This window comes from Hyperolius riggenbachi, chromosome 8 (assembly GCF_040937935.1).
Source record: "Hyperolius riggenbachi isolate aHypRig1 chromosome 8, aHypRig1.pri, whole genome shotgun sequence".
NCBI classification, from domain to species: Eukaryota; Metazoa; Chordata; class Amphibia; order Anura; family Hyperoliidae; genus Hyperolius; species Hyperolius riggenbachi.
In genome coordinates, this window is record NC_090653.1 from 82,695,582 (window position 1) to 82,760,096 (window position 64,515).

General features: G+C 47.2%; 1 protein-coding gene across 1 annotated transcript; it reads left to right on the forward strand.

The window, feature by feature from the left end:
* The first annotated feature begins 28,866 nt into the window (after positions 1-28,866).
* CCNP (cyclin P) lies at positions 28,867-58,891 on the forward strand. The gene is made up of 8 exons (XM_068247873.1): positions 28,867-28,938; positions 30,055-30,127; positions 35,329-35,492; positions 35,665-35,763; positions 40,757-40,912; positions 53,258-53,416; positions 58,167-58,339; positions 58,705-58,891. Exons 1-8 carry the CDS (start codon positions 28,867-28,869, stop codon positions 58,889-58,891), a joined length of 1,083 nt encoding a protein of 360 aa, XP_068103974.1.
* Positions 58,892-64,515: the final 5,624 nt, after the last annotated feature.

Sequence of the window (64,515 nt, forward strand, 5' to 3'; positions counted from 1 at the left end):
CTCTGCCTGTACCTGGATACCTCTCTGCCTGCCGCCTGCCCTGACCTCAGACTGTACCTGGATCTTCCAGTGCTTCTCCTATCCTGACTTCAGCTTGTTTGCTACACTCCAGCATCATCTCTACATTGTGGGTGTCAGTTCTCCCAACCACTAGTGAGGCGATCCCAGTTTGCGACCTGGTGGGCACTAGGCAGCGAAGTCTGACATCCCCGCTAGGGGGGTGTTCCAGCATCTCCATTAGGGAAGGTGTTGGTGAAGACCCGTGGTCACTTAGATCCCGCATCTGGGTAAAACCTCATTCCCTAGTGGGAAGGTCAACTACCCCTGAACCATCAACCAGCTCATAACAGTTGCAATGAGCCCCCCAGCCTACTATACTCGCATCCGACGTGATCAGTATTGAGTCTGAAGGCTGGATCTGATGACAGTTCAATAAGTGACTCCTGCATTTCCACCTCACTAGCGACGATTTTACCTCTCTCGTGAGAGACAGTGGTTGAGTCAAACTTCTCCTGTTCCACTTCCTCAGAAAGAAGTTCTGAAGTACTCATGTGCCAATGGGCCCATCTCACCATTGGAATCGTCGACGACAACGTCCCTAAAAGGCTCATACAGTGTCTCGCAGATAACTGATGGGACTGAAGAACTTGATCCACTCTTTGTACAATTGCGTCTATTTTTTGATTCGGTAAAAGTATCTTGTTTTCCGTTGTCTTGAACCTGGCCCCTAAAAATACCATATCTTGTGACGGGACAAGTTGACTTTTTTCAGGTTTATTAGCCATCCTAAGTTCTTCAATGTGTCTAATAATGTCCTCTGGTGATTCAGCAGAATAGCTTTGTTTTGGTTTAGGAGGAGTATATCGTCTAAATAGTGAAACGTTCTTAAACCTTGAGCCCTGAGGAATGCTATGACTGGTAATAAAATTTTTGTAAATGTCCTCAGTGCTGTAGATATCCCGAATGGTAGCGATTGAAACTGGTAATGTTTTTCTTGCACTGCAAAACAAAGACATTTTTGAAACTTTTGATTTATGGGGACATGGAGATATGCATCGGCTAGATCTATAGAGGTTATCCCGTCGTTCACTTGTATTATAGGAGTTATTGACTGCAGAGACTCCATTTTGAAGTGGCTCACTTTTATGTAACGATTTAGAAATTTTAAATCCAGAAATGGCCTCCAGTCTCCTGTTGTTTTTGGCACTAAGAATAGAGGCGAATAGATCCCTTTGAATCTTTGATGCCTTGGCACGTCTATCACTGCTTCTGCTGACTTCAGAGAATGCACATAATCCATTAACACCTGCCGTTTCATTCTGTTTTCTGGTATGTTTGTTAACACAAATCTGCTTGCCGGAGGCCTCCTTTTGAACCTCCACATGTGGCATTGTTTTATTGTCTTCAGGACCCAAGTATCCTCTAAGATTTCCAGTAGTGGCGAAACCTTGCCCCTACCGGAGTCTCTCGAGTGGGCGCACCCTCAAAAAGACTTTTTATTTTTCTGAGAGGAAGTTGTTGACTTGTTTTTATTATTCCTGACGAAATAAGATTGAGTACCCCTCCAGTTCTTGTTAAACTGCTTTCCTGGTCTGTATGATTTAGCTTGCTGAAATCTGTTTGATCTTTTTGGAACCTGTTGTCTATAGCTTTGTGGCTTTTTATCTTGTGGGATAAGACCCGTTTCCTTCCCTGAAACCATGGAGATAGCCTTGTCCATGACAGGACCGAAAAGGTGGACACCATCATACGGAATCTTGCACCAATTATTCAGGGGTCTAGTCCTGGGAAAAGAAGTGAGTGGACTCACTTGGAGAACTCCTGCGCCGCGTGCAGTGCGGTGTGCCAAAAAATGGGCGTGGTCAAGCACACCATGGGCGTGGTCATGGGTGGGGCTAAATATACATGACCTTAACAGTGATGTAAAAGGTCTGCCGAGGAAGTTTGAGCTCTGCCGTAGTGTATCCCCCAAAAATAGATGTAATCTGACAGCATTTCACCAAAAAGACACATAATCTGGTAGAAATTCCTCCAAAATACAGATAATATGGAAGTGGTTCCCCCAAAATAGACAATGTGGCAGCAGCAGTTCCACCAACATACACATAATTTGGAAGCAGTTCCCCAAAATACGCGAAACCTGGCAGCGGATCACCCAAAATACACGTAACACCCAAAGGACATATAATCTGGCAGTAGTGGTCCCCCAAACATACACAGTCTGGCAGCAGTTCCCCCAAAATACACGTAATCTGGCAGCAGCCGTTCCCCTAACATACACATAATCTGGCAGCTGTTCCCCAAAATACATAACAGCGGTTCCACAAAAATGCAGATAATCTGACAGCAGTTCCCCCAAAATAGGTACCCCCAGGTAGCCAGGTCTATAGGTGTCCCCAGTATAAGTAGCCATGAGTATAGTAGTCCCCAGTATATGTAGCCAGAGGTATAGTTGCCTAGTATATGTAGCCAGGGGTATATATGCACAGTATACGTAGGCAGGGGTATATGTGCCCAGTATATGTAGCCAGGGGTATATATGCCCAGTATATGTAGGCAGGGATATATATGCCCAGTATATGTAGGCAGGGGTATATATGCCCAGTATATGTAGGCAGGGGTATATATGCCCAGTATATGTAGGCAGGTGTATATGTCCCCAGTATATGTAGGCAGGGTATATGTGCCCAGGTAGCCAGGGTTATATGTCCCCAGTATATGTAGCCAGGGGGTATATGTCCCCAGTATATGTAGCCAGGGGTATGTCCCCAGTATATGTAGGCAGGTGTATATGTCCCCAGTATATGTAGCCAGGGGTATGTCCCCAGTATATGTAGGCAGGTGTATATGTAGCCAGGGATATGTCCCCAGTATATGTAGTCAGGGGTATATGTGCCCAGTATATGTAGGCAGTGTATATGTCCACAGTATATGTAGGCAGGTGTATATGTCCCTAGTATATGCAGCCAGGGGTATGTCCCCAGTATATGTAGGCAGTAAGGCAGGGTATATGTGCCCAGGTAGCCAGGGGTATGTCCCCAGTATATGTAGGCAGGGTATATGTGCCCAGGTAGCCAGGGGTATGTCCCCAGTATATGTAGCCAGGGGTATATGTCCCCAGTATATGTAGGCAGGGGTATATGTGCCCAGGTAGCCAGGTGTGCCCCCACCCGGAGGGAGCAGAGCAGAGAAGGCGAGCTATGGGGACAGCGGGGATGGGCGGACATCTCCCCCCCTCCCATCCCTCACCTTTGTGTTCCCTTTCCTGCCTCTCCTCTCCAGTGTTGTGAAGTGTCGGGCCCGGCGGCGAAAGTGGGCGGAGACTTACCGCATTCCAGCCGCAAGGGACGCTCTGCTCTGTGTGCGGCTAGTCTGGTCTTCTAGCCGCACACAGAGCGGAGCGTCCCTTGCAGCTGGAAGAAAGCGGAAAGTCTCCGCCCACTTTCGCCGCCGGGCCCGACACTTCACAACATTGGAGAGGAGAGGCAGGAAGGGGAGCACGAAGGTGAGGGATGGGGGGGGGGGGGGGGGGGAGATGTCCGCCCATCCCCGCTGTCCCCATAGCTCGCCTTCTCTGCGCTGCTCCCTCCACACAAGCCAGGGTGAACGGCGTTCAGTCTGAAGGAAAAGTGGGTGAACGCCGTTCACCCGCGTCCACGCAGGACTCGACCCCTGCAATTATTCCTTGATGCCTGGTCCGCCGACCAGGGTTTTAACCAGAGGGCCCGCTTTGCAGTGACATTATGCAACATTGATCTTATCACGTCTATTGCGGCTTCTCCTACAAAGTCCCCTGAAAGCTTTAACTCCTCTAGCGCTTTAATGATGGTTTGTTTATCTGTGTCTGAGTTTAACATAATCTCTACATTTTCCACCCATATTTTGATGGCTTTTGCCAATGAGGTCAAGGCTACCGCTGGCTTACATGCAGCTCCTGAAGCTAAAAAGGCCTTCTTCATATCCATGTCAATTTTCCTAACCAATGGGTCTTTGAAAAGTACGGCATCATCCATTGGCAAGGTTACATGTTTGGCCAGTCTCATTATAGAAGCATCTACCATGGGAGCTGTCTCAATCAATTTTGCTTTCTCATCTTTCAATGGATACAGTTTTGAGAACCTGTTGGATAAAGAGGGCTTTTTGCCTTGTCTAGACCATTCTTTTAGTATAACATCCTTAATTATTTTCATAAAGCGAAAGGATTTAGCTTGAGTTTGTATGTGCGGATAATACTTATCTGGTTCCTGATTTGAATCATCTTCTTCCTGCCACTCAATTGCTGCTTTTATTGCTGCCACAAAAGCAGGTACCAATGCAAAATCAAAACCTATGGGAGGCATATCAACTTGAGACACCAAATCATCTATTTGCACCCGCGCTGCTGGTGTTGTATTTGATTGTGTAGCAGACATTTTTTGAAAAGTGTCCTGAACAGCCTGCTGTATAAAAGATAGTACTTGTTCATTATCCTTATCTTTGTCTCTGGCCAGCTCTGTAAAACAGGATTCATATAATTTTTTACCAGGTATAGCCGGTTGTGCACAAGACCAACATAGATTAGGGTCTGGCTTTTTGTGACGAACTAAGTCTTCTGAGTCAGAGGATTGGGACTTCGCTTGGTGTCGTCTTTGTGGAGAATGATTTGCATAGCGATATCTCATAGGAGAGAAATGATCAGAGTCATATCTATCGTATGAAGGTGGACATCTGTATGATCATCTAAAATCATGCTGATATTCATTATATCTCCTGGGAGACCTGTCCCTGAACTCGCTATAGCGGCTTCTCCCTGAACGTTGTTCTGGTGAATGCCTTCTGTAATCAATATTTCTAGTCGAGTTCCTCCTATAGTTATAGTCCATATTAGGAGAACTTCTTCTAGGTAAGCTTGATCGCAGATAAAGCTGATAACCATCTTGAGAGCGAGGTTCAGGTTTATCAGGAAAGGACTGGATGCCTTTAGCGACCATAAGTCCTTCTTCTCTCTCATCCGGACTGTGAAAACACAAAAGAAACAAGGTATGGTGTTTTCACAAAAAAAAAAAAAATCTGAATAAAAAAATATATAAAGAGAGAGAAAAGCACTCTTTTTAAGATACTGCCCAGCAACCAGGTGTACCAAGTAAATATACAATAGCCCACACCGTGTGCTCACACCAGTGTCATGGATACATTTAGTGTCCTGTTACCTGGATACCCCAGCAGAAGTTCCCGGCAATGAATCCTCCATATCACCTGAGTAAAACAGTTTTGCTTGATAAGCATCAGCTCCACAGTATTGTTGCTATTCATATGAGCAATAAAAGATCTCCTCATACCTGTCTCAGAAGACGAATAGGACACAAGTGTGCCCCCTGGCATCTGCAGTAACCCTGGGATCCTGTCACAGGAGCGTGGTACCAGCTGCTGAACGCTGCCACCCACGCTGCTACTGTAACACAATGCTGGACGCTTTCCGGAGTCCTTGCTTCCTGGTTAAGTCGTCCTGCTGGCCAATCAGTGCAGGAGGAGGCAAACCCCGTGTATCTCGAGAGTTCCCGCGATACCACCGGCGCCATCTTTGATGCTGGTTTCAGGAACTACGCCTGATTGGCCGCATCTCCGAGTCTCGCTTCCCACTCTTGCGAGATCTCGGAGGAGGAAAGCTTGGAGCAGCAGCAGTATCCTGGCCTTATCCTCTCTTTAAGAGGAAATAAATACGGCCACTGGAGCGCGGGAAGAGGCCGAGAAACCCGTTTAAAACTCATAAATCTTAAAAAAGAAAAAAGGAGGTATGCTAAAACAAAGGGGGGGAAAAAAAAACCTCACAGAGAACCTGTCCATTGAGGACAGAAAAAAGAATGGCGGCTGGGGGGGGGGGGGGGGGGGCATTCATCACACTTATAGAGAAGTCTGTCCTATAGGGGTCAGGGGGCGTGGCCTAACCCATGAGTATGCCGCCATGTTTATGCAAGAAAAACTGTGCACTTATGGGCAGTTTAACCTTCCGGCTATGAGCACCATGCGAGAGCAAATTAGGCCTCTTTTCCATGGACTGTTGAGCTGTGTGCTCAGCAAGCAGTTACCAGGCAGCAGTGTGAGCAATTACCAGGAAGCAAAAAGCAGTTACCAGGCAGCAGTGAGCAGTTGTGAGAGTTGGAGAGGCATTTCACTGCCTATCAACAGTTCGTGGAAAAGAGGCCAAACTCTCACAACTTCTCACTGCTGCCTGGCAACTGCTTGTTGTTTCCTGGTGTCTGCTCAATGCTGCCTGGTAACTGCTTGCTGAGCACACAGTTCAACAGTCCATGGAAAAGAGGCCTTATGGATCCAAATGGCAGCATTAGTAATGCCGCACGTCTCATCACTTGGCACCATTTTCCACGGACTGTTGAACTGAGTGCTCAGCAAGCAGTCACCAGGCAGCGGCGAGCAGTTACCAGGCAGCAGTGAGCATTTGTGAGAGTTTGAGAGGCATTTCACTGCCTATCAACAGTCCATGGAAAGAGGCCTTAAAGCGGAACTGTATATACTTTTTAAACACACTGTTTCACTTACCTGGGGCTTCTACAAGCCCCCAGCAGCTGTCCTTCCCCGCGCCGGTCCTCCACGAGTCTCCCTTCTCCCGCCACCACTCCGTTCCGTACCGTCACTTGTAAGTCGATGCCAGCGCAGCCCTGCCAAGCATATCTTTTCTTCGCGTTCCCCTCTGCAATAGCGAGGATCGTAAAGAAAGGACACGCGTGGGCAGAGCCGGGCAGGCGCTGTGGCCCGGCTGCAAAACCGAAAGTAGATAGTGGCGGAAGAACGGAGGCTCGTGGAGGACCGGCACGGGACAGGACAGCTGCTGGGGGCTTGCAGAAGCCCCAGGTAAGTGAAACAGCGTGTTTAAAAAGTATTTACAGTTCCGCTTTAATGCAGTGGCTGTATCATTTGATTGGTCCTTTCCAAGCTGCATACATTTGCATAAAAAAATGAATATAAATGTAATTATTGGCAGATCATTGACCATCTCTTGTAAGCAGGTTAATCATTCCAACCTACAGGCAAAAGCAAGGTAAATAATGTCTATGCAAATTACAGAGAGACTTTTTCCGGGACTACAAAAGGGAATAAAAAGTTTAAGGGCGCGTTTCCACTTGAGCGGAAACCGCCGTGAATCCGCAGAGTTTCGCCTGCGGGGAAACTGCCATAGGGTGCAATGGTAACGCCAGCCGAATCGCTACCGCTAGTGATTCGGCCGGCTTTTCCATCCGAATCGGCGCGGGAGGCTGCGGATCCCATAGCCGTGCATGGCATGGCTGATGGGATTCGTCTGCTTTTCCCGCAGACCTGGAAGAGCCGGCTCGCTTCTTGCAGACGCGCGCCGCTCAAGTGGAATCGCGCCCTAAGGGTAGGAACACACTAGGTAGAATCGCATATGTGTTTTCCACTATGTGCTATGGAAAACCCATATGTGATTCTGCCTAGTGTGCTCCTAGCCCTAGGGTTCTTTCACAGTGCGACGTTAAAGTCGCACGCTATAAAATACTTTAACGCAGAGTAACCCACAGCAATGCAAAGTCTGTGCGACATTCACAGTGCACATGTTGCGTTAGTGTGTAACGTGTAGCGTTATTAAAAAGTGCTGCATGCTGTGCGTTTACTAATGAATCTGCTGTGTTACTTGTGTTGCACATGCTCAGTAATGTTTTTTTTTTCCTGTTTTTAAATGTTCTGCATGCGCCGTATTTCTTCCATAGTAAATAAAATTTCTAACGTGCAACTTTAACGTCGCACTGTGAAAGTGTATATGCGTTGCGTTAGGGCCGCGTTGTGCGACCTTAACGTCGCATCGAACGCAACGTCCTACTTTGTAAGTAGCCTAAATGAATGAAATCTGAATTGCTTGCATGTTTCCAGAACACAACTAGGGAATGGATTATGCAAAATTTGTCAGCAAAATTGTGCATTGGCAGTTGTATGCATGTAGGGATGCTCAATGAGCTGCAAATCATTCTGAGCTGATGCAGGCTTATGCAAATGATGTATGCAAATTCATGCAGCTTGAAAATGGACCAATCAAATTCCACCTTGGCAGGATTTGACCAGTCCATTTTCAAAAATGCATACATTTGCACAAACTTGCATTAAATCTGTGACTCCACCCATTCTGCATCACTAGTAGATACGCTCATAATTCCAGTTTACATGCAAATATTATGCAAATTGTATGCAACATGGAATTAAGGCAATCAAGTGCACTGCCTGTCCAATATGTTTGGCATAATTCCAGGCTTCATACAATTTGCATGCAAGCCAGAATTATTAGTATCTCATTGACGATTAGGGATGTTAATGCAGGATTATGTAAATTTATGCCGCTTGCAAGTGCACCAAGCAAATCCTACACAAATTGAATCCGGTCCTTTTTTAAGCTCCATAAATTTGCACGCAAGCTCACCATAATCCTGCATCAACTTGCAACGGTTTTGTATCTCATTGACCATCCCTTATCACTAGCCTTTTGGAAGTCCATCTGTGATCTGATATGACCCACACAAGAGCTGCAAAACAAACATTTGCTACCTAACAGCAGCTCGGATTGGAGGGAAGTGACGCGGGCGGGTAGCGCCGATACGGAGGAGGCGGGGGAGCGCCGCTAACAGACAGCGCTTAGGTAAACATTGTGCTGGCGAGACGCTGCGTGTGGCATGGGGCAACAGAGGCTGGTGTTAGTGTGCACAACGATCCTCTGTGCCCCACTAGCATAATTAAATCCCACCTCGGGTTCTCTTTAATCATTAGGTTCTAAATTTGATTAGACCAATGCAAAGTTCTGGTCGAGCCTGAGGCCTCTTTTCCACGGACAGTTGACAGGCAGTAAAATGCCTCTCAAACCCTCACAACTGCCTGCTGCTGCCTGGCAACTACTGACTGCTGCCAGTGGCATAGCTAAGGAGCTGTGGGCCCCGGTACAAATTTTACATGGGGCCCCCCCAAGCACTATATACATAACAATTGATACGGCGCACCAAAACCTGTCAATGACAACCACAGCGTTAGAGGTGCAAGTAGGGGATAAGAAACAGTTTGTTAGTGATTACTACTATTTAAAGGGCAACTGAAGTAAGAGGTAGGTGGAGGCTGCCATATTATTTCCTTTTAAACAATACCAGTTGCCTGGCAGCCCTGCTAGTCTATTTGACTGAAGAAGTGTCTGAATAACACCAGAAACAAGCATGCAGCTAATCTTTCAGATCTGACAAAGTCAGAAACAGCTAATCAGCTGCATGTTTGTTCAGGGTCTGTGGCTGAATGTTTTAGAGGCAGAGGAGCAGCAGGACAGCCAGGCAACTGGTATTGTTTGAAAGGAAATAAATATGGCAGCCTCCAAATCCCTCTCACTTCAGTTGTCCTTTAAAGCATCTATAGAAGTGATTATTACCAGCACAGGACCAAAAGAGAGCCAATATTGTGCTTGAGGGAGGGCCCATCAGGGCCCCGATGTGGTCGCAACCTCTGCACCCCCTATTGCTACACCACTGACTGCTGCCTGATAACTGCTTGCTGAGCACACTGTTCGGCCTCTTTTCCAGATGAACTGGGTGCTCAGCAAGCAGTTACCAGGCAGCAGTGAGCAGTTAGCAGCAGGGCCAGTTCTAGACTTTTGCCGCCTGAGGCAAATGTGTGAGCGAGCATGCCAGCCCCCCCCCCAATAGGTAGTAAAATTGCCCTCAGTATAGGTAGCCTGGAGGGGGCAGCGGGCACAGCGGCGGAAAGGGGGGGTTGGATTCCCCCCTTCTTCACCTGAGTTCCCGTACGCTCTCCCCCTCCAGCTACAAGCGCAGCCTCTTCCAGTGTGTCGGGCAGCTGAAGTAATTACTCACCTCTTCCTTCCGTGTTCCAGCGTGCATCACCACTTTTCACTTCCTGCATTGCTGCCCACTAGTGGGCGGCATTGCAGGAAGTGACGAGTGGTGGTACGCATGCTGGAACTCGGAAGGAAGAGGTGAGTAATTACTTCAGCTGCCCGCTGCCTGACACACTGGGAGAGGCTGCGCTTGTAGCTGGAGGGAGGAGCGCGAACGAGGGGACCCAGGTGAGGGAGCGGAGGTCTGATCCCCCCTCCCCACCAGGGCCAGTTCTAGAAAGGCACAAAAGAGAGGGCAATCAGAAATGTGAAGGGGACATCATGTTTAAGCACATTTTTTTCAGTAATGCGAGTGCGGTGCGCAAACCAATGGGTGTGGTCATGACATCATGTGGGCGGGGCTAACTGTAATGTAACGCGTAACAGTGAGGCAGCAATGCAAGAACCATTACTTCCAACACATGAAATGCAAGAACCATTACTTCCAACACATGAAATGCAAGAACCATTACTTCCAACACATGAAATGCAAGAACCATTACCTCCAACACATGAAATGCAAGAACCATTACCTCCAACACATAAAATGCAACAATCGTTAACTCCGACACATGAAATGCAAGAATTATTACCACCAACACATAAAAATGTAAGAACTATTACTTCCGACACATGAAATGCAAGAACTATTACTTCAGACACATAAAAATGCAAGAACCATTACCTCTGACACATGAAATGCAAGAAGTGCTTCACCATAAAATAATCGTAATGCGGCAATCTTTCACCATAAAATAATCGTAACGCAGCAATGTTTCACCATAAAATAATTGTAATGCGGCAATCTTGCAAAAGAAAAGAACTATAACGCAGCAATGATTCACCATAAAATAATCGTAATGGGGCAATCTTGCACCAGAAAATAATCGTAATGCAGCAGCGTTTCACCATAAAATAATCGTAATGTGGTCAGCGTTTCACCATAAGCCGGTAGACTATTCAGGCTGGAGTGGTGTGCTGTGGGGTTGAACTGGCGCGGCATCTATTAGATGCGGCGGCCAGTTCACCACAGGGGTCGCACAGTCTGGCGGGGGAAGGTGGGCACGTCCCCTGCATGCTGTTCCGCTGTCCACTGCTGCCCCTTTCTGTCCGGAACCATTGAGGGGGCAGGACATTTAGGGCCTTGTCCCCTCTCGGCCTATGCTAGAGCCAGCCCTGCTCCCCGCCGCTGTGCCCGCTGCCCCCCTTTCTGGCTGCTACCCCCTCCACCCACGGCAGCCGCCTCCCCCTTCCACCGCCTGAGGAACATGCCTCACCCCGCCTCATGGGCGGCTGGGGGTGGTTATCAGGCAGCAGCGAGTTGTGACTCGTGAGAGAGAGTTTGGCCTTATTTCCATGGACTGCTGATAGGCAGTGAAATGCCTCTCAAACTCTCACAACTGCTCACTGCTGCCTTGTAACTGCTTGTTACTGACTGGTAACTGCTTGCTGAGCACACAGCTCAACAGTCCGTGAAAAGGAGGCCTTTGAGAGGCATTTCACTGCCTATCAACTGTCCATGTTAGGTCTCCTTTCCACGGACTGTTTATAGGCAATGAAATGCCTCTTAAACTCTCACAACTGCTCACTGCTGCCTGGTAACTGCTTGCTGAGCACACAGCTCAACAATCCGTGGAAAGGAGGCCTTAGGGCTTATTTCCACAGGCAGTTGAACTGTGTGCTCAGCAAGCAGTTACCAGGCAGCAGTGAGAGTTTGAGAGGCATTTTGCTGCCTATCAACAGTCCGTGGAAAAGAGGCCTAAGTGAATCCTACTTCCAGTAGAGGGACATTACCCCAAAAGCCTCTATTCATAAAGCATTCCCGAATGTGATAATGCTCAAAACAGCTGACGGTACTTATCCGTTAGCCGGGCGCATCCGGCAGGTGGCGCTAATTACTATTCCCCCTCCAGGCTGCCGTGGATAGTAGGGAAAGATGTAACTCTGGTGGAGTTTTGTCGCCACCTGCCGGATGCGCCCGGCTAACGGATAAGTACCCAGCTGACTTTCCTGGCCATTTAGCAAAGTGTCTATTCATAAAAGCTGTTTCCGCATGAAAATCTGACATTCCTGAGCAGTGTGGGAAATTACCGCCTTGTGCGGAGATTATCACAACACATGTCACTGAAGGTTAATTCAGAAAGATTAGAGCAGGCGGAATGTGAGCGGAGAAACCCGTCTGTTTAGATATTGCGATAAGCCAGCGGATAACAGCAAAGGTAATGGAGAGACAGACCTTCCAGGCAGCTGCAGTGAGAACAGAACAAAAAATGCATCCCAGAATACCAAGGCTGTGTTTTTTAACCCCTTGGGTACCTGTTTTCGGATATATTTCACATCAGAAAGCCTGCATGTGTAACATTTCTGGAACTTCTTCTAAGCTGCGGCAATTAAATAGATTGTTTAGAAATTACCGCCTTGTGCGGAGATTATCACTACAAATGTCACTGAAAGTTAATTCATAAAGATTAGAGCAGGCAGAATGTGTGCGGAGAAACCCGCTGTTTAGATAAGGCGATAAGCCAGGGGTAACAGTCAAGATAACAGCAAGTGAATGAGAAAGACCTCACAAGCAGCTGCAGTGAGTGGAGAGCAGACAAGGCATTCCGGAATACCAAGGCTGTGTTTTTTTTAACCCCTTGGGTACCTGTTTTCAGATAAATTTCACATCAGAAAGCCTGCATGTGTAACATTTCTGGAACTTCTTCTAAGCTGCAGCAATTAAATAGATTGTTTAGGAAGACTAATAGACAGATTCGGTGCAGACTCAGGAGAAGCAGAGGCAGAAAAATGCACATGTAAAGGGATGCTGGGGCTGCTTCCTTTATACTAAGGCAGGCATGGGCAAACTTGGCCCTCCAGCTGTTAAGGAACGACAAGTCCCACAATGCATTGCAGGCAGGGGCGTATCTGGGTAATATAGCACCTATGGCAAACACTGAAATTGTGCCCCCTACCCCCCACCCCTTCCCCATCAGACCACTTTGCCCCATAATAACAGCTTCTTTTCTTGCAATGTTAGCCCCCAAGTAAAAGTAACCAGAGGCAGCACCCTAGTATAGTTAGCCAGAAGTAGTTCACCCAGTATAAGTAGGCACCATTTTACAATTCCCTCCCAGTGTATGTAGTTTGAGATGTCTCCACAGTATAAGTAGTCCACCAGTATAGGTAATGAGAGGTTCCCCTCAGTATAAGTAACCCCACAGTAAAGGTTTGGCAGGTGTCCCCCAGTATAAATAGACCTCCCAGTATGGGTGGTGAGAGATGTACTCCAGTATAAGAGCAGGTACAAATGCCTGAGAGGCATCCCTCTGTATGGTGGTGGAGCATGAGGGAGGAGGAGGCAGCCATGGCGCCCATGGTGCTGTGGCGCCCATGACACATGCCATGCCTGCACCCCTCTAGATACGCCTCTGATTGCAGGAGTCTGACAGCCACAGTCATAACTCATAAAGGCAAATGCATTGTGGAACTTGTAGTTCCTTAACAGCTGGAGGGCCAAGTTTGCCCATGCCTGTACTAAGGCTATCTCTGCAGGAGAAAATGTATCAACTCAGCCAGCAAATGTAACAACTCAGCAGCACCGCCAGTTTAGTGCAGGAATTCCCCAACCTATTATCGCAAGTGTAAACATTTTTATGAATTAGCACACAAAAGTGTAAAATACCAATGCAGTGTTTTCCCTCCAAGATTTTTTTTACCGCAAATGTTTTATGAATAGAGCCCCACATGTCACTGAAGGTTAATTCATAAAGATTAGAGCAGGCTGAATGTGTGTGGAGAAACCCCCGTTTAGATAAGGTGATAAGGCGATAAGCCAGGGGAAACAGTCAAGATAACAGCAAGTGAATGACAAAGACCTCCTGCAGTGAGAGGTGAGCAGACAAGGCATTCAGGAATACCAAGGCTGTGCTTTTTTAACCCCTTGGGTACCTGTTTTCAGATAAATTTCACAACAGAAAGCCTGCATGATACATTTATTGAAGTTCTTCTAAGCTGCAGCAATTAAATAGATTGATTAGGAAGACTAAGGCCCAGTGCACACCGAGCGGTTTTTGGAGCGATCCGCCGGCCGCATCCGCCTATAAAAACGCTTGTCTAATGTATTGCAATGGGATGGTGCACACCGGCGGTTTGCGGTTTTTGCCAAGCCGCAAACGCGCCTCCTGCTGCGCGTTTGCGGTTTTCGGAAGCGTTTCGTCCTCAATGTAAAGTATAGGAAAAACGCAAACCGCTCTGAAAAACGCTACTTCAGAGCGGTTTGCCAGGCATTTTTGTTACAGTAGCTGTTCAGTAACAGCTTTTACTGTAACAATATGTGTAATCTGCTACACAAAAACGCACCCAAAACCGCTAGGTATGTTTAGAAAACCTCTCTAAACATACCTAGAATCGCTCTGAAATCAGCTCCCAAAACCGCTAGCGTATTGCGGATCTGCTAGCGGTTTTGGTGTGCACTGGGCCTAATAGACAGATTCAGCGCAGATTCAAGAGGAGAGGCAGAAAAATGCACATGTAAAGGGATGCTGGGGCTGCCTCCTTTATACTAATGCTGCAGGAGAAAATGTATCAACTCAGCCAGCAAATGTAACAACTCAGCAGCACCGCCAGTTTAGTAGTGTGGGAATTCCCTGACCTATTATCACAAGTGTAAACATTTCTATGATTTTGCACACAAAAGTGTAAAATACCTATGTAGTGTTTTCCCTCCAAGATGTTTTTTTTACCGCAAATGTTTTATGAATAGAGCCCAAAGTTGGAAATCAAGCTCATCACTACTGATTTCATCAAAAGATGTAAAGGGTTAAAGAACATGTTCCTCATATAGCTGGAGGAGTCCGTCCCATGTTTTTAGCTGAAAACTTACCCACAATTCTTAGCAATGCCACCCAACTCTAGCAACCTTGCTCCAGCCAGTCTTACAGCACAGGTAAGGATACAGTTATTGGAACAGGATTTACACACAGTTTATGTAATTTGTGTGAGATATACATGTGCCGTGCTTTCCTTTCACACACCTGAAACAAGCATGCAACTAATCCAGTCACACTAAAGTCAGAAACTCCTGATTTGTATGCTTGTTTAGGGTCTATGGTTAAAAGTATTACAGGCAGCTGTTCAGCAGGACAGCCAAATAATGTGCTGTGTTTGAATGCAAAAAAATATGGCAGCCTCCATACGGAGCAGTGCTTTTCAGCGCTGCTAGATTTGGGCGCAGCCGGCGCCTCTATAGACTACAATAGGAATCACTCCTATTGCAGCGCTCAGTGAGTAACGTCCGCGCCGTCAGAAGACAGAGCCAAAGTTGCTTAAAAAACACAATAATTCGGCCTCCAGCAATCGCTGGAAGCTGAATTATATCATTCCCCCACTATCCATGGCGGCCTGGAGGGAATAGTAATTAACACGGCCCGGACTTGTGCAGAAGCAGGATCAGCCATATACCGGCTGTATCCTGCGCCCAAGTCTACCGGCGCCGATTTCATATGTATGCACCTCCATCTCCCTATCACTTCAGGTGTCCTTTAAAATCTGTTTAGAAAGGAACATGAAGGCTGCTTTGCTGACAAAATGTAAAACCTGTCAAAATCCAGGTTGGATTTCTGGTCACTATGGCGGGTTTTAGGTGGGGATGGAATGGCCGTTTCTACGGCCGTGCGGGGCGTGCCGCCGCCCAGGGCGCTGCTGGGAGGGGGGCGCTGTGATGGAGGGGGGAGCTGCAGCCGCGGGGAGGGCAGCCCGACCTCTCCCTCCCTCTCCCCGGGCCGCCCTCCATGCGGTCCCCCCTCGGACGGAGTGCAGAGTAATGCACAGGGAAGCGCTATAGAAAACTACTCACCTCGCTGGCTCCAAGCGCTGCTCTCTCGCCGCCGGTCTCCTCTCTCTGCCTACACGCTGATACACACACACGCTGCTAAACAGGAAGCAGCGTGTGTGTATCAGCGTGTAGGCAGAGAGAGGAGACTGGCGGCGAGAGAGCAGCGCTTGGAGCCAGCGAGGTGAGTAGTTTTCTATAGCGCTTCCCTGCGCATTACTCTGCACTCCGTCCGAGGGGGGATCGCATGGAGGGCGGCCCGGGGAGAGAGAGGGAGGGAGAGGTCGGGCTGCCCTCCCCGCGGCTGCAGCTCCCCCCCTCCATCATGGGGGGCACCTACCTAACCTATACTGGGGCAGCTACCTATCTAACCTATCCTGGGGGGCACCTACCTAAAATAACCTATCCTGGGGGGCACCTACCTAATCTAACCTATCCTGGGGGGCACCTACCTAATCTAACCTATCCTGGGGGGCACCTACCTAATCTAACCTATCCTGGGGGGCACCTACCTAATCTAACCTATCCTGGGGGGCACCTACCTAATCTAACCTATACTGGGGGGCACCTACCTAATCTAACCTATACTGGGGGGCACCTACCTAATCTAACCTATACTGGGGGGCACCTACCTAATCTAACCTATACTGGGGGGCACCTACCTAATCTAACCTATACTGGGGGGGCACCTACCTAATCTAACCTATACTGGGGGGGCACCTACTTAATCTAACCTATACTGGGGGGGGCACCTACTTAATCTAACCTATACTGGGGGGGGCACCTACCTAATCTAACCTATACTGAGGGGGCACCTACCTAATTTAACCTATCCTGGGGGGCACCTACCTAATCTAACCTATCCTGGGGGGCACCTACCTAATTTAACCTATCCTGGGGGGCACCTACCTAATCTAACCTATCCTGGGGAGCACCTACCTAATCTAACCTATCCTGGGGGGCACCTACCTAATCTAACCTATCCTGGGGGGCACCTACCTAATCTAACCTATACTGGGGGGCACCTACCTAATCTAACCTATACTGAGGGGGCAGCTACCTAATCTAACCTATACTGAGGGGGCAGCTACCTAATCTAACCTATACTGAGGGGGCAGCTACCTAATCTAACCTATACTGAGGGGGCAGCTACCTAATCTAACCTATACTGAGGGGGTAGCTACCTAATCTAACCTATACTGAGGGGGCAGCTACCTAATCTAACCTATACTGAGGGGGCAGCTACCTAATCTAACCTATACTGAGGGGGCAGCTACCTAATCTAACCTATACTGAGGGGGCAGCTACCTAATCTAACCTATACTGAGGGGGCAGCTACCTAATCTAACCTATACTGAGGGGGCAGCTACCTAATCTAACCTATACTGAGGGGGCAGCTACCTAATCTAACCTATACTGAGGGGGCAGCTACCTAATCTAACCTATACTGAGGGGGCAGCTACCTAATCTAACCTATACTGAGGGGGCAGCTACCTAATCTAACCTATACTGAGGGGGCAGCTACCTAATCTAACCTATACTGAGGGGGCAGCTACCTAATCTAACCTATACTGAGGGGGCAGCTACCTAATCTAACCTATACTGAGGGGGCAGCTACCTAATCTAACCTATACTGAGGGGGCAGCTACCTAATCTAACCTATACTGAGGGGGCAGCTACCTAATCTAACCTATACTGAGGGGGCAGCTACCTAATCTAACCTATACTGAGGGGGCAGCTACCTAATCTAACCTATACTGAGGGGGCAGCTACCTAATCTAACCTATACTGAGGGGGCAGCTACCTAATCTAACCTATACTGAGGGGGCAGCTACCTAATCTAACCTATACTGAGGGGGCAGCTACCTAATCTAACCTATACTGAGGGGGCAGCTACCTAATCTAACCTATACTGAGGGGGCAGCTACCTAATCTAACCTATACTGAGGGGGCAGCTACCTAATCTAACCTATACTGAGGGGGCAGCTACCTATCTAACCTATACTGAGGGGGCACCTACCTATTTAACCTATACTGAGGGGGCACCTACCTAATCTAACCTATACTGAGGGGGCAGCTACCTAATCTAACCTATACTGGGGGGCACCTGCCTAACCTATACTGGGGGGCACCTACCTATCCTATACTGGGGGGCAGCTACCTATCTAACCTATACTGGGGGGCACCTTCCTATCTAACCTATAGTGGGAGCATTAACTTATCTAACCTGTATTGGGGGCCCCTACCTACCTAGCTAGTCTATACAGGTGACAACTATACTACTGGCTACCTATATTGGAGGCACCTACCTAACTAACCTATACTGGGGGCATCTACCTATCTAACCTATGCGGGGGGCTACCTATATTAGAGGCACCCACCTAGCTAACCTGTACTGGGGGCACCTAACTATCTAACTTATACCGGGGACGCCTGCCTATCTAACCTATACTGTGGGCAACTATACTGGCTACCTATACTGGAGGCACCTACCTGGCTAACCTATACCGGAGGCAACTATACTGGCTCACCTATGCCTGGCTACCTATACTGGGGGGACCTATAGCTGGCTACCTATACTGGGGTAGCTATTCTGGGGGAATCTATACTGAGTGCAACTAGACCTGGCTAACCTACACTGCGGGCACCCATACCTTGCTTTGGGGGGGGGGCACAATTTTTACACCCTCGCCCTGGGTGCATTTTAGCCTAGAAACTGCACTGTGTGTATGGAACAGGTGGCTGCAAATGGGAAGAGGGGGGGGGGGCTGCTGCCCAAGAGAGCGGAGCATGAGGCTGGATGCACACCTAACAGAACGTGAAAGGCTGCGTTTTATGTCATGGTTTCATTTTATGTTGTGTGTGTGTGTGTGCGTTTACTGGTTTTGGTGTGTTTGTGTTTCTTACTACAGATGCGTTTATCAAGTGTTTTGCGTGTGTTTTAATGCAATTGCGGTTCACATATACAAAATGGATATGTTTTGTATGCGTTTTCATGTGTGTGTTTTTTATTTTTTGTTTTTTATTTCCATTTATGCAAATCACTAGGAAGACAACAGGAAGTGGAAATATATCAAAAAACTATTTTTGAGGGGTGAAAAAACACATAAAAACGCATACCATTGCATTCCCATTAACTTTCATGTGCGTTTTTTGCATATTATGCAATAAAAAACAGCATTTTTTAAAAATGCATGCATATAAAACGCGTTTTTTTTTTTTTTATATGCGTTTTTTTTCCTTTCCCTTGTGGCCTATAGACTTCCATTAGCTGCAAAAATGCAGCGTTTTCCACAATGCTAGCGTTTCTATGTGTGCACCTAGCCTCAAAGAGAGAGGCTGCTATACATAGATGCAGAGCCAGGTGGATCATCCACAAGGCAATTCTACACAGTTGCCTAGGGCCTGGAGAGAGTCTGGGGCCCGGTGGATGCTAGCCCCCATCAAATCTTACTAAAAATGCCAGGTGACCATCAGGGCTGGGCAAAAAGTGCTATCTTGCCTAGAGCCTCATTTCTTATCCTTTTCTGCATGAAAGCAACAAGAAAGCTGGTCAAGAGTTGCAAAACCTATAAGGCCTCTTTTTCACAGACTGTTGATAGGCAGTGAAATGCCTCTCAAACTCTCACAACTGCCTGCTGCTGCCTGGTAACTGCTCACTGCAGCCTGGCAACTGCTTGCTGAGCACACAGTTCAACAGTCCGTGGAAAAGAGGCCTAAATCTGCATACATTTGAAATCGGCGCAGGATACAGCCGGTATCTGGCTGATCCTGCTTCTGCACAAGTCTGGGCTGTATTAATTACTATTCCCCCTCCAGGCCGCCATGCATAGTTGGGGAATAATATAATTCGGCTTCCAGCTATTGCTGGAGGCTGAATTATTGCATTTTAAAAGCAACTTCAGCTTCGACTTGTGACGGCGCCGATGTTGCTCACTGAGCGCCGCTATAGATGTAATTCCTATTATAGTCTATGGTGGCGCCGGCTGCGCCCAAATCTTCCTGCGCTGAAAAGGACTGCTCTGCTAAATCTGGCCCTAAGCAGCAGAATCCAGGAATGGTAAGGGCCCGTTTCCACTAGTGCGGTGCGAATCGCTGGGATTCCACCGCTGACAAAATCGCATGCGGATGCGATTCCGCATGCGATTTTTGCCGCGATTTCGCATGTGATTTCGCATAGGCAGGCTATGAGCGATTTTAACCATGTCACTGCCTGGTTCAATTTGCATTAGTTTTCGTGCGAATTCGCACGCGAAATCGCGGCAAAAAACGCATGTGCATTTTCCCTATTAAATACATAGCCTGCGAATCGCCTGCATTCCTCACGCAGGCGAATTCTGCAGGCCCTACCATGCAGAAAAATCCTGCACAGAAAAACGCACCAAAAAACTGACAAGTGGAAACAGTCTCATCCACTTGTATTGGTTATGCGAATCCGCATGCAGACAACGCATGCGGATTCGCTCTAGTGGAAACGGGCCCTAATGCAAAGTATACACCATGCACTACTGGTTACTCAGTGTCAGAAATGTTCCTTTATCATTCAGCAAAAATCAACAATGGATATGGGATATGTGACAAGGAAACTCGCAGTCTGCACCATGTAGCTGACAGTGACTCAGTATTGCTAATGCATGGCAGAGATGAGCGCTAACTTCCTTTCATTCTTTTGATCTGCTATTTGATCTTGTCTTGATATTGATTAATCAAGCTATCCGTTGATTAATCATTAGCTTCTGAGGCCTCTCTTCCACAGACAGTTGATGGGCAGTAAAATGCCTCTCAAACTCTCGCAACTGCATGCTGAGCACACAGTTCAACTGTCCGTGGAAAAGAGGCCACTAGATGGCCACCCACACCATGCAATAAAAAAAAATAAATCTATTCAATTTAAGAACCGCAATCAATTTTGACTGATTGTAACCATTCAAAACTCTGACCAATGTACCACATACACATGTTCAATTTTTCCCCAATCATGAATAAAATAATTAAAAGCTCAGAAAAAATTGTTTGGAACTGTACATCAAGTAATTGACAGTTGATCACACAACATACAATTCTTGATAAAGTTGGTTTGAATTTGAAATTTCCAACATGACCAATCTCCAAAAATCGAAAACAAAGAAAAACTCTCGTTTTTTTTTTTTTTTTTTTTGGGACAACCGATCGACATTATCAAATTGGATCTTTTAATTGTATGGTGTGTGGCCATACAATTGAAAATGTGAAAATGTATAGAAAATGTGCTGTATAATATTTGCTCTAATCATCCAATTCATTTTTCTCCTGTTTTTTTTTTGTTTGTTTGTTTTTTTTTTTAATATATATTTTCACTGTTGATTACTGCAAACCTAATTCTGCTATTAAACCCAGCTAATTTGCGATTCACAGTGTGAATAAAGCAAATCCAAATTGCAGCATGTTTGCAAAGCTGACCATGATTTTCAGTGGAAAAGGGCCCTCAGTCAAGGCTCCCATTGCAGCAGACTGCTTGCCACCTGTATAGTATGGGATTATTGTACTGTAGTCTATTGGAGGTTACCTGTCAGGTTTGTTTGTCAAATATGGGCACATCAAAAACTGCCCAATGAAAGTCATTACTGGCTTTGTCCCATCTGTTTTTAACTGGTGCACATTCGATCCAAAATTATTGTGGACCTAGTGTTAAAGGGGAACTGAAGAGAGAGGGATATGGAGGCTGTCATGTTTATTTCCTTTTAAGTAATACCAGTTGCCTGTCAGCCCTGCTGATCCTCTGCCTCTAATACTATTAGCCATAGCCCCTGAACAAGCATTCAGCAGAGCAGGTGTTTCAGTGGCTCAGACTTTAAAGTCAGATCAGACAAGACTAGCTGCATGCTTGTTTCTGGTTTTATTCAGATACTACTGCAGAGAAATAGACCAGCAGGGCTGCCAGGCAACTGGTATTGCTTAAAAGGAAATAAACATGACAGCCTCCATATACCTCTCTCTTCAGTTCCCCTTTAAGGAAAAAACAGGGGCGTTGTTAGGATCCTAAGAGATCCGGGGCACTGCAGCCAGAAAATGGGTGTGCCATGCACCAAAATGTGGGTGTGGTCATGGGTGGAGCCAAATTTTACATGAACCAAACAACGGTCTAAATAGGCCTGTTGGATGAAGCCCCCCTCTCCATTAATACAAAAAAAAAAAAAACACACACACATAAATAGGCAGTGTCAATTAAACATAACTAGGCAGCAGTGATGCTCATCCGAGCTAGGATATCCGAGGTACTCGGATAATCCTAGCTCTTTTTTCACTATTCGAGCTCGAATACCAAGCTCGAATAGTATTAGCTATCCGGGCTGTGCTATCCGAGCGCACTCGGATAGCAATCAGCTATCCGAAGATATCCTAGCTATCCGAGCTCGGATAGCGTCATCAGCTCAGATAGCGTCAGGTCAGACGTCACCTCGATTCCTCACAAGCGAATCAGAGGGCTCCCAGCCCTCTGACTGCAGCCAATCACAGAGGGGGAGCCTGGCCAAGGCCCCCTCTATAAATAGCGGGCGCTATCTTGCCTCACTCGTCCTGCTTGCGACTTACTGACTGTACTGAGAGAGACTGCTCCAGTGCTTTTTGTCTGTGCAAGTGCATTTATTGTTCAATACACCTAGCGTTTTTACACTCCCAACACTTGATATTCACCTGTATTGCTTTGTATTGTAGATAAATTGTATTTTAGGCAGTTTAGTTTGTGTGATTAGGGACTAGGGAGGGAGACTGTCACTGGTGCTGCTGCAGCTGCAGCCAGCAGCTAGGCCCAGTGCCTAGGCAAGGCAGCCTGCCCTGCTCTGTGCTCTAGTCTCTAGTTACCTGTGCTCTCACCTGTCCTACTCTACTGTACTACTTCTGTGTTAGATAATTATTGTACTATTTTGTAGTTAGCAAGGCCCAGCTTTACTGCTATACCTGTCCTGTATCTGCTCTCTGTAATCTAGTCACACCTGTTCTAGCTAGATTCTTCTATTGTTTACTACTGTAGTGTACTCTAGTCTGTGTATAGGGACCGTCCGTCACCGCGTTACCTAGGGTCTTTGTGTGCGCAGTGCACGTCTGCGCTGTCCGCACCCTCTCGTTAGTGCTACACCCGTCCTATTGTTTATTTTACTTGTATTGTGTATTCTCTGAATTGTACTGTACTGTAGTCTGTGTATAGGGACACCGTCAGGCAGCGTCAACTCTCGTTAGCGCTACACCGATCTCTGCTGTAGAGTACACCTGTCCGTCACCTCACACACCCGCCACCACCACCAGTCCCACCCCATTAAAGTACCCCACTTGTCCCACCCGCCTTTACATACATAACTTTTTTTTTTTCATTTGTATAATATTAAAAATATATGATGTCTGGCACTGGCAGCCGCGGTTTGGGCAGGGGCAGCAAGGGCATCGGCAAGAGAGGAGGCCGTGACAGCCGCGCCACCACCATGCGCAGCTCTGCGTCTGCACCAGTGGCTATTCCGCCATTAGCCACTGGCCGTGGACGCCTTGTCCGTTCAACAGCTGGGAGTCACGCTGCAGAGACGCAGCAGCAGCAGCGTGTGGCGCAGATGTTCCTCCCACCGCCAGGTCGTAGCGTCCTATTGAGGAGAAGGACCCAGACGCTGTGGTGGAACTGATGGTGGATGAGCATGCCACCATTTGCTCTGGAACCGAGTGCTCCAGCCCCGCCACCATTCCTGTTCGCAAGAGCAGCAGCAGCCGCCCAGCACTGCCTGACGGGGAGGAGGAGGAGGAGTGCAGTTCTCCAGCCCCAGCGTTCAACACCAGCATCCTGTCACTCAGCACCTTCTTATCCCTAAGCACAGCGGGGCTATGGAGTGCTGTTGCGGCAGAATTGGAGGAGGAAGAAATGCTGATGGGCACTCTGGGGGATGATGCTTTGGACAGTCAGACAGTGGTGACTGTCCCTCAGCCCATGCATGCAGAAAGGGAGTTTGTGGGGTCATCCCAGCAGGACATGTTTTGCAGACGAGGGGGATGATGACAGGGTGAAGGACAGAGACTGGGTGGCAGATCCTGGGGAAGTCATCAGCTCTGAGGAGGAGGATGCGTCTGCGGGCCTTGCTAGAAGGATCAGCATCGCAGACATATTAGGCAGGAAAAGAAGTGGGCGTGGTAAGCAGGCCACACAGCATGCTGATCCGGAGAGTTCTGCCAGTGCCACCACCAGCCGCACTGAGAAACGCCCCCCCCCCCTCCCAACCACCACAGGGAGTTCAGTGGCAGCAGCAGCACCTTCGAGCCGAAGGGGCAACTTCACCTCCCCAATTTGGAATTTTTTCACCCTGCCATATGTGGAGTGCAAGTATGCCACCTGCAACCAGTGCCGCCAGCAGCTCAGCAGAGGGAAGGAGCCCTCTGCGTACGGCACCACCTCTCTGGTGAACCATCTGGCAGGGAAACGCTTTCATGAGCATGAGGAGTTCATGAAGTTGAAGGAAGCTGGCAGTGGCAGACCTGCCACCACTGCAAAGCCGTCGGCAGCAGCCACCCAGCCTTCTCCACCTCCTCCAGCAGGAGTGCGTCAGAAACGCACTGCTCCTCCTCCCTCTGCAACTCCTGTCGCCGACACTGAGGCCTGTTCTGGCAGCCAGTCCTCAGTGGCCTCCTCTGCTCCCTCCAGTGATTCCCGTGCCAGCAAAAGGTGTTGCCAGACCCTGCTCAGCGACACCTTCCAGGGGGTGGTCAGGGTTCTGCCTCCCAGCAGCCTTCGCGTGCGTCAGCTGATTGGCTTGCTGGCACGGGCCATGTGCTCCCAACTCCTGCCTTATTCCCTTGTGCAGGAGGGGAGCGACATGCGTGCGCTCCTGATGTGTGCAGCCCCCGATTGGCCAATCCCCAGCTGACATTTTTTTGCACGCACAGCCATCCCTGCACTTCACCGCTCTGTGATGGCAAATTTCGGGAGAGGGCTGGATCACGCCGTGGGTCAACGGGTCCACGTCACCATGGACTCGTGGAGCAGCTGGTTTGGGACAGGCCGCTATCTGTCCTTCACCACGCATTGGGTCAGCTTCGTGGAAGGGGGTGAGGAGGGGGGAGCAGCATCGGGCACTGTCAGAGCAGCAGCAGCAACAACGCAGTGGGTGGTGCCACCTTGCAGGGTCAGCGGAATTGCAGCAGGTTCCTCTGATCCGCTTCCATCCTCCGGCACACCAGCCCAAACCCCCCGCCTCAGCAGCAGCGTGAAGCCCCGCCACTGCCAAGCGCTGCTGGAATTGGTCAGCCTGGGGAAGACCAAACTGACAGCGAACCATGTCCCGGCCAAACTCCGAGAGCAGGAGAGGAATTGGCTGACCCCCAGAGGCCTCAGAGTCGGAGAGGTGGTGTCCGACAATGGGGCAAACCTGGTTGCTGCAATCAGCAGGGGAGACCTGACCCACATCCCCTGCCTGGCGCATGTCCTGAACCTGGTAGTCCAAAAGTTCCTGCGGACCTACCAGGGGATGGACCGACTCCTTGAGGCGGCAAGGAAGGTTGTGCGTCATTTCCGGCACTCGCCTGCAGCCGTAGCGAGCCTTGAAGAGGTGCAGAAGGAGCTGCACCTGCCACAGCACCGGATCGATGTTCCAACTCGCTGGAACTCCACCCTGGCGATGTTGGAGCATCTGGTTGAACAGAGGCAGGCTGTCAGCCAGTACGTTGCGCGAGCAACAGTTGCCGCCATGACTGCAACTGGGCGTGCCGCCACCAACCTCCCGTCCATCATCTCCACGGAGGACTGGAGGCACATGCAGCAGGTGTGCTCAGTGCTGGCACCCTTCCTGCAGGCCACCAACATGGTAAGCAGGGACCATGCAATGGTGTGCGAGTGGGTCCCCTTGGTGTGTGTGCTAGACAGGGCCCTGTATGCACTGCTGGAAGAGGGAGCGGCAGCCTTGGACCAGCAGGAGCTGCAGGCAGCTTCAAAGGCCACCTCTGAGGAGGAGGGCTTGGAGTTGGTGGAGGTCCCTGACCTTGCTGCTGATGAGGGGAAGCAGCAGAGCGCAGCTGGAGTGGTGCGGGGGTGGAGAGAGGATGAGGTGGAGGAGGCAGAGGATTAGGAGGACTGCACTGTCGGCTCTGGGGCTGCCGATGATGTGCCAGCAGACGTGGCCAGACTCTTCCCAATGGCAGCGCACATGCTGAGGAGCCTGCACAAGGACCTAAGGGTCATCCAGATGAAGCAGAGGGAGGACATCTGGATCTGCATGATGCTGGACCCACGTCTGAAGGGGAAGCTCAGAAAGTTCCTGCCTGCAGGAGGAGACCGTGCGCAACAAATGAGTGGTTTGCAGCTGTCCCTTGTTGAGCGCTTGGAGGAAGCCTTTCCTCGGCCATCCACCCCCACTGTCCAGCCAGCACAGAGGCAGCAGCAGGTGCCTGCATCCACCAGCAGCAAGCGCACGCGCACCACAGACCTGCTGTCTCTGACCAACGAGCTCTACATGAGTGTAGAGTTGCCAGGGACTAGAGAGGAGGTGCCTGCAGCAGCATCCTTCTCCAGTCACAGACAGCCCTTGACCCGCATGGTGGCTGACGACATGGGGTCCTTCAGCGGGCTTGACAGCGTTGCCCCTGTTGATCCCATGGAGTATTGGGTCAAGCACCTGCCTATCTGGAGCAAGCTTGCGCAGTACGCCCTGGAAGTGCTCTCCTGCCCCCCTTCCAGCGTACTGTCAGAGCGTTGCTTCAGTGCAGCCGGTGGAGTCGTCACTGAGAAGCGATCTCGTCTGTCTCACAAGTCTGTGGACAGACTGACGTTTCTCAAAATGAACCAGGCTTGGGTGGAAGGCGAATTCCTGGCCCCTTTTGTCAGCGAGAGGGGGACATGAAGTGGCACACACACATTTCACCTGCTGCTGCTGTATTTCTTCCTGCTGTCTGTGTCTCCACTGCCAGGGAACACATTAAAAGGTGCTGCTGCCCATGCGCCACCAGCTATTTACGCTCAAAAATAGCTGCATTTCTGAAAAAAAAAATGTGATAATTTTGTATTATTTTAGAGCTGTCCGGGTTGAAAACTGTGCTGTCCCAATTGTGTATTGGACACAATGTGGGCTTCACGACCGCTGTCTGGAACCTCATGGTGTTTTACAGCCCTGGTCCACCACTACGAACCAGGGCCTATTATGTCTCGCTGCCTGCCCTCCTGCCTGCCTGCTGCCAGTCTGCCACACACTCATCCTCCTCACACTGCCTGCTGCTGTATTTACTCCTGCTGTCTGTTTCCACTGTCAAAGAACACATTACAAGGTGCTGCTGCCCATGCGCCACCAGCTATTTACGCTCAAAAATAGCTGCATTATTTGGAAACATTTTTTTAAATTATTTTAGAGGTGTCTGGGTTGAAAACTGTGCTGTCCCAATTGTGTATTGGACACAATGTGGGCTTCACGACCGCTGTCTGGAACCTCATGATGTTCATTTATGGCCCTGGTACCATCGCTAGGAACCAGGGCCTATTATGTCAGCAGCAGTCACATCACACTGCCTGACACACACTACTTCTCCTCCTCCTGTAGCTGCATTGAGCTTCTGCTGTCTGTGTGCTGCTACCACTGCCAGGGAGAACAGAAGAATAACGATTTTCTGCTGCCACCCACTCTCCTACCAGCTATTACCACACTACAATAGCTGCAACTACTTTCTCCACCTGCTGAAGTCTGTGTTTTACCACCGCCAGGGTACACAGAAAAAGGCGCTGTAGCTTGCAATGTGCCACTACCTATTATGCCACCAACACAAATATAACTATGGTGTTATTAAAATAAAATATTTCCACAAGTGAAGTAAAAAAAAAAAATTACAAAAGAAAGGAAAACGAAGAAGAAGAAGCTTACAACCATTTTGGACACACCTTCTCATGCAAACACTTTTCATGAAGTTAATTTACTATTTTTGATACCTTTTTTTTTATAACTACTACATCACCACATAATCACTTGATGATTTTCTTCATAAAACAGGTGGTTTCATGCATCATTGACCTCCAATACAAGTCTTAAAAGCTATTTAAGGCCAGCTCGAATATTTTACTCGAATACAGACTCGGATAGTGACGTCGGATATCAGAGGTAGAATCTGATATTCGATTAACTTGAATATCGAACTTCGAGTGAATTCGGATAGTTTACTATCCGAATTCGAACAAACTCGAATAGGATAATGAGGTATCCGATCAACACTGCTAGGCAGTGACCTGGCTTCTGAGCTGGCTGGGCAGGCTGGCAGGTCATCTGGCAGTCCAAAAATAACATTCCCTGACTCTCTAGTGGACCTCCTCCCATGCTCCCAAAGACCTTCCACTGAGGCACCACAGCTCCCTGCATGCCCCCATAAAGGCACCACAGCATCCAGCATGGCACCACAGCACTCAGCATGCCCACATAGAGGCACCACAGCACCCAGCCTACCCCTGATTGATGCACCACAGCTCCCAGTGTGCACACCATTGAGGCACCACAGCTGGCTCTTCTTGGGGGACATCCGGGGCACCCCAGAATAGATGCGGCGCATGTGCCACTGAGCTTTGGGGCTAGCAATGCCCCTGGCAAAAACCAAACAAATCCTTGCGCTCCTACTACTGGGTCCACAGGCTTCCACAAGTCCTCTCAATCTGTATGGATCCTATGCACGGCTCAGTTCCAATAATCTGGGATGTGCCACAATTCTAAACGAGAGGAGTGCATTACCATACAAATATTTATTCGCAAAGATAAATTATACTCACAAAATGTGCAGTAATAAAACGCTCATCAGCGGTAAGGCCCCTCCACTTTTCACCCAGGCGGCTGGTTTGCTTGCGCTGTGGCCAACAGCGCGGTCTCAGGTGGAGCGGCAGCTTGTCTCGCTGAGGGGTGGGCGGGACCTACTCCAGGCGTGCTTGTAGCGTCATTACGCGTTTCAGCGTTCTGCGCCTTCGTCAGATGTCATGGGTGAAAAGTGGAGGGGCCTTACTGTTGAGCGTTTTATTACCGCACATTTTGTGAGTATCATTTATCTTTGCGAATAAAATATCTTTTTATAGTAATGCACTAATGAGCGCTCCTCCTTCTCGCGCTCCTCCTCCTTCTCCTACTCTTCCTCCTCCTCGTAGCCTGAGCTGTAAGGAATGTATACGCCCTGCATTTCTACTCGGATTGATGGTTTGTTCTGTATGTACTTTCAGATGGAAGGGAAAAGAGAGCCATTCAAGACTAAAGACAACAACAGAATCCTGTGCAAGAAAGAAGAGAAGAAGGTGAGGAGGGGGACACCAGCGTGTGGTGGAGAGCAGTTACAGTGAGAAGACCAGACAACCTTCAGTATCAATAGCTAGATGCCCTCCCTTCAGGATAGGTAGCCTGATGGACCCCCCCCCCCACCTCAGTATAGGTAACCCCTCCTTAGTAACGATAGCCAGATGAACCCCCCTCCCTCCCCTGAGCCAAGTGTGATGGCCCCCTTTAAGTCTGGGTAGTCATATAATTCCCCCACCCTCCCCAGTGTAGGTGGCTAGATGCCCTCCCTGCAGTATAGGAAGCCAGATGGACCCCCCCCCTCCCCCCCAAAAAAAAAAATTATAGGTGCCCCACCTTCATTAGTATAGCCAGATGAGACACCAACGCGCACACACACACTAACTATAGGTGGCCAGTTGACCCCCCCCCCCCCCCCTCAGTATAGGTAGCCAGAGAGCAGAGCAGATGAGTCACTCGCCTGCTCTCCTTCTGTCACAACCCCCCCCCCCCCCCCACCACTCTCTGCGCTGTCTGCTTGCAGATCAGCAGTGGTCCGTAGTCATGGGGGGTGAGTAGTAACAATGCCGTATACTGTACTTAAAATGCAGGAGGTGAGCATTAATGTGACTTTCTGTTTTTAAAGTACATGGCTGATCTGCAGGTCTGGGTATGCGAGCAGGAAGCCCGACAAGCAGGGGGAACTGTGTGACAGTCAGGAGGAGACGGACAGCGTGTTTATGTGGCCGGGCAGAGCAGGTCTGTGTATGCAGGTGGGCAGGAAGGGTGAGCCCAAGGATATTGCAGCACTGCCCCAGCCTTCCCAGTGCCCAAAACATCAGCCTATGTGGCCTTCCCACAAATCTGGCCCTGCAGACTGCACAATAGAGGTGGTCCATGAGCTGTTCATTTTAGCTTGCATGCAGATTTCATGCAGCTTGGGATTAGGCCAATCGAATGCACTTCCTGTCAATTTAGACATTTTGACTGGCCCAATTCCAAGCGCTACACAATTTGCATCATATTTGCTTGCAAGCTGAATCATACATTCCAAGTGATCTGAAATGTATTTTGTCATTTAGCCATCTGTGTGAAGTCAAGCCGTAAAACTTACACACCTTCTTCCTTTTTACCCATAGAAATGTCTGTTTTCATGCTCCAAAATATCTGACAAAGTTGCAACTGCTGTGATCAGCTCCATTACCAGGAAAGGTAAATTCTGACACGCGGTTAGTGCTGGTGCTTCTATATCGATTTATTATAGAGAGAGGCTCTCGCTGCACAGATATAGGATCTGGCAGCACTGGGGTTTGTGATGGATGCAAGCACTGGACCTGCCCAGATACGGGCCAGTTTTAGCCATAGGCAACCCAGGCAGATGCCAAGCGTGATGCCTGCAGGAGGGTGCTCCATAGAGCTGTGTTTGGCATATTGTGTTTTATGTATTACCTTTCCAACTACTGCATGTTGCAATTAAAAAAAGGAAAAATTGTATTTTTATCACCCAGTGTTCTCCCGAGACTCTCTTGGCCGGATGCTCCACCCGGCTAGTTTTGGTAAAGCACCCGGCTGTCATCGGCTCATCTCCTATGCTGAAAGCAGAGTTGTGCAGAGAAGCACCGGCCCTTTTTCATGCCACCCAGCAGGAAGAAAATTCTGTGGAGAACACGGTCGCCTATATTGGCACTGCTAATGTGCTAATTAACATCAGGGAAAGTAATGTAAACCAGATTTACTTACCTAGGGCTTCCTCCAGCCCCTGGAAGCTTAACTGGTGCTCGCCGCAGCTCTGCTCTCAGCGGATCACCCGGGGCCCCCTCTGCTAACCCGGCCAGGTCACGTCTACTGCACAAGCTGTACTGCGATCTCCCCGCTTGGTGACCCTAACTACACTCTTTCTGGAGAGTGACCTAACCGTGTCAACCGTGTCATACATTTCCAAGTGTGATGGGATACATCACACCCAAAGCGGCGATTTAAAGACATCCGGCTTCTGTGTGCGGCTTCCTCTAGTGCCGGCTTGTAATGATGCATCATCAATTACGCATCATTAGAAGCCGGCACTGGAGGAAGCCGCCCACAGAAGCCGGATGCCTTCAATCGCTGCGGGCAAGATGGAGGTGGTAAGCTTCTGCCGCTTCTCACAGGGGGGGACCGGCAGCACAGTAGTGGGTGGAGACAAGCGGGGAGGGGGGGGACTCACAGCGGGACACAGGCAAGGCAGGAAATCCCCGATGGCATCGGGTCGGCGGTACGTATCGGTGGACGTCCGTAAGTCGGGGATTCCCTGCCTTTGCCGTATAAGACGCAGGGACTTTCTCTCCCCATTTTTTGGGGAGAAAAAGTGCGTCTTATATGGCGAAAAATACGGTATATACCGTCTGTGGTCTTGAACAACTGAGGTGACATGTGGCATGATGAGATAAACGTGTATGTACAGTGCCAAGCACACAAATAACTAGGCTGTGTTAGAGCAGGAGAGATAAATAGGGTCAATAATTCATAGTTTTTAGCTCTGGCATACTTCAGTAAAGGTGTCATTGAGCAGAGATAGTGAAACAGTAAAAACTTCAAAACTAGTTTTAAATATAAAATAAAACCTGTGCGATATCTAAAAAAAAAAAAAAAAAAAAAAAGTCATTTTAAGAAGGATGGATTATATTGTTTTTTCTCATCAGTTTATTTTCACTTCGGATGTCCTTTAATACCATTTGCATAACATGCTACACCATAGGCTGCTTGTAATCTCTCCTGTGCTTGCTGCCCCAGACCTGCGTGACATCCTAGTCAGTCTCTCTCACGTGCTAGACTCCTCCCGCCCTACTATTTTTGTCACAGGGCGTGACTCCTCAGGGGAAGGGCATCCACAAATACTGGTCTTTTTTATCGCATTCTATGCTGCGTTCTACCTTGTATCTGTCATTTATTGCAAAAGGTATCATGGTATTTATACATGGCATGTTTGTTGATATACTTTATCAAGGTTTAAGATTAAAGCCTCATTAACACGCGCAGATGAGGCTCCAATGTTCCTTATCAAGCGAGCCGCTGATGCGGCTCTATTGATAAGATCCGACAGGACAGATCTCCCTACCGCTGATTCCCTGCACGTTCCCCACGAGGGGACAATGGCAGGGAATTGAGCGAAAGATAAGTGGGGTTGAGCGGGGAATTGTATCCGGACGCGGCGGGTACGCGCAAGAGGCGATCCGGCGGCTAATCGAGCCGCCGGATCGGAGCCTCATCTCGCGTGTAGATGAGGCTTTACACTCCTGTGCAATTAGGCCTGAGTAAGATTGCAGGCCTTTTACTGCTGTTTGTCTATGTAGATAGATAGATAGATAGTGTGTGTGTGTGTATATGCATATGTCAGGGGATGAGCAGCACAAACCAAATTTTATGCAATACTATGCAAAGCATGCACACAGCACTGGAGAACCCCCAATCTCCATAAGAAATATATAAATACAGAGGGGCTGCAGCACACAACAGGAAAACCGTGACAGGGGCTCTTGGTTATGCTTGACTGCGTTTAAGCTCACCAACTGCGCCAAAGTGTCCCCGATCTTGTGAGTCCTACTCTAACCAGGCAAAAATGCTAGTTTTAATCAGCGTTCTAGTGGGAACCATGCCAAAAGCCCAATGGTCAACTAAATGGGAGAAATGAAATTAAAAACCTCACCTTCTACTAGCTACTAACTGAACTATGAGCTCCGCTCATTTATATGCCATGCCCACCTCTAGCACAGTTAAGCATATAAATGAGCGAAGCTCATAGTTCAGTTAGTAGCTAGTAGGTGAGGTGTTTTTAAGTTCATTTCTCCCATTTAGTTGACCCTTGGGCTTTTGGCATGGTTCCCACTAGAACGCTGATAAAATCTAGCATTTTTTGCCTGGTTAGAGTAGGACTCACCAGATCGGGGACACTTTGGCGCAGTTGGTGAGCTTAAACGCGGTCAAGCATAACCAAGAGCCCCTGTCACTGTTTTCCTGTTGTGTGCTGCAGCCCCTCTCTCTATATATCTATTAGAATTTTGTACTTAACGTAAGCACTGTGAAAGACACCATTGTATTTGGAATTCAGATATTGCTAAATTGACACAATTCCCACTGGACTCGGTGAATGTTGTGCAGTTATGTCCCATATACAATACACTAATTGCCGTGCTTACCAATATGTGTGATATTGCAGACCATATGGTGGGTCAGATCTAAGCAAGGTGCTTGCTAGCCGCTACATCTGTAGAGCACCTCTCTACTCTACAGAGATCCAAACCACTGCTAATTTATTTGAATTTGATGCAGAGCTGTATGCAACTTGAAATTGGATGCAACATTATTTGGTTGGTCTAATAAGGTGCATACAAATAAAATATGCATGTCGTTGATCATGCGGGGCTCAAACCCACTAGCAGTATTTTTGCCAGCGTTTTGAAAATGATCTCTTATTCATTTGATTGAAAACCGTGGCAAAAACTATTTTACAGCCTTTTTGAAAAATTGCAGTGATTTTTTTTTTCTTTCTTTCTTTCTTTCTTTCTGTGATTCTCATTCAAGTGAATGGGAGAGCATTTTCAAAATTCTGTCAAAAACCTGTTTGAGCCTGTAGAGCATTAAAACACCTGTGAATTGTGAACTGCATAAAGCACTGTACAATACATTCATGATTGAAAAGTCATTCCTGCCTTGGCCCATATCCTATTAACTTTTTTCTCCTGCAACTTCTCCAAGGAGGTATCTTCAAAGACAGGCCAAGAGTCTCGGTAGGCAGCTGACACGGGTAGTAGACAGGCAAACAGACTAGGTTCAGGTGGCAATCAGGTGAAGTCGATATTTAGGTTAATGTCAAGGCAGGTAGCTTAGGGCAAGGTGTAGATACAGCCTAATGGCATAGCTCCCAAATGTCCCTCTTTTGGATCTTTGGGGACCCTGTCCCTCTTTCAGAACTGACATACAGATCTATGTATTTTTCTACTGAAAAAATGTGTTCAATTGACTGTATACTTCCCATCCTTTTAAATTGATATATTTCTTACTTTGAAATGTTATAATGAAGAAAAATGACCCAGGATATAAAGGACCAGTGTGGTTTGAATTGTTGTTTTATATTTTTATTATGAAATGTTTATCAAATGCGTGACTAGGGGTGTGGCTTAAGTGTACCTCTTTCTTATCTTAAAAAGTTGTGAGGTATGCCTAATGGTCGGTAACAGGAGTTAAAATTGGATAAGGTCAATATCTAGGGCACTAGGAGTAAAGCTACGTACACGCATGCGACAACGATCGTTCGTTGTGAACGACGAACGATCATTTAATTGAGGAAAGAACGACCTAAGTAAAGTTAGCTTTTAAAAAAGTGTGTAACAATCTGATCGTTAGAACGAACATTACATCACGTAAAGCAACTATTGCGCTTGCGCATCAAAATGAAAAGTTCCATGGAGAAATAGCGAAATGCGCATGTCAAGCCTAGTACGAACGACCGTTTCCAACGATGAACTACTTTTGCAAACGATCGTCGTTGGAAAAAATCCGCCAAGCTAGATCGTTCGTTTTTTTAATGATCTAGCTCGTCCGTCGTTAGACTTAATGGTCATTGGCTGCTTTTTTTTTTTTTTTTTTTTTTTTTTTTTTTTTTTTTTAAACGATCGTCGTTTGAAACGATCAGGGAACGATCGTTTCAAACGACTGTAGTCGCATGTGTGTACGCACGCACCTTAAGCAGAACAATGGGAGGAACTCAAGCAAATCACAAGAACTAACCAGAACTGCTGGTGATGAACCCAGCTGACATCAGAGGGAGCTCTTAGGCTAATTTCACACCAGGACGTTGAGTTAGAGGGGGCGTTAAGGTCGCATAACGTCCCCCTAACGGAACGCCTGGTGGTGCTGGATCTGGACGTCAGAGTGAGCCGCGTTGTGCAGCTCACTCTGGCGTCAGTGATGCCGTGATGCGCACTCTTGTGCGCATGCGGCATCACGTGGTCCCGCCGGCCAATCGCCGCACAGAGCGGCCGCTCCAGGAAGTAAACACTGCACGTCACAACGTGCAGTGCATATTAATTAGCCATGTGCTTGGCCGCTCTCCGCTCCTCCACAAGATTACTGAGCATGTGCAAGCAGTCTAACGCGGCTCTAAAGTACTGCATGCAGTACGTTGTCTTGTGACGCAGCGTTACAATGTAACGCAACGTGGGCACTGTGAACAGCCCCATTGATTTTTCATTACTGTGCGGTGGGCTGCGTTACAGGCTGCTCTAACGTGCGCCTGTAACGTCCCACTGTGAAACCAGCCTTATAGAAAAAGTGAACTTGCCTTGGTGCAAACATGCGCACACACAACCAGCAATGAGATGCAAATATGCATGTAATTCCTAGTTGAATTAATTTTGTTTGTGATGTGTCTCCTGCAGCTGCTCCAGAAGCCGCAGCCAATCAGATTCCAGTGACGGTCAGCTCATCAGGCCCTTCCCTTTCCTTGCTTGATGGGTGGCGAGAACATGTGACTCTGTCCATGCTGGAACTAGACATGAGCATTGAGCAGGAGTACGCTGCCGACATCTTCTCCAATATGATGGTGAGGAAGACCTTTAATAAATGTGTAATATGCAGGAAACCCACAGCAACTGGAGTTACCAAAGTAATTGGTGGTCTGATTTCTTGTTGTGAGTTGCTGCATTAATGCCACAGTGTTGGCGCTCCAGAGATAAGTCCTTCATATCTACTAACGGCGTCCTTCATTTTTTCAGAAGAGTCAGTGCAAGTGTGTATTCCGGGCTGTGGACATTCCCAAGTCGGTGACCTCTGAGATGAGGACCATGCTGGTGGACTGGCTAATCCAGGTTCATGTGAGTGTCCTCCAAATGTCTTCTAGTATTTAAAGTGGCCTACTCACAAACCTGGTGAAAACAAACCACTTTTTGAGGGGACCACTGTACACACATTAGCTGCCTTGGCTGAGTTTAAAGAGGAACTTTAATGCGGGGCTCCGCATACTGGCTATCCCTGCCTGCATGGGAGACAAGGGGTTACCACTTTAGTTTACCACTTTTTTTTTCTCATCTTTTTTTAACATATCCTGCAAATGTGGGGTTACTAGGATTTAAGGGGCCTTTGCTATTAACTGCTAAAGTCAGCGGGAATTGTTTCCCTAAGAACTGTCATTACGGGATTTAAATGTATACTTTTTTCTTTAAAATTTTAAAATCGATTTTTCTCAAAGTATAAGGTCTTTTTGAAAAAGATGTTTTCTTCTTGTTCCCACTGTTCTTCTTAACATTCCCTGCACATTTGGTGTTCCTGGCATTTAAAGCCAATGGGTACCAGTTTAAAAATAAAGTCAGATACTCGCCTAAGGAGAGGGAAGGCTCGGTCCTAATGAGCCTTCCCTCTCCTCTCCCGGTGTCCTCGGTGCTGCGCTGGCTCCCCCGTACGCGACCGCTGCCGCAGGGACTTCGGAGGTCCTCTGGAGCACTCGGGCTCCAGAAGACTGGCCGCTCCATACTACGCATGCGTGTATGCGTCATAGAGGTCGCTCGCGCATGCGCACTATGGAACGGCCCGTCCTCGGGAGCCCGAGTGCTCCCGAAACCTCCCTTCGGTGGCGGAAGTGGCAGTATTTGACCGAACTGGTCGAATACTGCTACTCTGGATCCTGCGCGGGACCGGGACCGGGAGAGGAGAGGGAAGGCTCATTAGGACCGAGCCTTCCCTCTCCTTAGGTGAGTATCTATCTGACCTTTTTTTTTTTTTTTTTTTTTTTTAAACTGGTACACATTCACTTTAAAGGGAAGGTTCAGGGACTATTAAAAAAATAAAATAAAAATCTGCATCCACTTACCTGGGGCTTCCTCCAGCCCGTGGCAGGCAGGAGGTGCCCTCGGCGCCGCTCCGCAGGCTCCCGGTGGTCTCCGGTGGCGAGCCCGACCTGGCCAGGCCGGCGGCCAGGTCGGGCTTCTTCTGCGTTCCAAAATGCGCCTCACGGCGGCGCGCTGACGTCATTGGACGTCCTCCGGGCTGTACTGCGCAGGCTCAGTAGTTCTGAGCCTGCGCAGTAAAGCCCGGAGGACGTCCGATGACGTCAGCGCGCCGCCGTGAGGCGCATTTTGGAGCGCACAAGAAGCCTGGCCAGGTCTGGCGCGCCACCGGAGACCACCGGGAGCCTGCGGAGCGGCGCCGCGGGCACCTCCTTCCTGCCACGGGCTGGAGGAAGCCCCAGGTAAGTGGATGCGGATTTTTTTTTTTTTTTTTTTAATAGTCCCTGAACCTTCCCTTTAAGGGGGCTTTGCTATTAACCGCTAAAGTCGGCGGGCATTTAATTTTCCCACGGTCCGAAGGAGAACTTTCAAATAGTTTTTTTCAAAAACTATAAGGCCTTTTTGAAATAAATGTGGTGTTTCTAGCTTTTAAGGGGGCTTTGCTATTCAAAGTTAAAGTTGACGGGCAGACATTTTACAAATTACAGCAAAGCAGGGCTTAAAACGATACATAGCGTTCAGGCAGGACAAAAAAAAGCAGGTTTTAAAACAATAAGTGACGTTCACAAGGTCTGCACTATTTTAACCTTTAAAACGATAAATATCGTTTTAAACAAATATCGGACAGAACCGGCGCCATTTTTCACTCCCCCCCCCCCGTCGGGTCTGTATGACTTATTTTGTGGTGAAACCCCTCTCATAGTGAGAGGTCCTGACAGTTTTCTGTCTGTGAACTTTGTTGCATAGTAGGAAATTAATGCCGGGTACACACGTTGAGATTTTCCGCTCGATTCGTGGATCGATTCGATTATTTCAAACCTGCTCAATTGGATTTTGATCATTCCTGCCGTCGATTTTTGCATACTTAACATGAAAAAAACGATCGAAATCCAATCGAGCATGTTTGAAATAATCGAATCGATCCGTTCGATCCCGCGAATCGAGCGGAAAATCTCAATGTGTGTACCCAGCATAAGTCTGTTTCCAACTGCCAAGACACCAGCATCTTCCCTATACCCCGCAGAATTTGATTTCTTAATCATTTTTCATAGAATATGAATAACAAACTTTTTTTTTTTTTTTTTTTTCCCTTCTCTAAGGGCCCTTTTCCACTACGGCGTTTGCGATGGCTGAATCGCAAAACTGCAAACCGCTAGTGATTTTTCAAATCTCTACAGTTTGCTTTTAACATAGGAATCGCGGTAGGTCATTTCCACTTTTTTTTACCTGATCGCGCGGCAGAACGATTATTGGCGCGATTTTGCTATGCAGTGCATAGCATAGCAAAATCGCGATCGCAAACGTCGGGAAATCGCCGGGAATTTTTTACCTTTTGCTATTCAGCAATCGCTAGCATTCAGCGTGAACGCTAGCGATTGCTAGTGGAAAAGGGCTCTTATGGTTAGTGGTTGGCTGAAGCCATGTATTGTCAAACTGTGTTTACTCTTTTTATGTTTACATTTTTTTTTGTTTGTTTGTTTTAACCACTTCCGGATTCTGCAGACGCTTATCTACGCCCCTGCAGTAGATAAGCGTCTGCAGTATGTTTGTTTACCGACGCCGCCACGATCGCCGCACTTCCCCTGTCCGCATTCGCCGCTGTCCTGTCCCTCCTGTGATCGGTGAATGCTTCCATCCCCGATCACTGAGTCCGCGATAACTCACAGTGCTGATTAATAAAAATTCCCCCAGAAACTAAATGTAAACATTTCGTTCAGTGTTAGATTTTCGAACAAAGAACTCCATAGCGCCATCATGTGGCCAAAAAGTAAAAATACATCCAAAAACAGTCTAATACACTAACCCACAGGGTAATTCAATGTTTGTTTTTTTTTTGTTTGTTTGTTTTTTTTAATATTTGTAACCTCTTCTTCCCCACCCGATAGTTAACAAAATAAAACAATTGTAAAAAAAATAATAAAAAAATACACCATTTAAAAAAAAATATATCTATCTATCTTAAGGAATTTAATATGTATGTCATTACTGTGGATTTTGTAATTAAAGTCTTGGAATAATTATTATAATATAAAAACCACTAAACGGAAAAATGGACACCTTTTTGTTTCCAAATAAAATATTATCGCCATACTTTGTACTAGGGACACAATTTAAAGTTGTAATAACCGGGACAAATGCGCAAATGAAATGTCTGTTTCATCATCCATAACACATTTTATTTTTAAACTACGATGGCTGAAAGCTGAGAATGGTGATTTTTATTTATTTAATATATATATATATATATATATATATATATATATATATATATATATATATATATATATATATATATATATATATATATATATATATATATATATATATATATATATATATATATATATATATATATATATATATATATATATATATATATATATATATATATATATATATATATATATATATATATATATATATATATATATATATATAAAATTTTTTTTTCATTTTATATTCATTTTTTTTCTACTTCTTCCTTGCAAAATACATGTAAATAAAATAATGGTTAGCAAAAAGTACCGCCCAGAGAAAGCCTAGTTTCTCCCGCAAAAAAATAATATATAGATCATGTCAGTTTGATAAGTAGCAATAAAGTTATTGGCAAATGAAATTGCTCTGGTCCTGAAGGCGAAAAAACCTGTGATCCTGAATTACCCCCTTTTTACATCAATGACAGCTTTAATACTATTGTGATACTTGTAAACAATGTGGTATATCAGGTGAACAGCTGCTCAGGTCTATTAAGGCCTGGACATAAGCCGGTGCCGGGTCTCAGCTGGAGTGCTCACAGCTACAAATTGCATCTAAAAGAAGAACGAGCCGGCACACCACTGGCTGCAAAAAGTTGCTGTGTATTGCGAGCAAAACCCTACATGTTACGGATTATAACATCCTTCATCAGGTGTTTTGTGATAGTTGTGTATGGGGCTCTTTATCTTCTCAGATGGTAAAGCTGCCCATTCCTGCATGGTATATAGAGTGGTGTATAATACCATATTAGCCCAGCCTATTTTTAACACTGGGTCTCAACCAACCAGAAAGCGCGCTTATCAGCCAATCCCTGTCCATGCCGGATAAGCCAGACTGTGTGTTGCATTCCCGCCCCCCAACCATATCTTTCAGAAGTCCCGCTTTATTCTAGCATGCGTATGAGGCTGTAGAAATAGGGATGGTCAATAACATGGTAATGATTGAGTTAATGCATTTTTTTTGTGGAGGGGGGGGGAATTTATGTAGCTGCAGCATTGCCATAAATGTGTGTCCATTTACCATAAACTTTGCACCTACTCCTAATTCAAAGCATCTCACAGGCCACTTCTCTTCTTTAAAATCTGAATTCAGCAGGCACAGGCACCACATTATGGGAACACCAGAATTGTTTGAAGTGGACTAAAAGGCACCTATAATACCTCTATTTGATCACACCATGAAAATGACCGATCACTCAAAAATTGTTTAACCACTTGAGGACCGCAGTGTTAAACCCCCCCCTAAAGACCAGGCCCTTTTATTGTTAATTGGCCACTGCAGCTTTAAGGCGAAGCTGCAGGGCCGCACAGCACACAAGTGATTTCTCTCTCCCCGCCCCTTTTCTCCCCACCAACAGAACTCTCTGTTGGTGGGGTCTGATGGCCTGTCGTGTTTTTTTTTTTTCTTCTTCTTCTCCTTTATACGTCGCTTTTTTTTTTTTTTTGTTTGTTTTTTTTTTTGTGTAAGCATGTAAAGCTCTGAGTCATTACAGCAATGTACGTGTTCTCATGTCTTCACAGCAGAGCTTGTTATTTCTTAGCTGGTTTTACTTTTATTTGCCAGGCGTGACTCCATCTTTATAACCTCTGTCCGCTGTCTCCTGACATAGGAGTATCTGGAGTTACAAGAGGAGACACTGTACCTTGCGGTCTATCTGATGAATTCCTACATGAAGGTCCATAAGATCCGAACAACTCTTCTTCAGCTTCTGGCCGCCAGCTGCCTCTTCACAGCCTGCAAGATGGAGGAGATCCTTATCCCTGAGGTAGACCAGGGGGTGAGGGGAATAGGGCAGCACTGGCTTAGTGGTTAGCACTCCAGGCTTGCAGCACTGGGTCCCTGATTTGAATCCCAGCCAGGTCACTATCTGCACAGTTTGTATGCTCTCCCCGTGTCTGTGTGGGTTTCCTCCAGACGCTGGTTTTCTCCCACATCCAAAAAACATAAAGCTAAGTCAATTGGCTTCCCCCTACGATACATACACTACATGATACATACATAGACTTATGACTATGGTAGGATGGGATTGTGAGCCCCTCCGAGGGAAAGTTAGTGACAAGACAATATACTCTGTACAGCGCTGCAGAAGATGCCAGAGCTATATAAATAATAATGATCTGCTAAAATGGCTTAATGAAGGAAAATGAGGTAAAGGCTAGCTGTATACTCATTGCAAAAGTATAACAAAGGCCCAGTGCACACCAAAAAGCGCCAGCATAATCACAAACGCTCAGTGCTTTTTGAAGTGATCTTTCAGAGCGATTCTAGGCATGTGTAGAGGGTTTTTTCTAAACATGCCTGGCGGGGTTTTTTTAGCATTTTGGTGTAGCGTTTTATTTTTTTGTTACAGTAGAGCAGTAACTAAACAGCTTCTGTAAAAAAAAACGCTTTGAAAATCGCTCTGATCTAGCGCTTTTCAGAGCGATTATTATTAATTTTTTTTCCACTTTCCTATACTTAACATTGAGGCTGAATCACCTCAGAAATCAGCAAAAATGCTGCAGGACCCAAGTTTACTTTTGGGGAAAACGAATCGCTCTGGTGTGCACCATCCCATTGAAATACATTAGCCATGCGCTTCTCAAAGCGCAAGCATTTTTAAAATCTGGTTAGATAGTACCTCGGAACTTTTAAAAGATTTGAGAAGCTCTGCCTCTGACTATTCATATTGCTGCAGTGGCATGAGGTGCAGTGGCGTAGCTAAGGAGCTGTGGGCCCCGATGCAAGTTTTACATGGGCCCCCCAAGCACACTATACATAACAATTGATGCGTCACACCAAAATCTGCCAATGGCAACTACAGTGTCAGAGGTGCAAGAAGGGGATGGGGAACAGCTTGTTAATGATCACCACTGTTCAAAGTATCTATAGAAGTGATTATTATGAGCACAGGACCAATAGAGAGCTAATACTGTAGTTGAGGAAGGGCCTTTCAGGGCCCCTCTGGCCCAAGGGCCCCGATGCGGTCGCTACCTCTGCACCCCCTATTGCTACGCCCCTGATGAGGTGAAATCTGATGGAAGTCTTGTTTTTCAATGACTGGAAAATCCTCCTAACATGCAAATCTCCGCTGTTCAGGGAAGTGGAAGATGCGCTTACAAATGAAACAGAGTAGCAGTCTATCAGTTAACTGACAGCTGTATAAATTTACATAGCTGCTACTTAAAAGTGGAATGAATCTCTGACATAACATTCAATAAAAATGTCTTTTCATACTTTTCATTACCCATATAGTTACCGTATCATATTTGCTTTTTGTGCACAAGTAATATTGTCTGTCTACAAATTCCCAAAGTACATTTTATTTGCTCTAAGGCTGCTTACACACTAAGACGTTACAGGCACACGTTAGTGCAGCCTGTAACGCTCCCCAACGCACAGCAATGTAACACAAGTGGGAATGTTCACACAGCCCACGTTGCGTTACATGTAACGCTGCACGTTCTTAAAGTGCAGCATGCTACGGCGTTAGAGCGGCTTAAGCCGCGTTAGACTGTCTGCACATGGGCAGTCATGGTGGGGAGGAGCTGAGAGCAGCCAGGCACATGGATAATTAATATTCACTGCACGTTGTGACATGCAGTGTTTACTTCCAGGAGCGGCCGCTCTGTGCGGTGATTGGCCGGCGGGACCACGTGATGCCGCATGCGCACAAGAGTACGCATCACGGCATCACGGACGCCAGAGTGAGCTGCACAACGCGGCTCACTCTGACGTCCACAACGAAGAGCACCAGGCGTCGCGTTAGGTGCACGTTATGCGACCTTAACCACTTGAGGACCTAGGGCTTTCTACCCCTTAAGGACCGGACACTTTTTTTCCATTCAGACCACTGCAGCTTTCACGGTTTATTGCTCGCTCATACAACCTACCACCTAAATGAATTTTGGCTCCTTTTCTTGTCACTAATAAAGCTTTCTTTTGGGGCTATTTGATTGCTCCTGCGATTTTTACTTTTTATTATATTCATCAAAAAAGACATGAATTTTGGCAAAAAAATGATTTTTTTAACTTTCTGTGCTGACAGTTTTCAAATAAAGTAAAATTTCTGTATACATGCAGCGCGAAAAATGTGGACAAACATGTTTTTGATAAAAAAAAACCCATTCAGTGTATATTTATTGGTTTGGGTAAAAGTTATAGCGTTTACAAACTATGGTGCAAAAAGTGAATTTTCCCATTTTCAAGCATTTCTGACCCCCTGTCATGTTTCATGAGGGGCTAGAATTCCAGGATAGTATAAATACCCCCCAAATGACCCCATTTTGGAAAGAAGACATCCCAAAGTATTCACTGAGAGGCATAGTGAGTTCATAGAAGATATTATTTTTTGTCACAAGTAAGCGGAAAATGACACTTTGTGAGAAAAAACAAAACAAAAAAAAAGTTTCCATTTCTTCTAACTTGCGACAAAAAAAAATGAAATCTGCCACGGACTCACCATGCCCCTCTCTGAATACCTTGAAGGGTCTACTTTCCAAAATGGGATCATTTGTGGGGTGTGTTTACTGTCCTGACATTTTGGGGGGTGCTAAATTGTAAGCACCCCTGTAAAGCCTAAAGGTGCTCATTGGACTTTGGACCCCTTAGCGCAGTTAGGCTGCAAAAAAGTGCCACACATGTGGTATTGCCGTACTCAGGAGAAGTAGTATAATGTGTTTTGGGGTGTATTTTTACACATACCCATGCTGGGTGGGAGAAATATCTCTGTAAATGACAATTTGTTAATTTTTTTTACACACAATTGTCCATTTACAGAGATATTTCTCCCACTCAGCATGGGTATGTGTAAAAATACACCACAAAACACATTATACTACTTCTCCTGAGTACGGCGATACCACATGTGTGGCACTTTTTTGCACCCTAACTGCGCTAAAGGGCCCAAAGTCCAATGAGTACCTTTAGGATTTCACAGGTCATTTTGAGAAATTTCGTTTCAAGACTACTCCTCACGGTTTAGGGCCCCTAAAATGCCAGGGCAGTATAGGAACCCCACAAATGACCCCATTTTAGAAAGAAGACACCCCAAGGTATTCCGTTAGTAGTATGGCGAGTTCATAGAAGATTTTATTTTTTGTCACAAGTTAGCGGAAAATGACACTTTGTGAAAAAACACAATTAAAATCAATTTCCGCTAACTTTTGACAAAAAATAAAATCTTCTATGAACTCACCATACTCCTAACGGAATACCTTGGGGTGTCTTCTTTCTAAAATGGGGTCATTTGTGGGGTTCCTATACTGCCCTGGCATTTTAGGGGCCCTAAACCGTGAGGAGTAGTCTTGAAACGAAATTTCTCAAAATGACCTGTGAAATCCTAAAGGTACTCATTGGACTTTGGGCCCTTTAGCGCAGTTAAGGTGCAAAAAAGTGCCACACATGTGGTATCGCCATACTCGGGAGAAGTAGTACAATGTGTTTTGAGGTGTATTTTTACACATACCCATGCTGGGTGGGAGAAATACCTCTGTAAATGGACAATTGTGTGTAAAAAAAATCAAAAGATTGTCATTTACAGAGGTATTTCTCCCACCCAGCATGGGTATGTGTAAAAATACACCCCAAAACACATTGTACTACTTCTCCCGAGTACGGCGATACCACATGTGTGGCACTTTTTTGCACCCTAACTGCACTAAGGGGCATAAAGTCCAATGAGTACCTTTAGGATTTCACAGGTCATTTTTGTTTCAAGACTACTCCTCACGGTTTAGGGCCCCTAAAATGCCAGGGCAGTATAGGAACCCCACTAATGACCCCATTTTAGAAAGAAGACACCCCAAGGTATTCCGTTAGGAGTATGGTGAGTTCATAGAAGTTTTTTTATTTTTTTGTCACAAGTTAGCGGAAATTGATTTTAATAGTTTTTTTTCACAAAGTGTCATTTTCCGCTAACTTGTGACAAAAAATAAAATCTTCTATGAACTCACCATACTCCGTACGGAATACCTTTGGGTGTCTTCTTTCTAGAATGGGGTCATTTGTGGGGTTCCTATACTGCCCTGGCATTTTAGGGGCCCTAAACCGTGAGGAGTAGTCTTGAAACCAAATGTCGCAAAATGACCTGTGAAATCCTAAAGGTACTCATTGGACTTTGGGCCCCTTAGCGTACTTAGGGTGTAAAAAAGTGCCACACATGTGGTACCGCTGTACTCAGGAGAAGTAGTATAATGCGTTTTGGGGTGTATTTTTACACATACCCATGCTAAGTGGGAGAAATATCTCTGTAAATGACAATTGTTTGATTTTTTTACACACAATTGTCCATTTACATAGAAATTTCTCCCACCCAGCATGGGTATGTGTAAAAATACACCCCAAAACACATTATACTACTTTTCCTGAGTACAGCGGTACCACATGTGTGACACTTTTTTGCAGCCTAGGTGCGCTAAGGGGCCCAACGTCCTATTCACAGGTCATTTTGAAGCATTTGTTTTCTAGACTACTCCTCGCGGTTTAGGGCCCCTAAAATGCCAGGGCAGTATAGGAACCCCACAAGTGACCCCATTTTAGAAAGAAGACACCCCAAGGTATTCCGTTAGGTGTATGGCGAGTTCATAGAAGATTTTATTTTTTGTCACAAGTTAGTGAAAAATGACACTTTGTGAAAAAAAAACAATAAAAATTAATTTCCGCTAACTTTTGACAAAAAATAAAATCTTCTATGAACTCGTCATACACCTAACAGAATACCTTGGGGTGTCTTTTTTTTCTAAAATGGGGTCACTTGTGGGGTTCCTATACCGCCCTGGCATTTTACAGGCCCAAAACCGTGAGTAGTCTGGAAACCAAATGTCTCAAAATGACTGTTCAGGGTTATAAGCATCTGCAAATTTTGATGACAGGTGGTCTATGAGGGGGCGAATTTTGTGGAACCGGTCATAAGCAGGGTGGCCTTTTAGATGACAGGTTGTATTGGGCCTGATCTGATGGATAAGAGTGCTAGGGGGGTGACAGGAGGTGATTGATGGGTGTCTCAGGGGGTGGTTAGAGGGGAAAATAGATGCAATCAATGCACTGGGGAGGTGATCGGAAGGGGGTCTGAGGGTTTGGCCGAGTGATCAGGAGCCCACACGGGGCAAATTGGGGCCTGATCTGATGGGTAGGTGTGCTAGGGGGTGACAGGAGGTGATTGATGGGTGTCTCAAGGTGTGATTAGAGGGGGGAATAGATGCAAGCAATGCACTGGCGAGGTGTTTAGGGCTGGGGTCTGAGGGCATTCTGAGGGTGTGGGCGGGTGATTGAGTGCCCTAGGGGCAGATAGGGGTCTAATCTGATAGGTAGCAGTGACAGGGGGTGATTGATGGGTAATTAGTGGGTGTTTAGGGTAGAGAATAGATGGAAACACTGCGCTTGGGTGGTGATCTGATGTCGGATCTGCGGGCGATCTATTGGTGTGGGTGGGTGATCAGTTTGCCCGCAAGGGGCAGGTTAGGGGCTGATTGATGGGTGGCAGTGACAGGGGGTGATTGATGGGTGGCAGTGACAGGGGGTGATTGATGGGTGGCAGTGACAGGGGGTGATTGATGGGTGATTGATAGGTGATTGACAGGTAATCAGTGGGTTATTACAGGGGAGAACAGATGTAAATATTGCACTGGCGAATTGATAAGGGGGGGTCTGAGGGCAATCTGAGCGTGTAGGCGGGCGATTGGGTGCCCGCAAGGGGCAGAATAGGGTCTGATCTGATGGGTAACAGTGACAGGTGGTGATAGGGGGTGATTGATGGGTAATTAGTGGGTGTTTGAGGAGAGAATAGATGGAAACACTGCGCTTGGGTGGTGATCTGATGTCGGATCTGTGGGCGATCTATTGGTGTGGGTGGGTGATCAGTTTGCCCGCAAGGGGCAGGTTAGGGGCTGATTGTTGGGTGGCAGTGACAGGGGGTGATTGATGGGTGATAGGTGATTGGCAGGTGATTGACAGGTGATCAGTGGGTTATTACAGGGAAGGACAGATGTAAATATTGCACTGGCGAATTGATAAGGGGGGGTCTGAGGGCAATCTGAACGTGTAGGCGGGCGATTGGGTGCCCGCAAGGGGCAGATTAGGGTCTGATCTGATGGGTAACAGTGACAGGTGGTGATAGGGGGTGATTTATGGGTGAATGATGGGTAATTAGTGGGTGTTTAGAGAAGATAACAGATGTAAACGATACATTTGGGAGGTAATCTGACGGCGGGTTTGCGGGCGATCTAATGGTGTGGGTGGGTGATCAGATTGCCCGCAAGGGGCAGGTTAGGGGCTGATTGATGGGTGGCAGTGACAGGGGGTGACAGGGGGTGATTGATGGGTGATAGGTGATTGGCAGGTGATTGACAGGTGATCAGTGGGTTATTACAGGGAAGAACAGATGTAATTAATGCACTGGCGAATTGATAAGGGGGGGTCTGAGGGCAATCTGAGCGTGTAGGCGGGTGATTGGGTGCCCGCAAGGGGCAGATTAGCGTCTGATCTGATAGGTAACAGTGACAGGTGGTGATAGGGGGTGATTGATGGGTGATTGATGGGTGATTGATGGGTAATTAGTGGGTGTTTAGAGGAGAGAATAGATGTAAACAATGGATTTGGAAGGTGATCTGATGTCGGATCTGTGGGCGATCTATTGGTGTGGGGGGGTGATCAGATTGCCCGCAAGGGGCAGGTTAGGGGCTGATTGATGGGTGGCAGTGACAGGGGGTGATTGACGGGTGATTGACGGGTGATTGACAGGTGATCAGGGGGATAGATGCATACAGTAAACAGGGGGGGGGGGTCTGGGGGGGGGGGGGGGTCTGGGGAGAATCTGAGGGGTGGGGGGTGATCAGGAGGGGGCAGGGAGCAGGGGGGGGATACAAAAAAAAATAGCGTTGACAGGGAGTGATTGATGGGTGATTAGGGGGGTGATTGGGTGCAAACAGGGGTCTGGGGGTGGGCAGGGGGGGGGGTCTGATGGGTGCTGTGGGCGATCTGGGGCAGGGGGGGAGAAATCAGTGTGCTTGGGTGCAGACTAGGGTGGCAGCAGCCTGCCCTGGTGGTCCCTCGGACACTGGGATCACCAGGGCAGGAGGCAGCCTGTATAATACACTTTGTAAACCTTACAAAGTGTATTATACACTTTGTATGCGGCGATCGCGGGGTTAACATCCCGCCGGCGCTTCCGTATAGCCGGCGGGATGTTGCGGCGAGCGAGCGGTGACAGGCGCCGGCGGAGGATCGCGTCACGGATGACGCGATCGCTCCGCCCATGCCCTTAAATGGACCGCCGCCTCTGTGGGTGAGCCGGTCCTTAAGGGCTCCACTTCCCGGCCGCCTCTGTGCGTTAGGCGGTCGGGAAGTGGTTAACGTGGCACCTAACGCAACGTCTTAGTGTGCAAGTAGCCTAAAACCTACCATTGCATTGTATTGCACAGCTGCTGTATTTATATAATATCTTATCTAGTGATCACTTCTCAGTTGTACACATACTAGAAGCAGAGAGAGATCAGTTTCTGCACTTTGCTAAGGTTTACTAATTATATCTGAAAAAGAAATGTAAAAAATGTTTTATCGCCTCTTAGGATGCGGCCAGAAGCTGCCCACTGAAGCGTGAAGTTTTCCACTGGAGAACAAAGTGCTGTGTTTAACTGTTTGAATGCTGTTCTGCTACAATTTTATCAATTTATATATATTTCTTTTTGGGGGGGGGGGGGGGGAATGGTGGGTTTTATACTGTAAATCTTTTAAATCAAAGAAGAAATGCTGAGTTTCATACCACTTTAATAATCTGAACATTTGTATAGCGCCACTGGGACGCGCTCAAGAGGCCACCCTGCAGTGTTAGGGTTTTTGCCTTAGGTACTGACCCTAGCCAGGATTTGAACCCCGGTCTCCCATGTCAAAGGCGGTGCCCTTAACTAGTGATGCTCAGATGAGCCCCCCCCCCCCCCCCCCCCCAAATCGCGTATTCGGCCGTGGTTGAAAAAAAAAATCCAGAAATGGTGTGATTAATTTCCGGATTTGAAACTGACTCACAAATTCGACCTGGATTTTTCCCGTGAATGAGGCAATCGCGGAAATTCACGGCCGTGATCACAAAAAATCGTTTTAGCCAATAGCAAAGCCCCCATACAAGTTACAATCACCAAAATTGCATGGATTATAAAGGTGAGACGTGGCTACAACTTAAAAAAAAATTCTAAAACTTCTAAAAATAATTTTAAAATTTCAAACAAAAAGTATTTGTGATTAAAAACCCACCAAAACCAGCGGACTTTAGCAGTTAATAGCAAAGCCGCCTTACATCGTAGGAAATTTGCCAGATATGTTAAGAACAGTGGGAACAAGAGGGAAAAAAACATTTTTCAATTGACCTTATAGTTTTTGAGAAAATAGTTTCAAAGGAAAAAAAGTATACATTTAAATGCGGCAAATGACAGTTCTTAGTGAAACCATTCCCGCCGACTTTAGCAGTTAATAGCAAAGGCCCCTTACATCCTAGCAACACCAAATTAGCAGGATATGTTAAAAAGATAGTGGGAAACAATATTTTAGAAAAAAAAAATGTGTGTGTGTGTTGATAGTGGGAAATAAAAAGTGCCCCCCCCCCCCCCCCCGAGCCTCTTTAACCCCTTTTCCCCCATGCAGGCTGGTATAGCCAGAATGCGGAGCCCACTGAGCTATATCAGCCCGCATGGTCCATGGTATTGGGGGGGTGCTCTGAGGGAGAAGGGCAGCCAAGCCTTCCCCCTCTCCCCCGGAGCCCTTGTCCAATCCATGGACAAGGGGCTCTTCCCCACCTCCAGTGCCCCAGGAGGAGGTCGGGGCGACGGGTTGCATTTTTATTTCACTTAACCCTTTATGGAAATGGTAATGGGTACTTTGTTACCCCTATACTCATTTCTTCTGGGAGGGGGGTGGGCATCTGGGGTCCCCTTCTTAAAGGGGATTCCTAGATGTCACAATGAACCCTCCCCCCTCCAGGGAGTAGTCGCCCCCACCTCCTCCTGGGGCACCGGAGGTGGGAAAGAGCCCCCTGTGTATGGATTGGACAAGGGCTCCAGGGAAGAGGGGAAGGCTTGGCCACCCATCTCCCCCGGAGCCCCCCCCCCCCCCCATACCATGGACCATGTTGGCTGGTATTATTTATTATTATTTAGTATTTATATAGCACAGACATATTACGCAGCGCTGTAAAGGATAGATAGATAGTGACAAGACTATATCTATCTATCTATCTAACTGTCCCTCAAAGGAGCTCACAATCTAATCCCTACCATTGCCATATGTCTATATTATGTAGTGTAAGTACTGTAGTCTAAGGCCAATTTTAGGGGGAGCCAATTAACTTATCCGTATGTTTTTGGAATGTGGGAGGAAACCGGAGTTCCCGGAGGAAACCCACACAGACACGGAGAGAACATAAAAACTCTTTGCAGATAGTGCCCTGGCTGGGATTCGAACCAGGGACCCAGCGCTGCAAGGCGAGAGCGCTAACCACTACGCCACTGTGCTGCCCAGTTGGCCGGGGCTCCGCATTCTGGCTATCCCAGCCTGCATGGGGGACAAGGGGTTAAAGAGGCTCGGGAGGGGGGACCCCATGTACCGAAGCCGAATGCTAATCCGTGATCACAGAAAATATCTGCCCATCACTGCGGCCTTAACCACCAGTATACTGTCCTTTTAATGGACAGCTATGTGTTTTTTTTTTTTTATTTGCTAGCATAGCTTCCACCTCCTGGACCAGGTCAACAAAACGGTCAATTTTTGCTTTACTGAAATAGTTATGAAACTGAAAAGGAGTCCTTTAAAAAAAAGAATTTTTTTTTTTATATTAAATGAATAAATATATCTGAGCAGTGGGAAAGGAGGAAAATAAATGGGCTATTTTGAATATTTTTTTAGGGATGCGGCTTTTTAGGGAGTGGGCCTCGAGTTTAGGGAAGTTTTTATGCTGGGTCCAAACTCTTCCCAGAAAGGGACATTGGTGTAAAGGTAGAAAACGCCATTAGAGGCATACAAATCAAATCAGTCAGCTTTATTGGCATGACCAAGATTCATTACAGGTATTGCCAAAGCAAGGGGAAAAGGGGGGACATGGGAGGGGTGGGGTAGGGGACAGTGGCTAAGCAGTCTGTGGACATTTTTTAGGTTTACAGTTCCGTTATGCTCCTCTCAGGCTGTGGCATGCTGTGACATAGTGTGCAGCGATTGTCACTGTGGATTCCTCTTCTCCCAGTAGGAAATGTTTTTCTCTCGTCTTCTAGTGTGAGAAAGTCTGGGAATAGTTCCAACAATTTCTTAAAGTAAGTGTCCCTGGTTGCAGTATATTTGGGGCAGTGCAATACGAAGTGGCTTTCATCCTCAAGGGTGTTCTGCTCACAGTGTTGGCATAGTCTCTCCTCCTGGGTTTGTAAGTCTGTCTGTCTCCCAGACTCTATTTCGAGGTTGTGAGCACTCAGTCTGTAGACACTCAGGATTTTCCTCTCGAGAGTTTTTCAGCTTTTCCAGGTATGGGGCCATTTTATATTCTCTTTGTAGAGACTGGTATATGGTTAGCTTTTGTGACTTTTGTGTTTTATTTCACTCCTCCATTTTTCCACATACCGGTAGTCTTCTTTGCTCTTAGCTGTGGTACATACATACACATACACAGCAAGTGGTTTCTGTAGGGAGTATTGCCTTACCTTGGGCACAGAGAGCAGCGACGAGGGGATACAGAGGCATGTTCTTTAGATGTGGACATGCCTCTGTGTCCCATTTGTGCCCACTAATCCGCCTTGGGTACATTGTTTAGCCTTTGCACAATTCTGCATCAAGTCAGAATTATTGGGAGTTCCATTCCCAAGCACAGAGCAGGTCAGCTCACCCAGTGCATCTCCTCCTGCTGCTTACACAGCTTTGTGGCCCGCACTGCAGCTACAGTTCCTCGCTGCTCGGGCGCCGTCAGCATATAAGCGAGGCACGCCCCTGCTTGGGGCCTCACACTGCAGGGGGCCTTGCTCTGCGGCGGGCGTGCGGGTTCAGGCGGAGCGGCAGGAGGATGTGCGCAGCGGCGGGGGCAGCCAGGAGAGAGAAGTTTCCACTTAGTTCCCTGGATCCTGCACAGCTTCTATCTACTTCCTATCCCAGCGTCTGTCGCTATGGTAACAGCGCCCCCTGTGATGACGTGACTCGTTGTCCTCACAGGGGGAGCTCCTACTAATGCGACATGCACTGGGAGAGGCTGAAGATAGAAGCTGTGTGCAGGATCGACCGAAGCAGGTAAGTGGAAATTTCTCTCTGCCCGCTCCACCCGCCGCTGCGCACACCCTCCAATCTAACCTATACTGGGGGCACTTGCCTATCTAACCTGTACTGGGGGCATCTACCTATCTAATCTATACTGGGGCAACTATGCTGGCTACCTATACTGGAGGCACCTACCTATCTAACCTATACTGAGGCAAATATACTGGCTACCTATATTGGGGGCACCTACCTATCTAACCTGTACTGGGGGCATCTACCTCTCTAACCTATACTGGGGGCTCCTACCTATCTAATCTATACTGGGGCAACTATGCTGGCTACCTATACTGGAGGCACCTACCTATCTAACCTATTCTGAGGCAAATATACTGGCTACCTATATTGGGGGCACCTACCTATCTAACCTACACTGGGGGCAGCTATATGGGCTAACTATACTGGGGGGGGGACCTATAGCTGGCTACCTATACAGCGGGCACCTATACCTGTCTCCATGTTGGGGGCACATTTTACGCCCTCGCCCTGGGTGCAATTTAGCCTAGAAACTGCTAGTATTTGGCTCCACCCACATGTTTTGACCATGCCCATTTTTTGCAGCGGCGCGCTGCACACGCCGCTTTGTTTTGAGGTGTGGCTATCCACTTCTTTCATGGATGGGGCCTCAAGTTATGGACTGCTTGGGGCCACCAAAACATTAGCTGCACTCCCTGTTCCTGCTCACTGTGTAACAAAGCATTAACCCTTCCTTCACCATCCCCTGTGTTTTCACAAAAGCCATGTGTACCTCTCAACAGCCTGCAGAAAGGAAGAAACCATTTATCACTGTTATTTTCACCCCCTTGTTGAGTAGTTGGGATGTGATGACCTCTCTGTTGTGTTCTTGTATATTGTGCAGCCAGCAGAGCTTTGCTTTATGATGGAAGATGCCTTTAGCAAGAAGGATCTCCTGAAGATGGAGAAGAAGGTCCTGAGCCGGCTGAGCTTTGTGCTACATTACACCCAGCCTCTGCACTTCCTGCGCCTGCTCGCTGCATCCGGCAAGTGCCCTGAGAAGGTGATTATGGGACTGGGAGGAAATTGTCCAAATACTCTGTTTACACCAGGGTGTTCTATGTCATTTGAATTTGTACATGATGTAAACCATAAACCCCTATTCACATTTGTATTTTTATTTTTTTTTAATTATTATTTTATTTTTTTACCAAACTTCTAAAGCCTCGTACACACGCACAAGGGATTGTTGCTCGATTCTCTGTGATGTTGTACAGGCTAGTGACGTGTTCTGTTGCTATTCAGGTGGGCGGAGGGCCAACGGTGCGGTGCACGAGTGACGTCACGCGGTGATTGGGGAGAACAATGCTCTCAGCCAGCTGTACACATGCTATATTCTCAGCAGAGGAGGCGTCTTGGCCAAGTTTTATCTAACGTGTGTACAGGGCTGAAAGAGGATCTGTATTGGAAAAAAATGCCCCTGGGAGGTACTCTCCTCGGAAGGGGGAAGCCTCTGGATCCTATTGAGGCTTCCCCCGTCATCCTCTGTCCCACGGCAGCAATAGAGCTCCCCAAACGGCAGGTATGTAAATATTTACCTTCCCGGCTCCAGTGCAGGTGCAGTAGCAGCACTCGGCTGGGAAATAGGCGGAAATAGCCGATCCCAGTCAGGTCCACTCTACAAGAGTCTCCTGCGCCTGCGCAGTAAAGCGAACCTGACTGAGATCGGCTATTTCCGCCTATTTCTGAGAGGAGAGCCGCAACAGCTCCCCCGCTGGAGCCAGGAAAGGTAAATCTTGCACAGCCTGACAAATTGTTGGCTGTGCAATGCATTCCGTGGGCTGCAGCGAGACCACTATGGGACGCAGGAGGATGGGGGAAGCCTCGATAGGATCCAGAGCCTTCTCCCTCCCGAGGTGAGTACCCCCAGGGGCATATTTTATTTTTTTAATACATAGTCTCTTTAAGGAAAGTGGAATGATGGACACAGCTGAATTGGTTTTAGACCATCAGTGCAGGTAGCAATGAAGAGAACATTACACAGATTTGGTCTCAAGTTTAGATCTCACTTGAGACCGTATAGGGATTATCAGAGTACTGAATCTGTGTAGCTTTGGGGGGGGGGGGGGGGGGGGAGACTCCATGTGCTGCATAAAGTGGATGCATAATACAGGGAGTCCCTGAGACTCAAACACGCTGATCCTGTCACCTTTCATTGCACACCCCTTCCTGCACTACCACAGCTCTCCTACCGCATGTAGTGGGATTACACGCTACATGAGAATCCCCAGCACATGAGGGAGCACAAATCCCAGGCTGGTCACACAGGCACAGCACTGGACTCCAGAGGGCAGGTTAGAGCACAGCTTCTGCTGCACTATAGTCTTTAGACACTGGACTGAGGGAGCGCAGGAGTGGGACAGGAATAGATGGTGAGACAAGAGGACAGAGTGAGGCACAAAGAGCCGGATCATCTACAAGGCAAGTTAAACAGGAGCCTAGGGCCTGGAGAGAGTCCTAGGGGCCTGGTTTATGGTAATCCCAACAAATCATGCCAAAAAGTTAGATGGCCATCGAGTGTGGGCCCAAAGTCGTTGTTTGCCTAGGGCACCATTTCACTTTAATCGAACCCAGGGCACACAGGGGGGGGGGGGGGGCAGAGGTGGCTCAGGGGGACCGAAGAAGGCACAAGGGGAGATGGGAATCACAGAGGGACACAAATGGGGGGGGGGGGCGCAGAGGTGGCACAGGAGGTACAAACACCTGTGTGGTGCATGGCTTAGTTCAGGGGTGGGGCTTTGTTCAGAGGGCAGGGCTTAATCAGGGGCATGGCACCCCCAAGGCCCAATGGCAGTCGCCTGTAATACCTATGCCTAAAAACTCCCCTGCATTGCTCCCACATTGCTCCAACCCTCTTCCCCAATGGCTGCACGATGGGGATGGCTAATCCAGTGAGATGCAAATAATTCCAAGCAGATGCAAGATTATGCAAATTGTGTATGCAAATGTATGCATCTTGAAAACTGCTTGAATCCTGCCACATACCTCCCAACTTTTTGAGATGAGAAAAAGGGACACTTAAGCCACACCCTTGCCACACCCCCTGGTCATGCCCTCACCACGCCTCTAGTCACGCATACCATAAAGATTTCATAAGAAACATATGCTGTTTTATAATTCAAACCACACTGGTCCTTTCTATCCTGGTTCATTTTCCTTCATAGTAACATTTTAAAATTAGTAATATATCAATTTAAAGGTTGGGAATAAAGTTTAGAGTCAATCAAACACATTTTTAGTATAGAAATATATATATTTACATTAGAAAGAGGGACAAAGTCCTGAAAGAGGGACAAATGATAATGACAGAGGGACAGGGCTCCCAAAAAGGGACTGTCCCTCCGAAAAGGACAGTTGGGAGCGTTGCTGCCAAGATAGGATTTCATTGATCTGTTTTCAAGCTGCCGATATTTGCATACACAATTTGCACAATCCTGCATCAACTTGGTATGATTTGCATCTCATGCTTCTGCACAGTATCCCAGGGAAAGGTATGTAGTTGTAGCAGCCACACCTCCACTCAATCAGCCGTGAAGAGAGGGATGAGTGGTACAAATATCACACCCCTTCCAGATGGGGCTCCCTGAGGCCAGGCTGCTATAACAACAAATTGGTCCACCTCCGCAAACCAGGGACATGGATGCAAACCGCAATGCTTTCTGGGACAAGGTGAGTATAAAGGTGGCCACTAACTAACAATACAATTTGGTGAACGATTGGAAATTAACAACATTTGGGATCACAATCGGACAAAAATCTCCTAACTAATTCAATCAGAGTGACTGGATCGATCTGTTAGTGATCTCAAATGATTATTACTGATCGTTCATGCGAATAATCGTTTGTGAACGATCACCAAATTGTATCATTAGTGGTCGCCTGAAGGGGTGATTGGGGGAGGAGGAACGCCTTTTTGTTACTGAAAGTACACCAGAAGTGAGAGGAATATGAAGGCTGACCTATTTCCTATTAAACAATGCCCATTGAAAATTGCGCAAAAGGTGGATCAGCGCATCACCAGGCCGCCTCCGAATGGCTTACAATCAGAGGTGCGCTGAGCCCCCCCCAGAAACTGCAAACACACCTTGAACCCAAACAGAAGCTCTGCATATACACCAAAAGCAAGGCTGCTAAGTGGGAGCAGCTGACCAAAAATGAATTAAATTAGTACATAGCAAAGAAATGAACAGCGCTACTTAAAAACAGATAAGTGCCTACCTGTAAGAGTGCAAGCCCCACTTATGGGATAAAATACACACTGAGCATACACATGACCTGTCTACCACTGGAATGTTGGTTTCCTGTAACAGCTTGCATGCAACTTGTTAAGTACTCATCTCTCCCACTGCGGAGAAGTCATCCCCCTATGGGAGGGGACCTAACACGAACTAAATCCTAACCTATGCATATGCATAGCCTGGGTGCGCTACCAAGTAAAATTGAAAATTGCACAAAAGGTGGATCAGCGTTTCTGGGGGGCTCAGTGCACCTCTGATTGTAGGCCATTCAGAGGCGGCCTGGTGATGCGCTGATCCACCTTTTGCGCAATTTTCAATTTTCGATTTTACTTGTTAGCGCACCCAGGCTATGCATATGCATAGGTTAGGATTTAGTTAGTGTTAGGTCCCCTCCCATAGGGGGATGACTTCTCCGCAGTGGGAGAGATGAGTACTTAACAAGTTGCATGCAAGCTGTTACAGGAAACCAACATCCTCCAGTGGTAGACAGGTCATGTGTATGCTAGGTGTGTATTTTATCCCACAAGTGGGGCTTGCACTCTCTTGCAGGTAGGCACTTATCTGTTTTTAAGTAGCGCTGTGCATTTCTTTGCTATAAACAATGCACACTGCCTGGATGTCCTGCTGATCATCTGCCTCTGTTTTTAGCCATAGACCTTGAACAAGCATATGCAGATCAGAGGTTTCTGATTGTTCTTAAAGGGAACCAGAGAGGAACGGGGGGGGGGGGGGGTGAAAAAAGGAAAATATTTCATACATACCTGGGGCTTCTTCCAGCCCCATAAGCCAGAATCGCTCTCACGCCGCCGTCCTCAGCTTCCTGGATCCGCCGGTACCGGGCCCGTCACTTCCTGCGGACGCGGCCAATTGTCCGCATCACAGGGGCTCCCTCCATACACGTACGCATGCGGCTGCGCAGTAGGCAACCACATGCGTATCTGTATGGAGAGAGCACCCTGTGATGCGGACAATTGGCCGCGTCCGCCGGCCGACTCGCCGACTCGCGGCAATGACGCGACCCGGTGGCGGCGGATCCAGGCAGCGGAGGACGGCGGCGTGGGAGCGATCCGTGCGTATGGGGCCGGAGGAAGCCCCAGGTATGTATGTGTCATCCTCTCTGGTTCACTTTAATTACATTCTTGTTTCAGGCGTGTCAAACTACTGCAGCCAAAGAGATCAGCAGAACTGTCAGGCAACCGGTATTCTATAAAAAGAAATAAATATGGAAGCTGCCATATCCCTCTCAATTTAGGGGTCCTTGAAGCGAGCTAAAAAAGCGGATGGGGTATAAATACAGCACAGCACTGAGACAATATATTCAGGATTTTTGTATTCGGTCTTCTAGCACGCCAACATCATCAATACTTACCCAACTCGTGTAGGTAAAAGAAAAAAAATGGGGATTCAGACACAGTTGATCTAGCATTTCAGTTTGTCAATACTTCTTAATAAAATGCTCTACCTCCCCCCTATAGCAGCCGGTTAGATTCAGACCAGTGTGTTTTCCCATCCCAGGTTCGCTACCTTGCGATGTACTTCATGGAGCTCACACTGCTTGAGGCTGATGGTGGAACGATTGAGCCTGCGCTGTTGGCATCTGCGGCACTGACCCTGGCACACACTGTGTCCACTGAGTCCGGATGCCTGAGTCCCGATCAATCATGCCATGGGTTATTGTATTCTTATAGGTATGTATATTTGCACTGATGTTAAGCGTTCCTTCAATCAACCAGTTCAGTAGAATGCATTATGCAATATGGTGCTGTTAGGCCCAGTGGTAACTTTCAAAACGGGTTGCCTCTTGATTGGCCAGTTTTACCACCTCCATTTATCATGAGGACCAACAGAATTTGAATACTATGAACAAATTATTTAGGTAAGCTCTCATGCTACATAGAAGAGGTAAAACTGGCCACTTGTTGGCCAATCAAAATTGAAAGTGTGTAGTAGGCCTTGCTTATATAGTTTACCAAAGTTTTTTTTGTTTTGTTTTGTTTTGTTTTTGTTTGTTTTGTTTTTTTTCTCAATAAGTCTGATCCTACATTTCTTCTAGTGCTGTGGAGCTGAGCAGACCCCAGCATCTCATGGCCAAAGCAGCTCTTCATGCCAGCCCAGAGTTCAGAGCCACATGGCTAAAATATTCCCGTCCTCAGCGATTTGGGGTGAGCGCAGGACCCGCCATGGCCAACTCCAAGAACCTTTCCCGTTGCCTGGCATTGCTGGGCCCAAATTCCATCTGAGCACCCCGTTACATGTGCAACCAATCCAATCCAGTGATGTGCAACCAAACCATTCCAGTGATGTGGCCTAAGAATGATCCCCACTGTGTCTCATAACCTGCTGTAATGTCTGTAAAATGTAACTGACATGTAATGATGCTTAGATCACTTGACATTTTATATGAAATCTGCATCCTACTTGCAATTGGCCATCAATTGTGTCCCCAGGAGCCCCAAAAAGATAATGTAAGAATTAGAGATGTCAGATGCCAATAGTACTAGCTTGAATGTACATTTATGCAAATCATATGCAGTTTAGAACTGGGCTAATCAAAATCTACAGGAAGTGTATTTGATCACCCCAATGTCCATCTTCATATAATTTCCCTGCAAGTCAGAAATATTGGTATCTCATGGACTATCGGTAAGAAAACCCTAAGGCCAGAATCACACTTATTGGAAAACTTATGTGATTCTGCTAAGTGTGACAGTGGTCTAAAGGATGATGGTTCCTGGTCACGTGGTAAATGTCTGCCAGTCAAAACCGCCCATAGAACTTGACTTTTACAAAGTTTGTTTTTGTGGTTGTTGTTGGGATAATGGTCTAAGTAGTACAACAGTGAGGACCCCTTCTTGAAAAAAAAAAAAAAGGGGGGGGGGGGGGGAATTTTAATGTGGATTTTCAGAAGGGGAAATTGGTTCTTTTTCCTATTTTCTTTCTCCTGTGAGTTCTTTTTATTTTCTTAATATTTCATTTTTTTTTGTTTGTCCCCCCTTCCCTATTGGTGTTTTGTGTATGCCTCTGTTTTTGCATGTCTGTTTTAAAATGCTCTGCATGTTTGTATTATTAACTTAATAATGTATTACCAACCTGAAAAATATGATATGTTATACCACACTTGTGAAATAAGGAAAATGGCAGTGCATGTTTAATAAAGTGAATATTTTTATACTTCTTGTGCTTTACTCATTCCTCTTGCAGAATAATCCCAACACTTCATTAGACGGTTACATGCTGCCACCTAGTGGACATGGAGAAACGCTTTTTCTTTTTTTTTTCTTTTCCAAAGCTCGCCTTAAAGGAAACCAGAGATGGGGAAAAGGAGAAAAAAAAAATGTTACGGCCAGAACCCGAAGTTTGGCCACTTCTAGTTCTGGCCGGCCAATGTGCGAAGTGGTCGCTGCGCTGCGGCCAATGTGAGAAATGGAAAGATTTATGTAACATTAATGTATATTCTGGCCCCAGCGCTGCGGGCAAATATATCGCAACTTAGTTAATTTAATGAAATTAAGCTGGCGGCAATGTAACAGTCGTACGTCGCGGCAGGGAAACCTGCCGTTCTTGCAGAGCGGGTGCTGGCAGAAGCAATGTCTGCAGCCTCCCCGCTCTGCTTTCCTGGCGCCATGAACGACTCTGGATGGGACACGCGTGCTGCCCATAAGAGGAGAGAGAGGCGGGGGGGGGGGGAGGGGAGAGAGGCAGAGCAAAAGCCGGCGGCTTCATCTGTTACATTAACTGTAATTACGGCTTAATTTCATTAAATTAACTAAGTTTCGATACATTTGGCCGCTGCGCTGGAGCCAGAATATATATTGTTACATGAATCTTTCCATTTCTCACATTCGCCGCTGCGCTGTGGCCACTTCGCACATTGGCCGGCCAGAACCCGAAGTTGCCGGCCAGAACTAGAAGTGGCCAAACTTCGGGTTCTGGCTGTAACTAACATGTACATACCTTGGGCTTCCTCCAGCCCACCTGGATTGCTCCCACGCCGCCGTCCTCCAATGTCTGCAGCTACTGGAACCGGGTCCCATCACTGACGTCATAGGTGCCAGCCTATGCGAGTACGAGAGGAATCGCCGCCGGGAGACTTGGGCGCAGGATACAGCCGGTATGGCTTATCCTGCTCCTGCACAAGTTCCTGGCCGTTCTAAATACTATTCCCCCTCTAGGCCGCCATGGATGGTGGGGAATGAAATAATTCGGCTTCCAGCAATTGCTGGAGGCCGAATTATAGTGTTTTATAAAGAACTTTAGCTCCGTCTTCTGATGGCGCTGAAGTTGCTCACTGTGCGCTGCTATAGCCATAATTCCTATTACGGCCGGTGGTGGTGCTGGCTGCGCCCAAATCTGTGCTGGAATGAAGGTGTTCGGCATACGCAGAGAAGTGTGCCCTCTACATATCTCTCCAGCGGCTGCTGGAGAGATGAGCAAACTGCGCACTTCTCTTATGCTAGACTGGCTCCGGCTGACGGCAGTGCGGGGATCCGGTTCTCGTAGCTGCGGGCTTTTTTTTTTTTCTTTTTTTTTCACATATCCCTCAGTTTTATTTAATATTTAAATCTAGTTTTTTAAGTTTTTTTTTTTTTGTTTTTTTTATTTTTTTTTATTTTTACTGTTTCATTGTCTCTGCTCAATTACACCTTCATTGAAGTATGCCAGAGCTCAAATCTATGAATTATTGACCCTTTTTATCTCTTTTCTGCTCCAGGAAGCCATTTACTGACAGGAAAGTATTTTATGGCTGTAATTACCTATCAGTGAGGGTTATGCTACAGTCTGACCCAGTCCAACCTGGACAGAAACTGTTACTTGCATACCTGAGTTTTTTTTTTTTTCTAACTCTTTAAGGCAGAGAAAGGAAAAAAGTAACACAGCCTAGTTATTTGTGTGCTTGGTACTTTACATACACAAATCTACCTCATCATATCATGTCACGTCACCTCAGTTGCCCTTTAATCATGGGGGGGGGGGGGGGGGGGGAAATCGCTTACCTGGGGCTTCTACTATGCCTCTGAAGATGTCCTGTGCCCATAACCGTCCTCAACAATCCACCTGTCCCCCACCATGGCTGTTTCATTTTTTTAGCGACTAGCCAGTCACTGAGCCACTGCGCCTGCGCGGGCCTGGCGGCGCGTGTCCTCGCTTGTCACCATCCTGCACATTTGCAGCTCGAGAAAATCTTACTGTGCAGGTCTGCAACGTGAGCGAGGAAGCGTGAGGCCAGGACCGCGCACGCGCAGGTTCAGTGGCTCATTGAGTACCGGCACAGGTGGACAGTAGAAGCCCCAGGTAAGTTAAACTTTTTTTTTTTTTTGTTTGCCACGCTTAAAGAGGAACTCCAGTGAACATTTTACTGTTGGCAGGTGAAGTAGCTGCTGCATGGTTTTTGGCAGTTGGAAACAGCTGTAACAGCTATTTTCCACAAAAGTTCAAACTTTTCTTGTTGGAGGGGTTATTTGTAGGAGGAGTTTCACCACAATATCAGTCATACAGCGCCCCCTGATGGTCTGTTTGTGAAAAGGAATAGATTTCTCATGTAAAAGGGGGTATCAGCTACTGATTGGGATAAAGTTCAATTTTTGGTCGGAGTTTCTCTTTAAGGTTCACCTTCAAGGGGAAATCCAGTGAAAATAATGTAATAAGAAAAGTGCATAATTTTTACAATAATTATGTATAAATGATTTAGTCAGTGTTTGCCCATTGTAAAATCTTTTAAATCCCTGATTTACAGTCTGACATTTATTACATGGTGACATTTTTACTGTTGGCAGGTGATGTAGCTGCTGCATGCTTTTTTGGCAGTTGGAAACAGCTGTAAACAGCTATTTCCCACAATGCAACAAGGTTCACAGACAGGAAACTGCCAGGAGTACATACTGAAGAGTTTCTTTTGGGTTGGGTTTCACCACAATATCAGTGATACTACGCCATCTGATGGCCTGTTTGTGAAAAGGAAAAGATTTCTCATGTAAATGCGCTACTGATTGGGATAAAGTTCAATTCTTGGTTGGAGTTTCTCTTTAAAGGACAACTGCTATATGTTTCCTTTTTAATCAATGAACATTGCCTTGCTGTCCTGCTGATCCTTTACCTCTAAAACTTTGTCATAGCCCCTGTGCAGATCAGATCTTTTACTTTGTGTCCCTCAATGGGGGGAAAAAATTCCCCAAGGGTTTACATACCTTGGAAACGGGAACCCAATAGATAGAAAGAGATTATATATCTGTCTAGCTCTATCTCTGTCGATATCTCTAGCTCTAGCTCTGTCGATATCTCTAGCTCTGTCGATAGCTCTAGCTCTGTCGATAGCTCTAGCTCTGTCGATAGCTCTAGCTCTGTCGATAGCTCTAGCTCTGTCGATAGCTCTAGCTCTGTCGATAGCTCTAGCTCTGTCGATAGCTCTAGCTCTGTCGATAGCTCTAGCTCTGTCGATAGCTCTAGCTCTGTCGATAGCTCTAGCTCTGTCGATAGCTCTAGCTCTGTCGATAGCTCTAGCTCTGTCGATAGCTCTAGCTCTGTCGATAGCTCTAGCTCTGTCGATAGCTCTAGCTCTGTCGATAGCTCTAGCTCTGTCGATAGCTCTAGCTCTGTCGATAGCTCTAGCTCTAGCTCTGTCGATAGCTCTAGCTCTAGCTCTGTCGATAGCTCTAGCTCTGTCGATAGCTCTAGCTCTGTCGATAGCTCTAGCTCTGTCGATAGCTCTAGCTGCACACTATTGCTGTCTAACTAGATTATCTCTGCCTTTGATTCTGAACTGCACAGCCTACAAGCCACCCCACCAAATACACACAAACTGCACTGATAAACGACTAAACACTGCTCCATTGCCCTAGGTAAGCCCACCACCAAGTATCCTCCAACCTCTGCTACACCATCTTCCCTACCTATTTTCACCACCACTCCCAGTGCAACAGTATGTATCCCCAACACATCATTCTGCGTACCCCCCCCCATCATACCTCCTCCTCTTTCCCTTGATCACTCGCCCTATTGGTGCCTCATGTTCTGGCTCCATCTGCTCCTCCCCCTGGTCCCTTGTCCACTGTTCACCACACATCCTAACCCCAGGCCCACTCTGGTCTCCCAGCCCCCCCATTCCCCTCCTCATACTTCCCACCTCACCCACCACAACCAAATTCACCCACCAAGCCCCTCTCCCCGCCGCACCTCCCACCCTCCCCATTCCCACAAACATTCTCGCCCCAATCTCATTCCCATCCACCCCATACTCAGACAATCTCTTCCTCTATCTGGCGCTCTCTGGAATCCCAGATCTATCCGTAACAAGCTCACAGCTATCCATGACCTCTTTATCTCAAAAACCCTCACCTTTCTTGCCCTTACGGAGACCTGGCTCACCCCCTCTGACCTGCCTGCAGCTGCAGCCCTATCCTACGGAGGTCTACACCTCAGCCATACCCCAAGACCAGATAACAGGCCTGGGGGAGGGGTGGGCCTACTCCTCTCCCCATCCTGCACCTTCCGTGTCCTTACCCCTCCCCCTTCTCTTTACTTTACCTCCTTTGAGGCTCATGTTATCAGCCTCTATCATCCCCTCCCAGCCATTATTGCAGTCCTATACCGCCCCCCCATCCGGTACAATATCGCACTTCCTAGAAAACCTTGCCTCCTGGCTCCCACACATCCTGTCCTCCGACCTCCCAACAATCATCCTCGGAGACTTTAACATTCCAATTGATGAGCCTACCACCCTTTTCTGCCACTCAGCTTCTCTCGCTCACCAACTCCCTTGGCCTCACTCAGCATACTAACGCCACAACCCACAGTGCTGGTAATACTTTGAACCTAATTTTCTCCAAAGCCATCGCACTTACCAACCTGGACATTACACCATTCCCCA

Bases quoted from the DNA above. Each gene is read 5' to 3' on its own strand.
- CCNP (XM_068247873.1), top strand. From the start codon at position 28,867: ATGGAAGGGAAAAGAGAGCCATTCAAGACTAAAGACAACAACAGAATC. The intron at 35,764-40,756 runs GTGAGTGTCCTC...CTCCTGACATAG, and splicing joins ACTGGCTAATCCAGGTTCAT to GAGTATCTGGAGTTACAAGA. The intron at 40,913-53,257 runs GTAGACCAGGGG...TATATTGTGCAG, and splicing joins AGGAGATCCTTATCCCTGAG to CCAGCAGAGCTTTGCTTTAT.